The 72089-nt window shown below is 38.4% G+C and overlaps 2 protein-coding genes and 1 long non-coding RNA gene across 3 annotated transcripts in view; 1 reads left to right on the top strand and 2 right to left on the bottom strand.

The window, feature by feature from the left end:
• LOC117430742 (zinc finger protein ZIC 3-like) overlaps positions 1-3919 on the bottom strand; it is a 4177-nt gene extending 258 nt beyond the window's left edge. The window contains exons 1-3 of the mRNA XM_034051142.3: positions 2247-3919; positions 1236-1399; positions 1-648 (exon numbers count right to left, since the gene is read on the bottom strand). The exon at positions 1-648 is cut by the window's left edge and continues 258 nt beyond it. Coding sequence (XP_033907033.3) covers positions 466-648; positions 1236-1399; positions 2247-3234 — 1335 coding nt within the window. The 5' untranslated portion in view covers positions 3235-3919 and the 3' untranslated portion in view covers positions 1-465. The remainder of the gene's footprint in view (positions 649-1235; positions 1400-2246) is intronic.
• An 11154-nt stretch (positions 3920-15073) lies between these two features.
• LOC131701702 (zinc finger protein ZIC 4-like) lies at positions 15074-20723 on the top strand. The gene is made up of 2 exons (XM_059001250.1): positions 15074-16962; positions 19918-20723. The coding sequence occupies exons 1-2, from the start codon at positions 15918-15920 to the stop codon at positions 20529-20531; spliced, it is 1659 nt and encodes a 552-aa protein (XP_058857233.1). The 5' UTR covers positions 15074-15917; the 3' UTR covers positions 20532-20723.
• A 5563-nt stretch (positions 20724-26286) lies between these two features.
• On the bottom strand, positions 26287-61471 carry LOC117430743 (uncharacterized). The gene is made up of 3 exons (XR_009308960.1): positions 60935-61471; positions 30239-30336; positions 26287-28071 (listed from the first exon to the last, which is right to left on the bottom strand). It is a non-coding gene; the product is annotated as an uncharacterized LOC117430743 (long non-coding RNA).
• Between the last annotated feature and the right edge of the window lie 10618 nt (positions 61472-72089).

Genomic DNA, 72089 nt, shown 5'->3' with positions numbered 1-72089 from the left:
ATTCGACCCCATCCAACAAGGAATACATTCACGACTATATATTTATTTATTTATTATTTTTTGTTCAAGTTCAAGACAAAAAAAAAAGACTTTGGCACGTTTTGTTTTTTAAGACTGTGTGACGTTTTAACAAGAAGGCGGCTTGATAATCGCCCTCATTGAACATACCGTGAACGACTCATCCTTTTACAATTCCTTTTCGAACCAAAAAGAAATAAAAATGAAAAAAAAGATAAACTCTCAAACCTAAAAAGGAAACCCATCTTTACTCCGAATGAAAGTCGATTTCTAATCCTGAGAAATGTAAAAAGGCCTGTCCAGAGCTCCTGTCCTGCGCACCGAAACTCTATTTTCAGCTCCTGAAATCTGCGGCTCCTTTATCCATTCCCCTCTGTGCCCCATGGTGCGCGTGTGGTTTTGAGGTTCCTTCCTGCTGGTCCACATCAGAGTCCCGTGCGCTCTGTTTCAAACGTACCATTCATTAAAGTTGGGTGGAAGTCCGTCGTTGTGCGCGGTTGTGTTTTGTACTGCGGACGGTGGTGTTTTTGAGGGGTCTTCTGTGCTCGCAGACAGAAGAGCTGGAGGTGTAGACGACTCGTACCCCGAACTTGCCGCTGGAGACGATTCTGAGGCTTGAGACTCGTGAACCTAAAAGTGAATCATAAAAACAAACAAACAAACAAACAAAAGAAAAAAAAAGTTAAATTATCAGTAAATTCAGTAATAATACATATATTCGTAATTCGTGTGGTTAGACCAGCAACTCAGCCTGCATAGTCTGTTATATATATATATATATATATATATATATATATATATATATATATATATATATATACACACACACACATAATTAAAGCATATAGGGTGGTGAGATTAAGTGCATGGTTTATTGTTAAAGAAATGATTGTCTATTCTATGTGCTGAGCTTGCATGTTGGTTTTGCTTGGTGGGGGGACGACAAACTGATATGTTTAGTAAATTGTATAGAAAGTGCTTGATATATATGGAAGATGCTAGTAAGAAATGATCATACAAATAAATAAATACATATATTAATAATAATAATAATAATAATAATAATAACAATAATAATAATAATAATAATAAGGGGCCCACGATGTACTGTATTACAGTTCAATATCTGTGTATAATTGGCTGGCTTGCTCTGCTTTTCCTTGCCAGACACACCGGGAGTTGCTCTGTTTGCACGCAGTAAATAAATAGTTAATTACCTTCATGTGTTTCCTGAGCGAGCTTGGGTGTGTGTAAGACTTGTCGCACACTTTGCAGATGTAAGGTTTGTCCGAAGTGTGCACGTGCATGTGCTTCTTTCTGTCACTGCTGTTTGCGAAGCGTCTATCACAGCCTTCGAACTCGCATTTAAATGGTTTTTCACCTGCACGTGAGAGAAACAGAAATATACACAATTACAAGAACAAAACCAACACACCAAAACGGACTCCGAATCTGTCTGCATGCCTCGGCTATTTTGTTTTTAACAACGCGCATTATAGAATACGTATTAAATGTTTCAACAAATACAAAATAAAAGTGTTTTTTTCTCTTCATTCTTGTACATATTTGAATTTCAAAGCACCCACTAATAAGTTTTCTTTTGATTTTTTTTTTACCCTCTTTAATTGCTTGAGATTCTGTCGAATTTCTCTAAGATATATATAGGCCAATAATAGGAAGGGAAATGACCAATAAATACCAGCACAAGCTCCGAAAGGAAATTCATTCTCAAATAAAGAGAAAATACTTCAACAAAAAGTTTGACTGATTTAATTAGGAGGTGTGTCGATCAGCTTGAAAAAGGAACGGAAGTACGCGCGTTAGGTTTCATTAGCATTTATACTGTTTCCCTAGTGTGAGAAAAGAACCACATCTTGCAATTCACACGCACTGTCCAGAGCTCTTCTCAGCCCGTCTCACGCGCTTGTGCTAATACACAAATACACTTCGAGAAAGTGCGTTTACCGGTACCGGGCTTAAGAACACACAATGCCAAGACTACCATTCCAGTCCAGCGCAGAAACAGTTAGGCTATATTGCCAGAAATACAAAACATTTCTCCTTGCACTCTGTATAATTATACACATGATTTAGTTTCCGAGTTCACACAATATATCGTATGGTTCCTACTCCATTTTGGTAACTCAAATAATAGCTAAAACAAGGATTTTTTTTTAATTTTATATATATTTTTAATGCAAAATGAATCGTAAAACGTTTCTATTTACCTGTATGAGTTCTTTTGTGAATTTTCAGATTTTCGGACCTGGCAAATATTTTTCCACAGCCGGGGAAGGGACAGGGAAAGGGTTTCTCTCCCGTGTGGACTCTGACGTGATTCACCAGTTTGTACTTGGCTTTAAAAGACTTCCCTTCCCTCGGACAGTCCTCCCAGAAGCAGATGTGGTTACTTTGCTCGGGTCCGCCGACGTGCTCCATGGAGATGTGTGTCACCAGCTCGTGCATGCTGCTGAAAGTTCTGCCGCAGCTCTTTTTGGGTCGGTTCATCTGGGTCTCATCGATCCATTTGCAGGACATCTCTTGCTTAACAGGCGGCCTCATGTACCTAAAGAATGCCCCCGGTCCGTGGTGCGGCGGTACGTTCATCCCCATGTTCATATTAATCGGGTGGTTGTAGTTGTGTAACTGGGCAGTGCCATAGGGGTCTGTCCGTGGGCTCACAACGGGTCTGTAAGGGTCTGGTCTTCCAAATATGTCCCCGCGCAAACCCAGATGCATTTGGCTGTTCACTGCGTGTCCGTTCGGCGAAGTGTGGCTGGCGGGCTGGTCGTGAAGCCCTGGAAATAAAAGGTGGCCCGGGTTGTCGGCGATTCCAGGTCCGTGCAGACTCCCCGCTGAAGGGGCAAAGATCCCATGCTGGGCGCTAGTAGCTGCAGATTCCCCGATTCCAGCACCGCGGTTTCTAAACAAGAAGTCTCTGGAGTTGAACGCCCCGCCGCTGTACGAACCCATCTGCCCAGAGTGGTGGTGACCAAGGGCAGTCGCATACCCAGATGCCTGCGGGGTGAACGCAGAGTTCTGGCTGGAGGATATTTCGTGAGCCACGGGGCTGAGTTTGAAAGCCTGGGAAGAGTCTCCAAAGGGATTGAGTGCCAGACCAACATCCCTGCCGCCCATCTCATGATGCCGCGGTGTGCCAAACCCCCCAACTCCAAGCGCAGAGAACTGCGGACCGCTGTCAAGTAACATCGTCATCGGGAACTCGACGAGAAGAAACCAAAAAAAAAAAAAAAATCAAAAACCCGGATTGCGTTCTGCAAAAAGCACCCCGCGACTGTAACTCTCTTTTCGATTGTGATCGCAATAGGGTGAAAAAAAACCCAACAACTTGCAAATGCAAAAATCACCTTTTCAGAAACCGGAGGAGAAAAAATCTCCCGTAACGGTGATCCTTGAGAAAGAGGATCAAACTTTCCCCCCCTCTCCAAGTGAGTGATGTCCTTGTTCTGATAAAGTCAATCACTCACTCCTTCACATAAATGAACTCAGGAGGCAGCCCTACGATGACCAATAAGGAGCGCGCTGCCTCCGCGGCACGTGATCACAATTCCGGGCGCCAATTGGTTAGTCGTCTTTTGATTGGCACAATTTGGCATTGAAAATGGCAGTTTGGCTGGGTTCTTCAATCTGATTGGTCAATTCAAGCATTATTTGCAGGTAAGGGGCTACATACCATCTCGGTTGAATACTTAAACCTGGTTTATTTCCAGAGCTTTTAAACACAGCAGCTGTTCTGTAATTTCTCGTACTTTGTATTTTTTGGTATTTATTTTTTGCATACTTTATTAAACAAACCGTTGTACATTTGTCAATAAACCAACACCATGTTTACGCATGTAACGCATGCACCGCAGAGACGCGTTTGGAGAAGTAACATTTGTCTCTTTCCTGTTGAATTATTTTATGCTTATCTTTTCAAAGACAAATAACACAATTAATACTTTAATAAGACAAAGCTTTAATCTGTTATATGCCTACTTATGACTGTGATTGGATTATTATTATTATTATTATTATTATTATTATTATTATTATTATTATTATTATTATTATTATTATTATTATTGCTACTATTTATTTTTTTAATTAGCTTTGCCCATCTGTTTAGCTCAATTGTTCCCCTGGGTACGGGCCGTAAAACCTCCCAGTCCTTTGAAATAGTGGCACGTCGAGGATAATAAAATGTGAAACTTTCAAACCCTGAAAGGGTCAGTCGTCTTGTTTCAGCTTCTCTTTTTAACAGATCATCGCCTTCTTGTTCTGCTGATAACAATCCGTCTGCTGACGCGCAGATCCTCCCGTTTCATGTACACGATATAAACGGCGATTCAGATAGAAGCACCGATCTTACTGCAGATTTATTTGGAATGCAGTCTGTTCTGTTAAACAATTACGTCTAGTCTATTTTTATAAAGTATAATTTCATATAAAATATTATTTTATAAGAATATCGTAGATCCCCCTTAACGGGTATGTATTACGAGATTAGAATCGGTGTAACGATTAGAGTTGTTGGCAATAATATAAGACGTTATACTTTTTAAATTTTGTAGCCCAGTCGTTGAGATGGAACTACGTTTCTTTCGATTCATTTTCAGTGACCATTTGAACCTATCAGACTCCGAATCCTTGCTTTTGAGTGGGTTGGTAGGGGGTATTTTCGTCCAAAGAACTCTTCTGAGCAGCACGATCAAATAAAGGACAGAAAGAACGATGGCAGTAATATCCTGAGATTTTACCTACCCCACAAAAAGCCCCAGCCATTGAGACAGTTTCACAGGGCTGCCGCCGACTCGCTGCAGGAAACATAAAATCTGATCAAGTTCAGAGACGCGCTGGGAGAGTAACCTCAAGCGCCTCTTTATAACTGCACCGCTTTCACATCCATTTCCTCAGTCAGTCTCTGCAAACACTTCACATTCTTTATTTTAGAGTTTTAAAAAAAAAATCTTCAAATCCCAGTCCTCCGTTTTCACATTCACCTTCAATCTATACCGCTTTCATTCTCACATCACCGCATTCTCCAAGAATAGCGTAACAGTGAAGGTGAGTTTATCATTCTTGTTTTTCTGTTTTCTACTGCAATGGGTGGGGTTGGCAGGTTTGTATAATGTGGGCGATAAAATACTGCGTTTAAAATTTAGAGATGACTTCTTTACTGCCCCCCAATGCTCGCCCCCAAGGAAAGGAAATACTGGCCGCTTCCAGTAGTTTTTCTGATTTATTGGGCTGTGTGGCAGATAGTCGGGTATGGTAAATATGTTGATGGAACATGTCATCAACTTCTAAGCTGTTGGCCCAAAGCAAACACGGCTACACACACACACACACACACACACACACACACACACACACACACACACACAGAGAGAGAGCCGCGTTCTCATACACACTCAAAGCTCTAACAGTAAATATGCTGGTAAGTATTAAAACTAAGATTCATGGCGACCTCTGCGCACTTTCACAAGTGACAGGCAGTAAAGTCTGCTTAACTTTTCCTTTTCAATATTTTATTGGCTCGCTGAAGTGAAAGGACTCGACAGTAGAATTATTATAGATGGCCCCATATACACTGCCGGGGTGTTGCTGTAAGATAATTCACAACGAGAAGCTCGTGCACTGTTGTCTCTATAACAAAAACACATCATTCAATTAGCTCATCTACGGACTATTCCGCTGTATACGGTCTCTGAAGTTGCCGACATAGGGCAATGCAGGGCGAGTGACCTTTGGCTTGAAAAGGGCCTCATGTGTAGCTGTATGTTACTGTCTTTAAAAATAATCGAAAGCAACTGTTGACAGCGCAGCAGAGATCACGGCATATCATAAAACAGTCTGTGCTGCAAATGATCTTGAATTTCAGAAGAATACATTCATCCAGATGTCTAGAATGTTTAGGAATAGGTGGTTTTCTTTCACTCTCGTTTCACCCCCCCCCCCCCCTTTATTCAGGAGGGGTAAGTTGAATGCGTCCCTTTTTTTCAAACTCATGAACTTTCCGATAAACCTTTCAACAGGCTGTTTTTTTAATATGTGACATTTTGTTCCAACTGTGGATGTGCAGCACGTGGTGTCCCCCGGTGAAGGCAGAACCTTAATGAGGTGTGTTTTCCGGAGTGTGTGTGTGTGTGTGTGTGTGTGTGTGTGTGTGCGCGCAAAACAGTGTACATTTATGTGTGCATTATTTAAATAATTATATTCTTCCATGTCTACTTTTATCCTTGGAAGTGATGTGTGTGTGTATGTGTATATATATATATATATATATATATATATATATATATATATATATATATATATATGAACTATGAATCAGTAATAGTTACCTTTTATCACTTTGAAAGCATTTTCTTTAACTTTCAACTCTCTGGAAATATATTTCTTGAACTAAGAAAAGAAGCAAATCACATTTCTATGTACATCAACGCAAACAAAAAGACGAAAAAGAAAAAAAACGAATTAAAAATGTAACTACATGCAAAGTAGTTAATTTAAAAAATAAATAAATACAATTATAGTTTTAATTAAATACTCGTCTTATAATACTGTTGGTTTTATTTTTGTTAATTTTAGATAGAACAAATCGTCGAAAACGTGAATTATTAAGGTATACCGGGAGCCTGCATAACATTTTCACTTTCACGCAAACATGTCTCTCTGTGTGGACAGCGTCTTCGCAGTGGAGTTTGTCTGCGGAGTATGTGCTCTCCTTATCGTGTGTGTCATTTTGTGACTCATCTCAATGTTTATCTTAAGGTTCAGCGTTTTTTTTTAAATGCTTCTTGCACATTTATCTCCCTCCTGTTTATAGGTGTCGTTGTAATGAAAATAATAATAATAATAAATAAATATACGAAATGTCATCGTTGGCAGCTCTAGAATTGTGCTTTTTTACTTTATTTTTAAAACATAGCGGTAACTGTATGATTTTAATATGTTTTGCATAGTTTCATTTTGTTTGTGATTTTGTGATGTTTCTCCTATGAATTCTAACAATTGTTGCTTTTTCTAAACGTTACCTTATACATACCATAGCCTATATTTTGTGGGTAATTTAAAGTTTGTGTGTGTAAGAGAGTGTAGTTCACTGTAAGCACTGATAGCAGTATTGTTGTTCATTATTGCGCTATTGAAATGCGGAGTGTTGTAGACACACACACACACACACACACACACACACACACACACACACACACACACACACACACACACACACACAAGCACTTGTACAAATGCACAGAATCGGAATGGCGATTGTTTCTCTGTGTATCTCGAAACAAGCAGGTGGAGAGCAGCATGCCGGGTTCCTCTTGCAGCAGCCGAACCATTACGGGGCAGCAGAAACAGAGAGGGTCTTGTGCGTCCCTATTCTCACAAACAGTATGTGTGCAACACGTGTATCTGAAACTTCAAAGATTCGTTGTAAATGAGTGTTGGCTTAAACATGCATACACTGATCAATTGATTGAAGATTAATAACAAAATAATTGTACACACACACACACACACATACATAGATAGATAGATAGATAGATAGATAGATAGATAGATAGATAGATAGATAGATAGATAGATAGATAGATGGATGTAACACACACGCATACATACATACATTTTCGACAAGACTGTGTAAATGTGTATTTGTGGACACTGAAGGTCAGGTGCACTATGAAATGTCAAAAGCAGAGAAATTATCCCTCCATTTTTGCACAAAGCACTTTGCCCGCATGTTGGTTTATAAAATAAATGTCAAACAGCAGACCCGTTTAAAAACAGAGCTAGAAGTCAAACTCAAGAATAAGTGGTTTCGGCAGAATGATCCTGTTTCATTTCTGTTGATGTCTTTATACTTATTTTAACTCCACGGAAATAAAAAGTGAAATATCAAAAGTGTGATTGAAAATTGTCTTTCACAATATAGATAAGCCTACACCGTCTTCCCATTATGTTGAAACTGTTTTAAAATACAATAAAACAAACACTTAACATGCCGTTTTAATTGTGTTTACCGATTGCAATCAATCGCTTAGTAAGGTGTACACAACATTCTGCGGTCTTCTTTGTGCCCATGCCTGGCAAGCTGCATCGCTTTGTTTTTGGAGTGGAGGACAGCGCAGCGGTAGAATCATCAAGGGCGTCATCACAACGATCTACTGACGACAGCGAAAATAAAGCATGTCTGTGTTTAGTAATGACAGCTCATTTTATTGTGCATTTATTAACGTTATTAATGTCGCCTGTTAATGGCTACACAGCGAATATGCCATCATTGAACGCTCAGCGGCAGTTTCAGGAGTGTATTATTTCATACACGTGTATTTTATTAAGTCCCCCTCACCACGGGATCCCCATTTTTTAAAGAGGCAGACAGATATTTTCTGAAATTTGACTCCCAGGCCAACATTCTTCAAAAGACAACAATACCTGCAGGAAGGATAGTTTGGAAAACAGAACAGTTAGTGGAATAAGTGAAGAGAAATCCCCAGACTCCCCATCAGCATACAAAATAATATAATACAATTAAAGAAATATAAATCACTGTCCATTATCCGAGCAATGATTTAGGCTTTTAAAGTCTACAAGAATACACTGCATCGCACATTGCGTTAATTCCCTCTCCTGTTTTAAAAGCCCAGCTGATTTTCAGTGTTGCAGCATGAATTAACAGGATTCACTATCTGTCACATGGCTTATGTTTGTGTTTAAGGAATGCATTCTCCAAAGGGCTCGTTTGGATTTAGAGATACGAAATGCTATATTGAATAACAACTGTCTATATCTTGCTCTTTGTAATTGATCCAATGGGACTGTACCACGTTTTTTTTAAATAATAAAACAAGAGCCAGATTTTCAAAAATGAACTTTTTTTGGTCATTTTTAAAATCATGATTAATATATACATTTGAGTACATTTAAACTTGTATAGTAAAGAAGTGTTAAATCATGTGTCGATCAAGTTTCATAACTAGTGTGCCCCGACCGCTGAACAGTTGTTCATTATATAATAATTACATTTTAATATAATCCGTGCAGTTTAATGAACTATTGCTTCCTGTACCACCCCTCCCATCGCTGTGATAGGAGTAGTGTTTAGGGCTCTGCACTCTTGACCGGAAGGTCGTGGGTTCAATCCCAGGTGGGGGACACTGCTGCTGTACCCTTGAGCAAGGTACTTTACCTAGATTACTCCAGTAAAAACCCAACTGCATAAATGGGTAATTGTATGTAAAAATAATGTGTAAAAAATAATGTAATTGTATGTAAAAATAATGTGTAAAAAATAATGTAATTGTATGTAAAAATAATGCGATATCTTGTAACAACTGGATAAGGGGGTCTGCTAAGAAACAAATAATAATAATACTAATAATAATAATAATAATAATAATAATAATAATAATACTACTAATAATAATAATAATAATGACGGCGTTAGCATTCACTTTGGGACCGATTTGAAAATTCACAATGCAAAGTTCACACTTTAGTATTGTCCATTAATTTCACAGATTAAAAAAAAAAGTCTAGTTGCCACCCTAAGTGTTTTCAAAGTTATGTACCACACATATCAATGATCTCCAAACCTTTAATTCAATCCTTGTCAAAACAAGGCGCGTTGCTTTTTCACACTTCTGATTTGGTGTGCGCGTTCCCAAAGTGTTTGGTTGCTTTCTGCATTATCACAACTCCCGATTCATCCCATTCAGGGACTTTTATTTATTTGTGTTTCCTGTATAGTATCCAGGGATCAAAATGTGTCAGGGAAGCCCGTTTGATCACTGAAACGCAGGTTAACTCTTGAGACCGAAACCCCCAGAAAAAAGTTGCCTATATCTCAATCAGTGACTATGAGCTGTGACCTGTGGGCTGTTTCATTGTCTTTCCTCCTTTTGTCGGGGCACACATTTTATTGACCCATTCTGCATGACTGCGCCCAGAGTGGCAACCGAAGCCACAAACTACTGGCAGGCATCTTGCCTCAGTCTCCTGACTGTCTACCTCTGCAGCAAAGGAGCGAGCCGAAACACTGCAGACTGACGGGGTTAATTACTCTGCAGCACTCCGTCTTTCACTACTGATGGTCAGCTAAATCAATGAAACTGTGCCTGTGTCGGCGCTGTTGTTTTTAAAAGTGTAGCATATCATTATATTGGAATGTTTGGTGTTGGTGTTTCACCAAGTTAATGCCGTGATTTACACCCACCCGCCGAACTCCACACAGACAAACAAAACAATATAGCAAGTACATCAAAAATATACATACAACTATACCAAATTCATACAATATATATATATACAACTATACCAAGTACATCAAAAATATACATACAACTATACCAAGTACATCAAAAATATACATACAATTATACCAAATACATAATATATATATATATATATATATATATATATATATATATATATATATATATATATATATATATATATATATATATATATATATATATATATATATATATATATATATATATATATATATATAGGGCAGCAGTGTGGAGTAGTGGTTAGGGCTCTGGACTCTTGACCGGAGGGTTGTGGGTTCAGTCCCCGGTGAGGGACACTGCTGTTGTACCCTTGAGCAAGGTACTTTACCTAGATTGCTCCAGTAAAAACCCAACTGTTTAAATGGGTAATTGTATGTAAAAATAATATGATATCTGTATAATGTGATATCTTGTAACAATTGTAAGTCGCCCTGGATAAGGGCGTCTGCTAAGAAATAAATAATAATAATAATATATATATATATATATATATATATATATATATATATATATATATATATATATATATATATATATATATATATATATATTACATACTCGTGGCAATAGAGATTGTAACTAATCCCTGACTGCAGTCACTAATTAAACAGCCAGACAATATTGTTCAACATCAGCAGTTGTGGCTAAGTCTCAGTCGCCTGGACTGACCTGTGTTTGGTTGGCGGAACTGCCAAGTTTTGGAGGCCTATTACTAGTATTTTACAGCTAATTTCAATCTAAACAAATATCTAAAGAACCCGTTTATGTATATATTTATTTATTGATCTTAATTCTACAGGACGCCACCCATGGTAACTGCACAAGCAAAAACTCACAACATAACCTTATGGCGGTTTTCAAATTGTTAAAACCTGCAATGTTACTAAGGTGTAAGTTGTTATGCATGGCAAGTTCGCGTATATATTTTAGAATAGATTTACTGTCCTGTATAGTAAAATAGGCTATAGACAACAGCAGAGACAAAGCTTTGGTTATGTTGACACAGAGATAACCGTTAATACGATGCATTCATTTTATTAAAAAATAATATGCGAAAAAGGGAATCGATGGAATATGTATATATTTAGTTTCGCGTGTTTTCTAGTGCAGTGTGTTATTAAAAATACATAAACGCAGCCCCAAATTCTAGCTGCAACACAAAACAAAACATGTAATACATACACGCTTTTCGTTTGCTGTATTGTAGTATTTGCGAAATCGTATTGTCAGATGAAGAAGTAATGCTGGTGGATGACGATGAAGTTGTGTTGTTTGTGTCCGATTGTGTTGTTTGTGTCTGATTGCTTTACACAGGTTGGTATTCAATGGCAGTATCTGCACGCTTATTCTATTAGCCATACACACATGCAAGGACTATCTTCCAAAAAACACCTCTCTATATTCCTGTAGTGAACATTGGTAGACTCTTTAAAAATAACTTGCTTTTTATTCTTCCTTTTTCTAAATAAAGAATCTTATTTCATGAAGCGGATGATATATTTGGCTATACACTACGATGTTTATTTTGGAAACACTTGTTTTGTTTTGCTTCTAAAGTATAATTTAAAACATTTTGAAATGAACACTAAACCTTTTTATATAAAGTGCTCTATAAGGTTCATGTTTAATTCTTCAGCAGTGTTTCAAACGTGTATCTGGACGATATGTAGTTACCACTTCCGAGGCATCTGTCCTTCTGCTCAGCAAATGGAGTTGCTGGCCGGGATAGTGGACTACAGCCTCGCTATTGCGTTGTTAATAAAAAACAAGAATACATTCCAGACATGCCTTCCATTCTCCTGGTCAACTGAAGTGGACATACCTGGAGTGAAGCAGCCACACGGTGGGGCTGGATTCAATTATAGCAAATTACAAAACAAAACCGCAACTTTACTTTCAGCTTCGATAGTTACGATTATTTTTGTATCGGTTTGGGGTGTTTGGAATTGAATTGCTGTTAACAAGATGAAGATATTTAGGTTTTTGTGTAATATGTCATTACCGTCGTCTATTGTGTGTGTGTGTGTGTGTGTGTGTGTGTGTGTGTGTGTGTGTGTGTGTGCGCGAGTAAAGGTAGAAAGGGTGGTGATAATTGGGCAGAGCTTTATGAAGTTCTCGAACCCCATAGAGTTCCGAAAATGTTAATAATAAATGGTGACCGAAGGGATATGACACTTCACGTATATTTTCTCTTTTGGTGAAACAAATGCCACACTGAAGCGCACGCTTGAGTTCATAGGCACGGTGGTATTTGAATGAGGCAAGCGCAGGTTCGCAGATAAAAAACAAAACATAACATGCAGTGAATAACAATCTGCAGAACACACATTGGACGTGATGCAATTATTATTATTATTATTTATTTATTTCTTAGCAGACGCCCTTATCCAGGGCGACTTACAATTGTTACAAGATATCACTTTTTTTTTTTTTTTTTACAATTACCCATTTATACAGTTGGGTTTTTACTGGAGCAATCTAGATAAAGTACCTTGCTCAAGGGTACAGCAGCAGTGTCCCCACGGGGGATTGAACCCACGACCCTCCGGTCAAGAGTCCAGAGCCCTAACCACTACTCCACACTGCTGTTCACAAACAAATATGAGGTTTGTTTGTGAACGGCGCACAGGAAATGCCACTCGTCTCTTCTCAACGCGTATAGTTTTATAGTTCAGTAGTCTCGTTTATGTCATGATTGCTGTGGTGTTTAAAACAAGGCATTGGAAGGTTTTTTTATTTGTTCTCACTACACTGTGCCACTTCAGCATTTAATACAATTTAAAGACAACACATGGAAAATAACAAAGATGCATTTTGAATAGGCCGTGTTTACATTAGCATCAATGTGTCATACCTGGGTACAATCGGGTATTTTAGCAACATTTTAGAACATGTTATATCGTATATAGTTCTTCCACAAAGCTTAGCAGATACAAAACAATTAATGAAGCAAACTTCCCATATTAGCAAACAGCCAGGACACCTATTTCACCCGTGCAATTTTGTTTTTAAATATGTTGACTGTTTTTTTTTAAGAAAAAACAACAGTAACAAAACCCCCCAATAATAATCGAAATTAATTTCGTTTGTTTTTCTATATTAGTAATCTCTGATGCACTGGGATAGCAGGTACAGAGGCGGCACCAGCCTTGTAAAGCATCAGGGAGCACGATGTTTAATGTCATGTACACAGGAAATTCGTTTGTTCTTACTAGTCTCGATTTTTAGTAGCATTTTCTAACAGGATCTCACTTATAGCAAGGTTCAAGGGTTAAAAATGGATAGGGCCTATTATTCCCGACTTCCACACTGGAAAACCAAATCTTTGAAAATGAAACTTCAATCTTATAGAACAGATTATATATATATATATATATATATATATATATATATATATATATATATATATATATATATATATATATATATATATATATATATATATGTATATATATAATATATATATATATATATATATATATATATATATATATATATATAATGCATACAAGTTATGTTTATGATTTACTGTACATACAAATACAATGAATACTCTTTTAAAATAGCTGTTAATTGTGCATATAAGAACTATAGGCGCGTTTTAATTAGTAGTTGGTTTGCAATATATTTTTTAAAAAGGATTTAGTTCACGTTAAACATTAATTCCAAAAGGGGAACGTTTAAAAAAGGAGAAACAGTCGGCATCAGTATCTGACCATGTTGATTTCGTTATGTGGTCGCGAATAGTGTTTTTCATCATTTCAATCGTTTTGCACAATTTTCATTTATTGTTGAGAAACAAATCCAAGAAAAAAGGAACTAAGAAACAAGAAATACACTATTTGTTAATACTAAAAAGCACATGCACTTAATGTGTAACGTTATTTTTTTGTAGATTTAAAATTGCTCATGCACTTCAGAAAATTATCCAACAGATTATAAACAAATATTATTTTTTATTTATTTTTTTAAAGACGTACATAAACGAACCTCTGGGCTTTCTCCCTTGGTTCTGTAAATAACAATTCCTGTATGCTGACGCACAGAGGTTACAGCTAGAATAATTAGGGCTCAATAGGTGAATGCTCCGTGAGCATTTGGAACCCTTCAATATGGTTCCAATGGTTCGAGCGCTCACAGGAACTCTCTTTTTCTCAGGGTCTTTTTGAAGCCATACTGAAACGTCACTGACATCTGTCAGAGAGTAAAGCGGTGCCATTTTTTATATTTGTGTGCGTTGATTAACCACTATTGTTTGAACTGGAAATTCAATTGTAAAGAAAAGTTGGTTAATTTAACGAGCAGGAATGTATAAGCTCACTGTACAGAAGAAAATTTATTGCCCAATATAATTTAAAAGGAAACCCACAAAACACATAAAGATAATTTCTTGGCAGGAATATATCTTTGGTATATGTATATTTAAAGTGTGTATTAGTTATGCCAAGCCCTTGACTGACCGAGGTTTAAACGCAGGGTGGTTGACGCGCATTAGACAGCTCGGTTTAGTTTAGACTGCTGTTGTTTTAGCGGTATTCTCTGCTGTATTATTAAAGCACGGTCAATATACCCCAGCTGTCCTTGTCATACAAATATTAGGAAAACCAACAGGAGAAAAAATAAAATTAGAGTAGAGGCTCATTACATCAGCATAACGGAACAAAACAAAACCCTGTTGCACGGGTTTGATTTATTACTGCGCGTCACCTTTTGTACAGAAATGTGTGTGGGCGTGTTTAGTTTCTGGAACGGCGACGATTGGGTTAAATACTGTCCCGTTTGATCCTTGTGTGAACATGCTGTTTAAATCAAGCCATTTGCTACAACAGGAGAGAATTCCAGTATGAAAAAAAACAACAACGATGTGTTTTATACCTCTCGCAAGAAGCGAATGTATCACTGTGACATACCGTTTATCTTTACAATACATTATACGGTTATTTCGCCTTTTTGTCCAATTCACATCGCTGACCTTACACTGTGCCCTCTCAGAGGCTGGGTTAAATAGAGACAGAGACAGAGACAGATTGCTTTGAGTTATTGCACTCGTATTAAACACATAGACGCTTGAAAATTTGATTGAGCGGTGCAGACTTTTTCTTTTAAGCAAAGAAAGTTCGCTGTACGAATGTTAGCAACGAGTTTGCAGACTTTGAAAAGCAACTAAAGGTAACGTTTATAATGTTAGATTTACCAGTTTGCAAAGGATGCCAAGCCTAACAGCCAGAGAGTCGCCAATATTTAGCACTGCGCGGAGCATTTCAAAGCATTTTTGTGCAATATTTTATAAAGGAGTCATGCAGGGAACGCATGCGTGTCACTTTTAAAACAAACCAAGCTGCCGTCAATCATAGCAAATTCCAACCAATCCCAAAGCACTTTTTTTTTTTAAAAGCAGGTCTTCCTGCTGTGCTTTTATATTACACGGTGGCCGGTTTCGAGACATTTTACTACTATGACTATTGCTACAAATCAAGAGGGCAAAGTATGGGATTCACACCGACTCGAACTAACTCGAGCGCTGCATCTGCTGCCGTTGCTGCTCCACTCTGTGCTCGGAATTCTCCATGCATCTGATACACTGCCGGAATAATAATGGAAAACACGATTTATAGGCAGACCCCAAGTATAACATTGCTTGATTTTGCAGGTTCACAGCCACACTCCCAACAAAATATGACAAGCCTTTCCAGGTTTAGTGGCTGCCCTTTTTCTTACGTCTACCCTGGGGAGAGCAACACTGAACCCAGCGTGGTGCTGCCACCTTTGGCCGGGGAACACATGGGACACCCCACTGGCAGTTCCTTAAAACTCGGCCCCTCGCACAGTTTACGAGACTATCCCGAGGCGAGGTCCACTACTTATGTTGGTTACTCTGTCCCCCAAACTACAGATTTTGGATACACCAGCAGCCAACGCTTAGCACACCATAGCGCTAGGGATCTTACCAGTGGAGATCAGTTTGGATCAAACATGCCACCAGTTACTAATCAACTGTCGACCAGAGCTTCCCAACATGGTATTATGGGAAGGTACCGTGACCGTTCCACCTTTAGAGAAAGCAGAAACGCCGCTTTCTTCACCGCCTTCCACGAGCAGGCCCACAGCTCAGCTGGCGCTTCTCGGGACCTCAATGGCCAGGTGATGCTGGGTTTGCCAGGGGAGTTAATTCCCAGGTCCAACTCTTACAGCCAGTCAGTTGGCAGCCCCAGGGCCAGCAGGCAATTTGTCACTCAGTTTCTGAGCAGTTACAAACCGATGAACATGACTATACAGAGGGGAGCGGCCGCGGCGTTCTTCAGGTGCTCCGTGCAGGACATGAAACGGGAGCTGACCTGCAAGTGGACTGACAGCAAGGAGACGTCTGGTGGGAGGCGACCCTGCTCGAGGGCATTCGGTACCATGTACGAGCTGGTGACCCACGTCGCGATGGAACACGTCGGAGGACCTGAGCAGGCAGAGCACGTCTGCTACTGGGAGAGCTGTGCCAGGGAGAGGAAGCCCTTCAAAGCGAAATACAAACTGGTGAACCACGTCAGAGTACACACTGGGGAAAAGCCGTTCCCGTGTCCCTTTCACGGTTGTGAAAAAGTATTTGCCAGGTCAGAAAATCTCAAGATCCATAAGAGAACTCATACAGGTTAGTGACGTTTAGGATTGTTGCTAATGTATTATTATTATTATTATTATTATTATTATTATTATTATTATTATTATTATTATTATTATTATTATTATTATTATTAGTAGTAGTAGTAGTAGTAGTAGTAATGTTATTAGTATTATTTGTGTTGTTGTTGTTGTTGGTATAATTATTGTTATCATGATTATTGTTGTGGTTTTGTAATTATAATTTTGTTTTGTAAGGCTAGTGCACACCATTGAATGATTTATTAACAACAACAAATATGGCAATTCTATATGTTAAGTAGCTTGGCCTATTTAGTTAGTCAACTTGTCAGAACGCTAACAGAGATTAAAAAAAAATAAATGAACGAGACCTGCCACAGACAGCACTGAGAAAATATGTGGACGCTTTGCGCACATAAGGTGTTTAATTAAAACGTTATAGTACAAAGGCACCGTCACCAGACACATATGGTTCTACCATGCACTTCCACTAGACCACGTCTCATTTAAAATCCTGCCTGAGAATAACGAGCCCACGTTTCTGTTTTCAATAACCCAATGGAAGGAAACCGTAGCGCGAGTCCTATTTATTGCTGCTTTAATTAATTGACAAGTAATTGAATTAGGTTGCAGTCGGAGCTAATCAGTGTATATTAATGTACTTAATTTCATTATTGGCGTCTGATCCATGCGTTTAAATAAAGGCCAATGAATAAAGCAATATAAAATGAGATGAACTCGTTATATAAGTTCAATAATTACCATAAACACAGATGGCATAATAGAAAAGAAAGTAGCTGACAAACTGAATTTAAAATAAAATTTAAAAACGTGCCATAGGTTTCAATGAACTTGTGTTTGAACTTTTTAGTACAATACCCGCTTCGTCTTGTCAGAGCTCTCGATTTAAAGCGGCAGTGCCCCCTTTTCTTGCTGTGTCTAAACATTCGGATAAAGAGTACGCGCTTGCAATGATATATCATGTAAGGAATAACAGAAATCGATGCATTTCCTTAACGTATTATCTATGCAGTGTCATGTTTTGTTCTTGTTGGTTTTCGTATTTAAATTCAAATACTGCTAACCCTTTTGAATAGATTAATTACAAAGAAAGCACAGTCATTTACCCTGTCACGTTTTTAGGTTTAATTTGAACAAAAAGAAACGCGATTTTTTTTTTGTTTCTTCAATGACGTCTCATTGTTCATTCGATAAAACGGTATTTGTTTTATTACAACGTAGAATTACTGCCCATAATTAACATAATGTTTGAAAATCGACTAAAATATTGATGTAAAGTGCTTTAGTACATTTTTAATCAAAACGATCCGGTGCTTTTTTTTTTTTTAAAGAAGCGTATATTTTTGTTTTATATTTCAAAGATAAGGGGCGTGTTTATTGCTTTCTAAGAACTAGCACAAAAAATATAATACATAAAATAGGACACATGGGAGCAACTGACGTAGATCACACGTCTGACAGTTCTGTCGTTCTAGAACATCCACTGAGAATGCTTCAAGTGTGTTGCAGTACGTGCTCTGCACAATCCTACTTCGGTTATGGATGAAAAAGATGTATGTATATGCTGTTTGAAAATACTGTTAGGCGTTATCAAACCATTCCTTCTAAAGTCCTCTTTATAGGTATAGGCTGTAAAAAAAGAGTACGCGAACAGTCCCGAAATGTGAAATCATCTCTTTTTTTTTTGTATCATTCAAGATTTTTGTCAAAATCTCAGGAAGGAAGCAATATTTCAAAATGAACAATGCATTTGTATAAGTGCAGTCGCATTTATTGCAAATAATAATAGTCTGGAAATAGAGTGTGTTCTGCATAACTCGGCCAGTTCAAACCACCATAATTGTTTTTTTTTTGCGAGTTTTGTTACATTAGCAGCTTGCTTTTCGTTTGACTACAAATCATTTGTAATTATTTGTTTATTTTATTTTAATCTAACACTAAGTTTTTATTATTATTATTTTTTTAAATAACTATTACTAGGGTTCAATTTTAATTATGGCAATGCTGTCCTTAGCGGCTAAAAATGTAACAAATGATAAAAAATAAAAGTGATTAAAATATATTCATAGCTGCGGGCATTTTATAGAGTGTTCGCATTGCCCAATTGCAATTTACAATTTAATCATGTCTTGTTGTTTCGCACTAAGAAGCTGCTGTAAGGAGGGCCTATATCGGCAGAACCCTAACAATGTATTTATCGCGTTATCCACTTTATATTAAATGTGTAAATAAGGACAACGAATTCTCAGACAGAGACGGTGCACAAGATAACTATACGTGCTGTCTTCATTTATATAGATACAGAGAGTTAAAAAATGTACAGTGACTTTGAAGCACAGGTGGTGTAAATACGACCTCAATATTTAGTTTCCTGACACACACAGTTAGTAAAACCACAGCTGATCTTGGAAATGGTTTATATAGGGCGATATTATTGTCACAGAAATATGCGCAACCGCAACACTACACTTGTGTGTGTATTGTGGAGATATACAGTTTTCAAGATGCTGTAGGACATACAAAGTGCAAAAAATAATACAAATATAGCAGTGATTTGTATGATACTCAAGCAGGATTTGAATGGTTGTACAGGCATGCAATTACAGCGTATGTGTGTGTGTGTGTGTGTGTGTGTGTGTGTGTGTGTGTGTGTGTGTGTGTGTGTGTGTGTATTATACATTGATTTATATCATTTTTAAATTATAATATAATCCTTCTTTTTCACATGCCAGGTATACAAAAACTGTGTGCAAATATTGAAATGTAATAGTAGGCCTATGCATATATTTTCCTCCTGGGCCATTGAGACGGCTTGAAATTATGCAAGATAATTATGTATTTTGTCACTGCCAGACTTTAAATCATACACATGCTAAAAATGACTTTCCACCTAATGCAAATCCTGGAGGTAATTTTGGGTCATTTTTCCCCCCCGCCCTTTTAGGTGAAAAGCCTTTTAAATGTGAATTCGAGGGCTGCAATCGGAGGTTTGCTAACAGCAGTGACCGGAAGAAGCACTCTCACGTCCACTCCAGTGATAAACCCTATATGTGTAAGGTCAGGGGGTGTGAAAAGTGTTACACGCACCCCAGTTCTCTTCGCAAGCACGTGAAACTTCACTGCAAGGTTGACATGACTAAAACAAGCGGGGGAAAGGAGCGCGGTGAAGCGCGCAGATCCCCTTCATCTTTGGACCGAGAAAGCAGATCTTCCTCAAACGCGCAGCGTGCAACGGCCTGTCCCGCACCAACACGAGACTCTCCCTCCACACAAAGTCCAAGCGGTTCTTCTGTCGGGCCTCGTTTCCATTACGAGCTCGATAACGGTTTGGACTTTTCATCGACTTCGGACCCAGTGTTCTTACAAAGAGGACATTTTAGAACGGAGCCGTCATTGCCCACTGACACTTTGATCCAAACCCCACAGGATAAGAACTTCCAGTCTCAAGGCGCGTTATCTTTTGAGAAGAGTATAACCAATGGGTGGTATACCTGTCACAGTGCCGTCGAGACCTGTGCCTCGAAACATTTCAACAGCGACATCTCTTCAGCAGAATAAAACTGCGCAGAATACGAAACGCATTCAACTTAACAGTATTGGTAAATCTATTGTGTTTTGGTGTTTAAAACCCCCCAGCCCATTGTTTGTAACGTGTTATTAATCTGTTTTAAATTGAATATATAATGTATCGTAAATGAATTTGAATGTAAGAAAATGGGGATGTGGTATTTCTTAGTGCTCGTCGTCAACCCCCCCCCCCCCCCCCCCCCAAACCACCACCCTCAAAAAAAGAAAAGAAAAGAAACCTCTCGCATTTTGTATTATCTGACAGAGTTGATCTACATTTGGGATGACGTGTATATTCCTTTTCAAATGAAAAAGAAGATAACAAAGGCACGGTATGTCTTGTAATGTATGTTTGATGCATTGCGCGCGGGAACTTGACGTTTCAGATCTTGCAGTGAGGGATGCAGTACATGTTCACCATAAAACACATTTTATAAAACTGATTATCATTTGAAGAGGGAACTTGAGCTTCTTAAAAATGTATTATATTATAAACAATATCGTCTTCTCTCTAAAATGTATTATTGGTCAGATCTGAGATTATATATTTCAATTACTTACACATTATCTAATGTCTAAATATTCCTAAGTGCTCAACAATAAACCTATTTGTGAGAAATGTGTTTTGTGCTGTGTGTTTTGTGCTCCAAATCATGTGCAAAACACTCCAAATCCTTCTGGGGTCTCCGGTCTTTTTGTTTTCTAACATTGCTGTTTAGATAAAACTCCTAGTATTATTCAGCTTTGCTGGACTTCACAATTTCCTTTTTTTATTATTATTTTTTTTTTACTCCGCTTCATGGTTGTTTGAACTGGTTTTGTTTCATCTTTCGTGTTTACCAATAACAATTTGAATTCACAGAATAAAGAGTGCGGTAAAAATAACAACAATATGTGACAGATACACACAGCTATCCATTACATGACAGGGTGCACAAATGCAAACACGCTGAAAACGGCGTAGAATACCAGGAGAGTGCAGAATATACTGCAGGGGGAAGGGAGAGTGGATTCTATTTATTACCTGTGCCTCATTATGGGATTCTGTATGTGAGGACACAGATTTTAAAGTTATTTGAAGTCGACAGAGAATACAAGACCGTCTCTGATGAGCATTAAGACATTTAATTAACAATGCTATTGTATGTACAGTATAATTAATTATGCATACACTCGTTCATTAAAGTGTGTCTATTCCCTTTGATCAGCCGATATGTGCTAAAACGAAGCCCAATATATATTTGAAACACAGTATAGTTACAGCACCAGCAGTGTGTTTACTTCGGTTTTATTAGATTTTAGTGGATTAAACTCAGGATGCCTTGAATTACATTTGCGCGTTTAATCAAATTCAATGCACTAACTATAGGAAAAAGGTGTATTTGCAAATAGAACAAACTCAATCTAGTAATGCATGTGATTTCAGTCGTTTATTAGAACCCTGACGGAATATGATAACGATGCATTAATTCAGGGCAGGCCTGTATAGTTTGTGCTGTATCTTCCCGGTAATGGGTACTTTTCGGGGGTAACTTAAGATGGATACAATTATTTTCAATATGGCTGTTTTAATATTGGATTGTTCCTGTGGTTTGTATGGCTCGTGTAATGACTGTACACAAGACAATGAGACAATAGCGTGCGAGTCTTTTCAAATAATTGCAGCTCCACGTTATTGATTGTTCAGGAGCCGGGTTGTCCGGTATGGAGGTTCACTGAAAGGGAACGCCGTGTATAGGTTCCAAACCCACTAGACTACTTTCATCATGTTGGAAACGAGGCTATAGATCAAACTGAGACTGAGGCCCAGTACCTACAAGTCACCATTCCATTATAGCTGTATAACTGGGCTACGTCATTAAGGGGGATATATTTACCTGAATGCAGAATCAAACGACTGCCTGCCATACAACTGGTATTGATTAACACGCAGAATGCAACTTGAGGAGATTCTTCTTTTAGAATTTCAATAAAACACACACACACACACACACACACACACACACACACACACACACACACACACACACAGTAAATGTATATTCATGAAAGGATTTATATATCGATAGGAGTGTGTAGGGGAGACCGGGGACAGTTGTAACACCTTGAATTTCTCCAATCAGAAGCAAGCTAGAGTTCCATTACTCACTCCGCACATGCGCAGTTCAGGCCTGCCTGTGGAAGAGGAGCTATCTGTGCCAAAGCCCTGAGCTTTTATCTACAAAAATCAATTTTTGATATAGTTCAGTACGTTTTTTCCCCCAGTTTTCTTTTTGTGATATATACCTGTGTTACACAGTTTGGATCCAGGCTTCTCACATTCTCATCCCTGTTCTCTGTACTTATAATTGACACAATTGCTCTTAGTTTTGCTGTTTCTTGCTGGAGCATGAGGTTTAGTAATGGCTCCCTGGGTTGGGGCCAGTTGTAATGTTACAATTGACCCCATACACCATTAGCTGAACTATATTTGGGCACATGAATCTTGCACTGAAGGAAACAGAGTGTTCATATATCACAATTGTGAATAAGAGTGACATATTCTTGCTTGATAAGGCCCATAATTTTCGGGATGTTAAAAAGTTTTAGAAGTAGGACAACAAAAAAAATTGCCTTATGTGAATATTTTTATTTTTTCAATAAAGATATTCAGTTTTTGAGTTAAATAATTTATTTGCTTCATGTGAAAATTGATCTTATTCAATAAAACATTCAATTCTTGAAAGGTAAAAAATGTAACAACTGTCCCCTATCTCCTCTAGTATATAAATACTGCTTTGCAAATACTCAGATAACGCCTCCTCTGTTTATAACATTGACACGTTGAAGTAAATACTTAAAAATAAACAGACTTGTCCATTAAGTTAATGGGACTGACCTACATCAAAATCAATTGGTCTCAAAATGAGATAGGCGCTTGCCACAATAGGCGCTGACAAGTGATTATGCTAATAGCTATCTATTTAGAATGCTATTATTTTGGTAACTGTTGAATGTGACATGTCAGTAACATTTATAATAAAGCTATCTCGTTTTCTAGAGGATCTCTATACTGCATGGACAGTTGTGTGTATCAAACACGTACAGAGTAATACTCATCAGATAAAACTGAATTGAGGGCTGTCAGAAGTTTTACAAGAGCCATAAACGGGAACATTTTTTCTGAAGTTCCCTTTCAAAAGTATCTCGACAAATCAATAATATGGTCAATGGAGAGGTTACTGACCCCCCACCCCCGCACATTTTATCCTCCCGGCTCAACCATCCGTTGTGGGGGACAACAGTAAACCGACATCGAACATGTTTCAGTGGCAATCAAGTGCTTTGGCTAAATGGGTTATATAACAGTATTATATTATATCTAGGATATCTACTGTATGTTTAGGTTAACGACTTAAAAATATATATACCCTAACCCTAATATAACAAACCACACTTCAAAATATATCCCCGGTACATTGGAAGGAGTTTACGGTATGGGTTTTTAGACCCTATATATATAATAATGCATGCAATATTGTCTTGTGTGTTACGTCTTGAATATGTATATATATATAGATATAGATATATAGCATATATACAGCATATATATAATCGTAAGATATACAAATAACATTTATTAATGGATCATTTTAGATCATTTCTGTAAAGACATGAACGGTGTTTTTATTAAGGCACATTTTAAACACGGATTTTATCATACAATAATACAGTTTGATAAATGCCTGATATCCTATTACTGTACATTTGTATGGATTCCGAAGCTTACAGATTAGACCCTCTTGACACCAGTAAAGGATCGTTTCATTGCCAGATGTCCTTGCTATTACACCGTCGGATGATTTTCACGGCGTAACTCGTCCAAATTGATTTCACCGCCTGGTTTAAAGCCATGCCTACCTGAACCCGCAGTGCAGTTATAGCTCACATAATATTCTGCAAATGTAAAGAATTCCCGAATGCAATATCGTGTAAATCCTAAAGGCGCATGACGTGTCTTTTTTTTCTTTTAGCAACAGTGGTGGTTTCGTGTGCGTCTGAAGTATGTTTTCAAACATGACATTAAAATAACTCGTATGACCTCATGCAGCGCTTAGTAGTGTATCAATATACTATACTAAGGTCTACCAAGGTTATTTGCTGATACTGCATACACCCCTAAAATGTGTTTAAAATCGAATACGATTAACAAAGTATTCATTTTGTACATTTCCTGCATGCTAGTTTTGCCTATTCTCGCTATTGCAATAATAATAATAATAATAATAATAATAATAATAATAATAATAATAATAATAATAATAATAATACATTAGAAGCTACAAGGAAAGCTCGGTTACAGGCAGAATGGAGATTTTTGGTCTAGGTGAAAAATAAACAGTTACTCGTTTAAAACAATGGTCTGTGTTTTTCCTTCTGTTTATTGAGCGCATATGAATTATGCACATCAGTGCTGTCCTATTTAAATTACGTACCATCCCTTCTGTTGAGTCTGTTAAAATAATTAAAATACTTAACATTTTATAGTGTGGGCCTATTTTGGAAAAAAAGACCCTATAGCAACAAATAATCTACATCCATCAGTCCACGTTTAGAATTCAGACAAACATCAGCATCCTACTAAATGCACATTTGAACTCATTTTAAACTCATCTAAATAATGCGCATTCTGTACAGAATAATGTATTTTAAACATAAAGATGTCAATTGAATTTTTGTATTTCTATCCATAGGCTACCTTCCCTGGAAAACACAAACAGCGAAAGTCCTTGGTGAAATAATGACAATTGCACCTGTTTATATTGTGTAGTATACGACTGCAAGGACTGATTGATTTTACATGAATAAAAAATGAAGAAAAACCGTATAAAAGTGTACCACATTATTTGTTTTATGATAATTTTGCAATTCACCGTTGCTTTCCCCTTCGTTTCACTGCTCATTCCCCATGGTTTGCAATGTTATGTTTAAATATTCTTCATCATACCTCTCTGGGCTTTACAGCGTTTACCTCTGGTTTACCATGCTTTTCCTATTGTCTTTATTACACTTTGCTTTTATCAGGGCAGTGCTGTGGGTGCCCCACAGTCATGTTCAGTTTGACACTATAGAAGTCATCGTTTAGCCCTCTGAGCACTTCAGAGAGTCCAGTTTGTTCAATGGTGACATGTGGTTCTGTGTCTATGTATTATATATGAATGTCGTATGAAACGTTTGGTATTGCTGTTACTGTACGTGGTCAGGAGCGTCCCCTTAATGTCTGGAATATAAGCAGTGCTTTAAAACAGAGGCATCGGTGCTCAACTTTTTAAACTGCCACGGAGCCAAATAGGGTCCTGACACTACTTGCAGGCAAAGGAGGTTATACGTGACATTTTAAAGCTCTGTGAAAACTCAGGGAACAAAATATGTTTGAACATGGCTAACAACCTTTTCAAATGTAAAAAACATTGTTAAAAAACAGCTTTTACTGTAGCAGAACACCAAAAACATGCCAATAAAGCATGAGCCATATGTTAGACTTTCATATGATATTCAAACAGTTGTCCAGAGACCATAATGGATAACGTTGTTTAACATCTGTTAGAAAGCTTAATCCATAAATACTGGATATAATAATAATAATAATAATAATAATAATAATAATAATAATAATAATAATAATAATAATAATAATAATAATAATAATATTTATTTATTTATTTATTTATTTATTTATTTATTTATTTATTTTTATAGAGCGCCTTTCATAGTGGACCACCATCACAAAGTGCTTTACAGAGGTAGGCTGTAAACTGTGCATTATATGCAGAGTCACTTACAATAAGACATTGATTTAACATCTCATCCGCAGGATGGAGCACAAGGAGGTTAAGTGACTTGCTCAAGGTCACACAGTGTGTCAGTCAGTGGCAGACGAGGGATTTGAAGCGGCCACTTCTGATATGCAGGTTACAGATCTGTTTGTGCACTTGCAATCTATGTGACAGGGTTTGTCCTAAACATGTGATTTCTATTTAAACAAAGTTAAGGGATGCTGTTCCATGTGCTTTGTGGGCAATCAATCCTTGCTAAAAACAACCCCATTGCAATTGTGATAGCTTCTACAAGTTCAGAAAGTTAGTATAGGCTACCTGTTAAATAATGATTGGAAAAGCACTTATACTGTAATGGGATATTAAACAGGCAAACAGATCCTTATTAAGAAAACATAGCTGGTAGAAAGTCTCTGGGCAAACGTCTACAAAGTAAACTTGAAGCAAGTTGGTATTCTCTCTGAAGGTTGGAGAATCTTATTTGGTTAGAGGGGAGAAACACCCCATGGAGACCAAAGGAAGCTGTTGAGTCCCACAGCTGCCCTGCTGTCCAGGATCTGAGCATTGTCTGCAGCCTGAAACAACAGTGTGTTTTTTAAATATATATTTAAATTTAAAGAAATGGGCTTGTAACCAGGAAGTCCCCAGTTCAAATCCCACCTGCTAAATAAACAAATAATAATAATAATGTAATGCAGTAAGAGCCCAGCAGTGATACATAGGGGATGAGAAGGCGATAAGGTAAAGTGCTTCTCACTGTAGAAATCAAACAAGCTCGCTCCACCAGGTGTGTGGGCACTGATCTGCCAGGGTTTTGGGAGTGTCCAGTGGTAGGAAGGTCCTGGAATGAGGCTGTGTCTGTTCTGTCCACCCTTACAGGAGCAGCGGTGCCAGTGTCCCCTGGGGGAGCCTTCTGTTTCCTTCACACAGCTGCCTGTTTTCTTTAATGAAGCCGCTGCTGGCTGTCCTGACTGCTTCAGAGTACACAGTGTGCTCTACCTGGAATGTTTCTGACCCTCAGGGAGTCCTGCAGAGACATTGTCTTGCTAGAAACATCCACAGCATGGTGGACTAAGGGTCACTGTGGCTGCCTGTCCTGTTGCTTCTGTTAAGGTGGGAAGGCTTATTACTAATTAACTGGTTCGAGCCCTTACCTTTTAAATGTTTACCACAGTATTTTTGCACTTTGCCATGTTCTTTTAAATATACTTTACCAGACCTCTCTGTGCTTTACAATGCTTATGCTTTACCATTATTTCACTGTGCTTTTGTGACTATTTGGTTACAAAGAAACAAAATGAAGGCATTCAGGTTTCTTTGTGACTTTATGTGAAAGCTACAATTATTTTATAAAAGTATAACATAATTACAATATACAGCACCCAGGTGACGTCTTAATCACTGCGGAAAACAATACCAAATTAAAGGGAAATTGATTTTTACCACCACAGACTTTAAGACGGGCTATAGCCAAGGTTTTGAAATCTATTTTATTTCCTCTTATTTGCACTAGCAGGACTGTCACTGTTCCCCTTCTTTTTTTGTTGAATATCTTTTGGGTAGTTGCTTGTATTTTATACTTCAATTTGGAACGTACAGGTATTTCAAAGGCGACGCTGTGGATGAAAAGTTACTGCTGTTGATTTCTGGTACCTCATCACTTCTGGAGTTGTAGTTCAGACTCATTCCAATGCAATGCAATCAGTCCAGGTGACCTACATCAAAAGAACCTACATCAGTATATTTAGAAATATCTGCATATTCTTTCGAAGAACCAAAACTTTGTCAGCATAATAAAAGAGGAACCTGTAATAATGCTAAAAGGTAATAGGAGTTTTAAACACTGGTTATCACTCCCAACCTCCATGTAAAACGACCCTTGTGTAACAATAAATATGTGTTGACTGCATAGCCCATGAAGCTACTCCACTGCTCTCCAGGTTGTCTGGCTGGTCTTTGGTTCCTTGTCACCATGAGGCCACCCCCGGTCCCAGAATCAAACTGCGGCGGGACATGACAAGCCACCAAATAGCTTTGTGACCACATGCTGCCCGGCCGTCTGCACCACCGTACCCCTACTGCTTCAAATGAGCTGCTGCTGGAGGGAGAGGATTACAAACAGAGGGCCAGTGAAATTGGTTTCTTAGATTTCCATCTTCCACCGGTCAGACCAGTAGAGACATCACTCCAGGACTCCGTCCCATTTCATCCGATTCCTTTCACTCCCCCCAGCTCTTTCCCTCTATTAGTTCTCAATGTTCTCCCCTAATCCCTGTTCCAATTACTTCCTCCTACCTATTCTCTGCAGTCTGGTGCCAGTGTGGACTCGCGCCACATTCATCTACCAGGTCCAGCATGCAAGCCCCCTCTTCTCCTTCATTTGAATTTTACATCAAGGCTATTTTAATCACAGCTGACAAAGCATTTGCTGTCTCCCTCCAGCCTCTGTTATTGTGTTTATCGTTGCCAGATTTGTAACCCAGTGGTTTTATTTGATGGAGTGTCTTCCATCAGCACCCTTTATTTACATGTACCTCATATAGTGCCAGCAACATTCAATTCTGGCGCCAGTAGACATGTGACATTTTTATTGCTTAGCAACCATAGATGATGATAGTTTCTCATTGGGTTTGGACAACTCAGATGACCCACCCACACTCATCAATTTTCACACAGATATGCACCCTTGTTTCACTAATGGCTTAATAAAGTCTTGAGAGAAGATTCCATCTTCAAGATAACATTACAGATACATAAACAGATACACACCCAACACCCAAGTGGAAGGCATCCTTCAAACAGGTCCGGAATGTTTTTTCCACAGCAGCAATTCAAAGCAGCACATTACTGATAATAAGGGCTGCATGAGCCGGCACCTGTACTGTAACCACAGTGATCCATTACACTTTGATGCTCGCCTTGGAACCTCTCACTGGCTTTGTAACTATCCTGCATTCAGAGTATAATTTATGCAAAACCTCTTTGTGATGAAGAGTTCTTTTTTTATATACAGGAAATGACCTGACTACACAGAATATGATTTTTAACATTGTGATTTACTTTTTTTGTGTTTATTTATTTATTTATTTATTTATTTTAATATGCATGTGCATGTATTTTAACCCCTTTTTTCATCATGGTAATAGCAGCGGGCATTTTGCCTCGGTGTAGTTCAGACTACAAGTTTTATCAATGTGGAAAACTGCTACGCAATAGGAGTTTTATTTCCATCCATACGTATATGCTTAGTTTACTGCAGAAAACCACTGAACAAGCGGTACAGAACCAGTGCCTAGGACGTCTTTTCGCTGTGCTTCAGTGATTCTTCTTTTACTGGTTTAGCTGTCTCAGAAGCCAACGTCTTTGATCGGACTGAGCCACAAAGATGAAGACAGACAGCTTTGCCTTTAGTTTTTTGGGGGGGCTTCCAGATCTTTGCAGTCTATTACTTGTTACACATTTTGCTGTTATTGTTTCTGTGATATAACATCCTGCACGAGATCACTGGAAATAACTCATTTTTCCATGTCAAGAGTCCCGGCACAGAAGGGGGAATGATACATGCTTTTATATGGTCCAATTGAAGAACAATATGGTCCAAGTTTCTTAACAAGCGCAAACAGGACATTCTATAATGACAGAAGTCTTACAGCTAGAATTGCAGTAGCATTGGCGTGAATGTATCCATCTTCTCAAATCATTTTCCTCAGCTTTCACTTGTGCTTTCTTTTTATCGCTTTAGTTTTTAAATACAATAAAATAAACTCTGTTGGGACGGATGGATATTGATATTTTCCCAGATCTGTAGCACAGGCCAAGGTAGATGAATTGTCAGTGCTCTACCTGGATCAGTTATAAAAATGCCTCCTCGGCTGCAGTTACCTGGGTGCAGACTGCAGATGAGAGAGAATGGTAAGGGTTAGAAGATGTGTTCCAGGTTTCCTCTCAGCATCCCGAAGAAATTCTCAGCAAACCAGCTCCTGCTTAAGCAATTGCCAAAGAGCAGTAACAAATAGAAATATCCAGCAAACTTAGTTTTGTTTAAAAATGTAATTACAAAGATAAAACAGACAGCACATTTTAATAAAAATAGTGACGGTGATGGTAATTAAATACACAATGTTGTTTAACCTTTTAAATTAATAATGATGATCATGTATTAAATACATCTGACGGGTGAAGCTTTTTTATGTCTAGAGTTATTGTTGAAAACCCCAATAAGTATGAATTATGCAGCTGTTAACCTTGTTGCAGGCTCACAATACCGTGTCATGCCCAGGGGTGTTAGATGATGGATGTGGACTCTGCTGCCGGTGAATCCCCGTGGGAGTCCCCACTGGAGCTGAGGTTATGGTTATAACAAGCGTTCAGTTTAGAGTCAAGACAGTTATGAGGTTAGATTAGTGTAAGAGGACAGATCTGTCTTTGTTTGACCATGACCATGTTTGAAGCACACTCCAAATTAACTGAAGGGCAGATTCGTATCAGGATTAACACGGGTTCAGAAGCTTCCACAGAAGGCTGGGAGGGACGGCTAAGCTTTTTTGTTAACTGGGACACAGGAATCTGAAAGCATCCCTCCAACACTACAGGTCAAATGGGGCCGCAGTGCAAAGTGTTGCCCAATCTTGTAAAAAGAAAAACAAACTGGGTGTCACTCTAACTTTCTGAGTGCCTGCCGATCACATAAGTTTTCTGCTACTGCTATACATATTGATAAACCTTTGAACTTTATCTTGTCATGTTAAGCAAACCAAAATCTACTTGAATCTGTGTCTGGTTACTGAAATGAAAAAGAGACATTTTCAAAAGCATGTATTAAAAAAAATGATATCATATAACATTTATATCCTTCAAGGCAGATATGCACGCTGCTGGTGTTTTTTTGGTTTTGTGTATTTCCAGGAATGGATTCCCATTCCTAGTTTCAGTTAATGCATAGTCAATCCTGGATACTTCCGGAGCTCTTCTGTAGAATTCCTGTAGAACGGCGTCGTCAAAAGAGGACAGGATATTAGGAAGTGAGTTAGAAAGCACCACATCCAGAACCATGGGGAGGAACAAAATAACCTCTAGTTATCTCCTGTTTCTTAATGAGCATGCTTTCCAACTCTGAATACATTAGAAAGGATCAATCCTACAGTCACAATGGAGCTTATTCTCCTACTGCAGCTTTAGTGGATTTTCAGGGAGTTTTCACAGCTTATACAGCAGCTGAAAAGCCAGGTGGAAGTCATGCCTGTTGGCTTTGCTTGCATTGTGTTAGGTTTAGTACCTTGTCTTTTACTAGGTGTTGATTGTTCAGTGAAAACCGAGATGAATACATTCTGGGCTTAGTACAAAATCTCAGGGCTTTAGGTGTCATAAATCTCTATTAATGAGTTATGGAATCATTTTTCCATATGTACATGGTGTACATTGCCAGACAAGTTGCTGCTGTGGAATCGGTGTCCCGAGGTTAAGTACATATCCTCATGCTCAGCCTGTAGACAGGAGGAGCGCTTGTTCTATTGAGTGTTCTACTCGGTATACATGTTACCCCATAGTGTCCATCGTAATATTCCTTCGTGTGGCCATTTTAATATTACACCAGGAAGAGTCAATACACGATACACATTATTTTGCTTTTAGCAACAGATAGCTGACTCAAAGAAAGCTGCTCAGAAAATGAATGTATTTTTTTTTCTTTAAGAATGTGTGCTTTAAGTCACGATACAGATAATTCAGCCCGTTGATGGGTTTAACGATCTGATGCAGCTAAAGTTTCAAGTCTGATTTTCTGTAAGCTGCAAACTGTATATTTTGACATGGAGGACCATAACAAAATAATCGTTTTAACTACCCTGCTTTCAAGCAGTCTGTTATTATATACCGATACATTGTAACTCACTGACATTTTGAAACAAGTAGCCTATTGTCAAAACAAAGGCATGGATTTGAAATAATTGCATTGCACGAATAGTTTCCTATCTGCAAAACTGGCCATGTTAATTGGTCCGTTTTTTCAGATAATTTTGCTAATAACAGCTGTTTCCTGAGATCTGTTCTCAGTTATGCGTTTGCATTGCTTTATTGTTTTAGTATTTCTTGTCGACCCATATATTGTATCATATATTTGATGTACTTATATAAGATCTCTCCCGCATAAGCACTTGGATGGATCAAGGGTGACATGACAGAAACCATTCTTCTGTCAGTTTGCTTGATTTTCTGTTTCTTTTATCCATTTAAAAATGACGAGTAGATTATATATATATATATATATATATATATATATATATATATATATATATATATATATATATATATATATATATATATATATATATATATATATAAATCATTTGATGGTCCAGGTTACTTTGTGATGGCATTAAATGTAATCCTCGAATAAACATTTACTGAAACTGAGCTAACAGTAAAAGGACTGAATGGCTGTGCTTTGACACATAATGAGTAGCTATCCTCAGGTGGTTGGAAATACGTTTTCTTTGCTTAGAAGTCAGTTCATTGGGCTAAGTGTTTTTCTCTCCAGTACTGTGCAGTGACATTACAGGTTGAACATGTAAAATGAATTAATTAGGTGTGCTTTAAATATTTTTTTTCCTCCGAAAAGAGAAGTTGGAGCCTTTATACAAAACAAATTCATACTAATCTCTGTTTAGCTTGATTAGTAAGCTACTACTGTCAACAAATCTAAATTAAGGAAGCAATAAAAATCTACAGTAAGGCTTTCTTCTTATTTAAAATTTGCATGGAGATTTGAGAACATCCTCATGCAGATTATCTTTTAATTCGATTTTAACCACAAGCACCTATCTGGCTAAATGGAGCTTGATATTACTTGATTTAAGGTCTCCGTGAAGAGTTCCGAAAAAAAATCTAGCGTTCCACGTTCCAAGGTGTTGCTACAACTGTTTAAACGACGTACCTGTCTCTTCTCTTTTCATTGTTAACATCCGGACAACTTTTATACTTAGAACTTTAAAGTTTTAGTACAACCTTTAACAAATCGAATTGACCATTCTAATACATGTTGTACCCGTATGATTCTAGATTCTGCCAAGGCAAATAACTAGTCCTGGAGAGGGCATGTGCACGGACGCTTTATTGGTTTGGTAGTTGTTTAATTTAGCGGTTTCTTTGAACGTATTGTCCGTTTACCTAGAGTCCTAGACTTTTGAGGAGTAAATCCAGCACGGCATTTTCTGTTACAATGTATCATTCTTATTACCTAACCTCTTGACATGTTTATAATCTACAGCCCCCGTCTATTTATTTAATACAATTGTACCCTGAATGGAGAAAAAATAAACAGACGGACTAAACATAGGCTCCGATTCTTCTTTTTCTGCAGTGAAAACCCCAACGGGACACAAAGAGGCTGGGTTTTTCGCCGCTGAAAATAAATTATTTTGAAGTGGAACCAATCATCTGAGGGATACTTCTCGTTGTCCTAACAACGCAGCTGAATCGAGAAGAGACTCCCTTTTTGTTGAAGATATGTTTTCATTCTTTCATTCAAACTGATGATGATGCTACTTTCACGCCCTGTCCTCCCCTATTGTAAAGCGAAACTTTTTTTTTGTGTGTGTTGTCTAAAAGTCCTTACTTTAGAGACGCCGAACACACGGCGGGTGACTCCTGCGCCATGACTTCAGCAGTCTGCCTTCTGTACAAGCAAGAGCTTTTAAATGGCTTTTCACTCCCGTTAGCTCTGAAGGGAGAAGAATCCTAAAATTTAAAATCCTGTCTTGAAATCAATAGGACAGAGCAGTTCGAATACCAGTCCTAACGTCATCTGTGTAGGCTACAAAAAAACCTTTAACTTGTACCATATCTAAAAGAAAAAACGGAAACATATCTATCATTCTCCATTATCAGATATGCCAAAGAAAGTATACTGTGAGTGTGTAGTGTGTTTTTCATTCACTGGACCCGCTATTCTGCGACCCCAGTGTTAGCAATGTGAACCTCGCATATGTGTACCGACAGTTAATCCATCAAAGCCCGTATTTTTATTCACAACAGCAATGTTGAAAACAGCTGATTCATCGGCCAGTACAGTTCAGTTTCTGTTGAGTATAAAACCAGTCCTATAGTATATTTTCATTCTTGGAAAGTCCCTGTCTAGCGTTCTAGTTTTTTTTTAGTAAACCAGAAATTTACTAGCAGACAATATGCTATGGGTGAAGTTTAATAGATGTTTATGAATGCGGTTCTAATGCTTTCTCTATCGTTTAGATTCTAGAACAGTTCTACATACAGGTCCATAAACAACCAACGTGTTCCCAACAGAACCTTCAGGCCAAGGTCAGGATTCTAAAGGGCGTGTCATTCCTACTTTGCCTATCCATATGAATTACCTTTCATTATAGGTTTTATCATATATATATATATATATATATATATATATATATATATATATATATATATATATATATATATATATATAGCTTAGGAGCATGCAACACAGCACACAGTGATGAAACAGTACTATAAACGACGTCTTTACATGTCTGCTACAATTACTGCTTCCCAGTAACATCTGTTCTTTTCATACATACATGCCAGCCAGCCTCCACGGTTGAAGCCGCTTGTTCCACAATGGGAACCATATATGTAGCCTCTCGGGGGGGTGGGGGGGGGGGCTGCTTTATACTTGACCAATTTTAGGAGTTAGGTATAAAATCCATTAAACCAATTACTTGGCGAGCACATTACAATTTATTTGCAATTAGTATAGAATGCTTCACTTTCGCTAATAAAGAACGGCAGATGCTACCACAGAAGGAGACCAGGTTTTTCGTGTAATGTGCCTCTTCTGTCATATTAAATATCTGTCTGGAAATTGCGGAAAAGCGATCCCGTTGACCACGTATATATTTTTTTTGTAAAGTCTTAGGCAAAATATGCAGGTGTTAAAGCAGATTGCATTTTAATGAGCTGTTAAGGAAACGGTTCTCTGTGAAGCACCTGCTAAAACAAACTGTAACATGCGTCGTGCTAAACAAATTCAAAACAGCTGTGTTAAATACTCCTGTCGATCAGCTACACATGCTGTCTTATCATTGTACCGCGAAGTACATTGTTATCAGCACAACGCCATACCTGCCATGTGCAAGGAAAGGAAGGCTGTTCCTCCATCAACATGCAGATAGATTTAGAAGCACATATTGAAATGCAAAGCGGTCGTGTAAGTACAGTGCTTTACAAAAGCGTTGATGATATGTAGCCACAGTGGCAGTTGTGTGACACTATATATTTCCGTTATCCCTTCACAGGACGAAGGGAGAGGAGCCCGTAGATTGCTGAAGCTAAAAACAACAAGGTTCAGGTAACGCATCGGCTGTGGAGACGGGGCTCCTGCGAGACCCGTGTGAACAGCAGAGTGGCGCAGGTTTGAGTCTGACTTCCGGGTGATGTCAGGGGGTGGGTCCCACGAGGGCCCATATGAAAAGAAAATTATTTTATTCAATTGAGAAACAGCCGGTAAGAGCGAAATAATGCTTTTTATTTGTTATTGTAGACCGTTTATTTTAGTAGTGCCAGCCCATACAATCATACCACAGACTGAAATTGAACAACATCGACTAAAATAATACTTTCCTCTAAAAACGAAAGAACAGATTATTATTATTATTATTATTATTATTATTATTATTATTATTATTATTATTATTATTATTATTATACAAACTACACAGGTAAAGTGTAAAACCTATAAGCCCAGTCTCTGTTGTCATTTTATGACATGCTTTATTATAATTTCTGCCGGTACTGTGCTTGAAGGAGCAGGCTTGGTTTAATCAGAACAGTGCAGTGCTTTGGCCGGCAGTCCTGTTCACAACATGCGGTAGCTGGTCGACACAACGCCAGAAGGAGGACTGAGATTCCGAACTTCAGCGCTGCCAATTGGCTTGAGATTTTGAAAACACGGGGCAGATGCTACATGATTGTAATCTTAATCGCCCCAGACGTGAAGGTCATTCTGCGTGGTGATAGAGGTTTTACTTCTTACATTCGGATACTTAATATAGCACTGAGCTAATTTCAGAAACAAGACCAGACAAGGTATATTAAACCGTTTACTTCACGTGTACAATAAATGACTCGGAGAAAAATGTACCTGGGAAACTATAGGACAAAAAAAGTTGTGCTTTTATTTTAAAAAAAAGTCCGAGATGGGGAGGATGATATTGACCTTGATGAGCAAAAATACAGATTAATACTCCAAATCAAGTTATTATTAAATAAGCAGTTTACCAAAACATATCGAATGTCTTATTGTCCTACAATTCAATATTTCTGTTACGATTACAAAAAAACCCCACATTTTAGTGATTTTACGCAAGCCGTTGAGGTTCTAAGGTGCAATGTGAATGTCCCTTTGATGTCTCTATCTAACGAGCACAACCCATTTCCTTTGATTCGTTTCATTTATTTTTTCTTCTTCTTCGGGATCAAATTGTTGAAAGTATTTCCAGGGCATGCTTCTGTTTTACTTATTAAAATAACTAAACTTAGGGGCTTACATGGCAAGCCGACCTTTTTGATGTGTTTAAGATGTAAGCAGCAGTAGGCCTCGCTGTTGTTTGAAAGAAGTCCGAATTATGAATTTGAATATAAATTATGAATTTGAATATCAATTATGAATCTGAATATACATATTTGCACGTAGTCTGTTTCCCTTCTTGGACGCAGCAGTCAGACACACCCCTGTAGTGTTTTGCAGATAAACAGCCGCCTCTAGATATCGAGTACCATTCAAGGAGCTGGAATAAAGCGGCGTGCTGTTAGAACATTTGAACAGGCTACGTGATGACGCACATGTATGTAGGAAACGTGTCTGTGGAAAAGTACACATAACGGGACTGCTTTTTTCAGCCGTGTTCCGGGTTACGAATCTGTGAAACGCTGTAATTTATTATCCAAACCTTTTCAGTTAACCTTATATTTCATTGGTTTTGGCTACTTGTGGGACCTTTTGCTCGTGCTGTTGGATGGGTTTGGAAAAAACTAACAAAAAAATAATCAAAATCCACAAAAACTTTTAATTTTCAGAAAAACTCAAAGTATGCTAGCCGACGTATAGGTAGGGAGCTATCTAAATTAATGCTTAACTAGAAGCTCCTTATTTTAACTTGTTTTAGGCAATAACAAAAAAAACTAGGAACTCAGAAAAAAAATATCGAAATGTTTTTGATGAGGAATAGCAAGCACTTTTCCTGCTGTTTGCAGGTCTCCTAGCGACCGCAAACAAAGGCAGGACAGATTTGGAGTTTCCCGCGGAGCGGCGGCCATGGCGGCGCTTTGATCTATAATGGGAAATAGCTGAGCGGGCACTATTGCCATTTATTCTTTATTTTATCTGAGGTTGTTTTATTTTATTTTTTTTCGAAACAGCCAAATCGTCATCTTTTTTGTGGAATCGGTCTTCACAAATCAGCCATGGCGACGCGGTTTATTGAAATCGTTACAGTTTTGATTTACATTCCACATGGTTTATTTGGTACAGGAGATTGGAACAAAACGTCATGAATCAATGATCTGTGCCCTCTGTGTTTTTAGTATCGTAAAGATGAATTACTTTCAGGAGATGGCTTGACAGTCGCCTGAATCTACCCAGGGGAGCGCGGGCGCGCGCACAATGAGCCTTGCATTTTCGCTTTGTATCTACTACCTCTGGAGAAGTTGCGAGAAAAAAGAAATTGCATGCATAATAGACAGTTTGCAGTGTGTTCTTTTTTCTTTCTTTCTTTTTTGACAAACTCTGCTTTTTTTGTGGCTTTTGGTAGAACTGAAGAATATTCGCTCCCATGCAGTTTTTGAAACAGATCTAGTGCAGTGCATATAATGTGACCATTCAGCATCTGTTATGGTTTGCAAAATAGAACGGCATTATTATTATTATTATTATTATTATTATTATTATTATTATTATTATTATTATTATTATTCCGAAGAGCAGAAACCCTGACATGGTCTATACGAGGCTTCTATTTCTGTTTTGTATGAAGAGGTTGATCGGATCATTTATTCCGCGCCAGCATACATTCACAGCGCCGGGGAACTCATCTTTTAGGGGTAACCATGATGAGGTGTTTGATGCAATTTTGCAGGACCCCTAAGTATTAGTAATAAGAATAAGAAGAAGGGGAAGGAGTATGTAACACAGCGTTGCATCAAAGCAAACTGTTAATGTATGTTTTATATAAGCTAAGTTATTTATTTGATTTGTTTGTTTTAGTCCACTAGGAATGCTGGGAAGTGCTTTGTGAATATGGCCCAAGGTCTATGATGTCTTTAGGAACAATCAGATCAGATCATTCCCTAAGCTGTGGCAGATCTATATAACGTTGTCCTGTTTAGATCATTAACATCGACAGACCCATATAGTTTAAGAGTGAATACATTGCAAGTTTGATGTGTTTATGTTTCCCTTACCTGTTATGAAATTGGCGATCATTCTGAGTGGTTCGGAGTTCTTTGGGAGTTACTGGCAATGAAACCCTCGGTTAAAATGTACGTTGAAGATTTTTTTCCCTTAAAGGAGTCAGAACCAAACCCGCTCTTTATGTCACAGTATGCCCACAAGCCTGTTATTGCTCTCCATTGACACTGAAACAGTTTTTTTCAACCCACCACTCTAGTTTCAGAGTGCAGTCATCACAAATCCTTAAGGGGGCGCACTTCTGGGTAATTTCCGCATTAATAACTGACGCGTACTATGTTGTGTCATTGACGTACTTACAGTGGCTACAGAAAAAGAAAACGAGACATCATGGGTCAAAGGTGGCTGAATAAGTTTTTCATCTGAATGATAATATAACATGGAACATCAAAGCGACCAAGGCTAAAGATCACTGTCTTTATTATTTCCCTTTGCATCGCATGTGATTGAAACGATGCATGTGCATAATATCTATAATGAGCTGTGAAATTATTTTATGGTTATGGATTTTCTTTTTTTTTTTCAGTGTTGGGACAGCAGTGTACCTTGACTAACTGGATGTGGGTTTATGCCTATACTGTAGCTCCCCTGTTTGATCATGTAACTCCCATCAATAAACATCAACAGATCTCTTCTCATAAGGCTTTGAAGAACTCTCGAGGTCAGTTTTTAAAATCTGGTCTGCCGCAATGATATAGGCTTTTCGGTCTATACTCTTCCACAAATGCATTCTCCACACACTGTCTTTAAAACCGGAAAGTGTCCCTTGAACATGTCTATGACGCTGTTAGGAGTTTATGGCCCTCTGTTTTCTCCATACAGTATAAGCTGGACTGCTGGTAATATACAGCATTCCAATTCCATTCCAATTGGTCAGGAAGTGCATGTGACTAACATCACTGTCTCAATAGGTTAAAACATGATTCAGTATCTGAGAATTAGAACAGTACAGCATCTTCATGCTTGGGGGCTCGTTTTCAATGAGTCTATTGGAAAAGCGGTTCTGTATAGGCTTAAAAGCCCCCTTGTGTGGTCCGATTCCTTGGTCTTCATTGAGAATTCCTGCAGTGCTGGCCAAGTTCATCCGGGAAGAATGTCTCACAACATGAATGTTTATCTGTCAATACTGCAGCAAACAATACCTGGAGCTATAGCTGGCATCTAGAGTTTTACAAATGTTTTATCTGAAATAAAATCAATGCTTTATCGCCGGTCTATCTTTCAGTTTGTGGTTGCAGCTCAAGCTCCGCAGGCCTCCAGCTCTTTGCAGAGTCGTCGCTTTCTCTCTCGTTCAGACACGAAGTAGAAACCTGTTAACCCCTTGAGTTCTAGCTGTTCATTTTGACTGATTGAATCAGATGCTGACGTGGGGCGTGTTAGTCCAGAAGTCTGGTTTCATTTCTCTAACTAAGGCAGAGATCTGTCTCTTGCTCAGATTAGTGTTTGGAATAGACAATACAAATATACAATCTCACCTGGATTCTTTTTTATTGTTGACCATTTGACATGACTCTTAGAAAGACAAAGAAAGATAGCTACTGTACATGACAAGGGTCTATCTCAGCTCACCCCATCTTCAAACAGATCCAGTCTTCAATGTGTTGTTTAGCATGACGAGATGTGAGAAGTATTAAAACATGATATTGTTTAAAGATCACGCCTACATTATAAAATGGAAGCAATGTGGGGACGATTACAATACCAATATATCTTGATTGTCAGTCACTTGTTGCACATTCCTTGTCCTTTTGCAGATGTAAGTATGTGTTGAGGTGCATGCACTGAGCGTCCTGTGTGGAATCTTCCTGTTCAGAGGTGATGGAGGCACTGGAGTGTCTCTAGGGTAACTGCACTCAGTGATGCAGACTCTTTCTGCTATTCGCTGGTTCACCCAATCAACTACTAATTAGATATTAGGTGAGTGTTTAATTTTTTATTGATTCTGTTTTTGCAACCCAGATTTCTTAAAAAAAATCTTTGCAAAGGACAAACTGGAAAAATAAAGTAAGCAAAACTGATGGTTTGGTGTCTGCAGCTTTTGGATTGTTCACTTGATATAAAAAAAACATTCTTGCTTGCACTCTAACAAAAATAAAGATTAAGCTGTCGAGTGCAGACAGTTCATTTTCAATGGGAATCTAATGAGTTTCATGTCTCAGAGCAAATAGCTTGACTGTTGCAGATTGAGCTAATTTCTTGACCAATTTAATGGTTATCCTTTGGATGGATAAGAGGCTCAGGGGTATACCACTCACTATTTGAGGAATGAGCTTTGCTTTGATTACTGTAGTCAAACTGAAAAAAGGAACATGTTTTTCTTAAGTGTAAAATCACTTTGCATAAACACTGGGCAAAAAGGCATATAGCCCAACAGAATTATTTTACATCTGAACCAGAAAACATGAGTAGATTTTTGTACCTGTTTGATACCCCAAATCCAGTCTTCATCCTTTAGAAAAATAACGGTACACTCTCCATACAAAGCTGATCCACCAGATTCCTGTAGGGCTGCAGCCACATTTCTTGGCACATAATCAATAAGTTTGCAATTGACCTCCTCGTGGTGTTTTTGACCAGCCATCCATTAAAGGTGATGATTACTTTTCGAGAAACCATCTATCCAAATGAGGCGGCCGAGGTTTAATCAGGTTAAGGTCAGGAGAGGCCAATGAGAAAGGCGTCCCCTGTTGGTTTCAGGCTCATCGAACCACTCTATCATCTTAGAACTGATCACACGCCATCAACGCCATACACCATCTGCAGTTGATCTGTAGTATGTGCAGTACTTTGTTTTCAGGTAAAATCAAGGACAACGAATCATTGTGCATCCAATACAAAGCAGCCCAGATCTAGTTTGTTATCCCTGGTTCAGTCTGGAAACTCCATAGATTATTAAAGCTTAGACGAGGCAACACTACTACATAATACATGTATTACTCCACATGATTTGGCGTTTGGCCTCGCCTTTCGAGGTACCCCTGCCATAAATTAGCTTGCATATAAATGGGCAGGCTGACCATAGGGAAGCCATGAGCAGCAGGGCAGCATAGAAGAAGCAAAAAAGCAGTTGGAGGTTGAGGAGGAGGAGGCCAACTCTGGCACATAGCAAGGGTATCATGGACTGAGGTAAGATATATTTTAATATTCACATTTATATAGCACCTTACATCATATGGACCCCAAGGTACTTTACACAAAGTTAAAAAACTTAAATACAAGATTTGGTAACAGAAAGACGGACCTTTTTTGCCAGACATTGGACCAATTGTTTATCGAAGGACAAATAAGATACTAGCTGTACGACTGGTCATTTGTTCTGGTATTGGAAGCACCTAAAATATGTTTAATGTTGATGTGGTTTGATCTAAGGTTAAAAGTGAGTTCCCTGCCTGAACCGCCACTTAGCTTAATTTCTCTACCACTGACGAGTTGTGAAAACACAAACCTCTATTAAAATAAGTGATCCAAGTCACTGCCATGGGGGGACGGACATTGTCTAAACTAATACCCTGCTATCAGCACCTTGGACAGCTAGCAGGACAGACTCTAGGTGCAGTGCTTTCTAGATTGGGCTCCAATAATTCCATGCATTTGACAGTGTTGGGCTAGAGGGAATTGACCTAGGAAGTTCGAGGTCAACAGAACTACCCGAAAGTAAACAAAGAGCTTTGGTAACCCAGAAAGGTACCAGATCATTAAAAATGAAAATGCAGGTTTGTTATTTTATATATAAGGAAGAAGAAATATGTGTGTGTGTGTGTGTGTTTATACGGTACACCTTACTTCGCTATAAACCCTTTAAACAACAGGAGGCTGATGTCACATCCTTTTCAAGTCTTTGATGATCTTTGTGCCGTTGGAGTGGAGCTTTTCTGTTTCGATGTATAGAAAGGAGACTGGAACAATAGCTCATGGAAATTCATTAACAGCTGCAATCAGTGCCTGGGTTATTGTGCATATTGATTAATGCCTTTCAGACGCAGACCTCTGCAGCCCTTGTCTTCCAGAAAGGTACTTCAACCTGTACACAGACCGATCCGTAATTGTTCTCTGAGAACCTTAAGGGTCATGACTCAGTAGTCCTTGACACCCCTGATGAACTACAGATACTGGGACGAGTCAGGCACCATATGTATATATGCTATATTACACAAACATATGTACGCGTTAGTGGCTTTCTGAATGGGAAAACAAGCCTATGTACAGCACTGTTTTATAGATGTTCCACTGCAACAGCGCAGACAAAACGAGAACATTGTCTGCATGGATATTCGAGTGTGATCGTTGCCTTCTGCTTGAGTCAGGTTGTTTTTCAGCCACAGGGGTCTCACCCCTGGAAATCAGGCGCTCTCTGATTGAAAACAGCGCCTGTAATTAGACAGTGCACTATTTGTAACCCACTTGGCTTACATTAGTATGCAAAGCTGCTAGTCAGCTAATCTCGGCAAACCGTTTGTTTCTTTAATTGCCCTCTTAGGACAAAAGTGAAGGGGGAAAGAAAGAATAAAGTAAGACACTAGGTGATCGGGGAGGAAGGGGCTGCTCACATGAAGGGGACCCTTTTCCCTTTTAGCAGAGAGGTTAACTAATAGCTCTAAATAAAAACAACAAATAGATAGTTCATTCATAGAAGTGCTGTCATCGATTAATAAGGAACTACAAGTACATCTATGAGAACTGAAATGACTTTAGTACACATTATTCAGTACAGACATAGACAGGAACCTCAAACCACAGCGCAAATAGACCTTCCCATTTCTAAAGCCTGCATTGCTCATATAGACGAACTGAGGCAATTACAATCAAAGTGTTTTCTATACGGTATAGTCATAAATAAGATATGATAAAACACGTAAGCATACTAGAATTCATATTTTTCTGATTGTGAAAAAATGGACAATGAAAACGTGTTGCTATTTTCTCCTGCCTCCCTACCTGTTTTAGATCTTGTCTCAGTGATCAAACCTCCTGTTTCATGCATTCAAAGTCCAGACTTGACTGAAGCGTAAAGCAGGCGAGGACTAAATCCCCAAAGGATATATATATTTCTAGTCTTAGAGGTATGATCGATTATCTTTAATTTCCAAAAGAATATGCCATCATTTATTCGTGTTATTTTAATTATGTATAATCAAACACAGCTACTTCCTGAGATAATAATCCAATGATAATTGTCTTTTTATAACACACGCGTTATATCACGTGTTTTTTGTTGCTGGCAGGGGGCTGCATTTAATTACGAGTCCTAATGATGTTCAGACTAATAAAGCCGTTATATTACATGCGCCCTAAATGATTTAATCACGACCACAATCAATAGTAGAGCTACTGTGTTTGTTATCACTGTAAAGCGCAATTCCTTAATTATCGTTTGTTTTTTGTACTAAAGCCAATTACACGATTCGTTCAATACATGCTATTTTGTTTGTAACATTACAGAGTATTTGAATGGATGTGCCGATTGTGTTCTTGGGCGTTCCAGAACCTACTTGCAAGGCTTCTGTTCAGTAACCTTTGGGATTTCTGTATGGACTCTTGCGTTATATAAAGAACTATTATTATAAGAGAGTTCTGCATACTAGATTAACAGTAGAAACGTTCTGTTTTAATAATTACGTGCGTCATTGCAGGAACCCGGGTCGAATATTGTTCAACAGTTCTATATAGAACGCCACTCCAACACTCATATGCGCCCTGGAATAAAAGGATACGAGCATAACATTTGGAAGCCCTGATAATGATGACATGTGAGATCAAATCGTTCTGTTTCGAACCATTTCAAAAGAACGCCGGTTGCTCAGTATAATGGTTCTAGAACCTGCGCTCACAAGGGTTCCATGCAGAGAAAGCATTTGGTTGAAGGAAATGGGAATCGTAGGTTCTTGTGAATTAAAGATAAGATATTGCTTTTCCATAATGGTCAGATGTGCCCCTTTCCATAACCGAGAAGGGATAACAGGGACAGTGTTAATGCCAGCAGACAGACAGACAGACAGACAGAGGACCGCCACTTATATAAGTCCGGTGAAGTACATAGGAAGACCCATAGGTTTGTGAGAATGTGCGCGAAGACCCCAGGTCCGACTCCTAACCTTCATTTGAAATGGATTGCCAGTGAAGTGGTGTAATCCCATCAAGTCGAGCGCTTTGAGTAAGGGCGAAGGCTTCTGCGTATTCTTTATACGTGAATTCATATTTCCTACTGCTTAATGTGGGGTTTGCAATACCGATATACGACATGTAGCAATGCGATGACAAATACAACGGCTACTCTAAAGCTGAATAGCTGTTCATCGTTTTAAGTCGTTGACAGCCTTTTGAGGCTTGCAAGAATTTACTAACAGGTAAGAGATCTGTCCTGTATTGCGCGGTACTTTTACGGTTCAAACACTTTTAAATGGTCCTGCTTGATGTTTAAAGGGAATCGTGTTTTTTTTAAGAATAAGGTAAGCAAGCTGTTCTCTTCAGAAGTACCGTTTCTCCGGTAACTCTGTTATATATGAAACGTAATGAATTCATCTATCGGGCGAGGCTTGTCATGTCAAAGCTGACTGCGTGTGCCATCGTTTTAAATACCTGTCAGGCACTAGCACACCTGTTTGAACATTCAAGCTCCGCAGCAATCGAAAGCGGTGTGCTTGTATTACATTTAAATAAATTACAGGTACCCGCAAAACCATACACAAAATATAAAGAACTGCGCTAGTTGTTCATTTAATTGTGTTAGATTTTACATTCTGTCACGAAACTGTGCACTAAAAACACACATTTCTGGTAATGCGTTTCAGAACTGTGTTTATAACGCGTTCTCGTTTGGCCACAGGTCAGGAAGCCTGTATTGAAATCAATATACACACCGTTTTGAATTTTAACAAGCGCGGTCTCTTTGGGAGGAAACAGTTACGTTTCTGTTCGAATGGCGTACATTCGAAAACACAAGTCATTTGTTTTGCGAAACTTTAGTTTTGTTTTTACTTAAATGATTCGTTTATGACCAATCAAACCCAGAATTATCATCATCATAATTACTTAGTGGTGATGGTCGTAATCGTAATAGTATTAGTCTATTTAAAACTGTTCATTTGACTCCGGTTTGTTACACTATAAATGAAAATAACAACATTCCAATGAATCTAGAACGTGTAGGAATACGTGTGTGTGCGTGTCTGCGTGTGCGAGTGCGTGTGCGTGTGCGTGTATGTGAATTCAGCAAATCGTGTTAAATGTAACAAGGCAATGACTGGAAGTTGTCATTAAAATAAATTAATAACTTTCTAATGATTAACAACTTCATTTTTTGGGGAGAGGGCAGGGGCGATATAGACATTTAAAATGGGCGGATATGCACAATGTGACTGTGGCTATTCAGCACGTTCAGTCTCTTATATGATGCCTTTAAACTATGAGCCTTATACCTAACATTTCGATATGATTAGATATGAATTAGATCTGAATCGGCGCACTTTAATGACAATCAAATGACCTTTCTGAATAACAGAAAGCTGAAAGCCCTAGTGTTGAATAATTTAACATCATCTTACGCAGCAGATTTGAAACACGTTTGGCTATTTTGTTTAAATGGTTTGAGAATAGAGGGGCATACAAATCTAAATGAAGATTAGATTATAGCGTGTACGAATACTAATGTATGTTTAAAAACTGTTGCACACGATTTATGTAATGTGATAAACATTTTATATTACAATTAATCAAAATCCTTAATCCATAATAAAAAAAATCTTTAACTTTGTAATAACGAAATTAAATTCTCTACACTTCAGAGGGTACATTATTATTATTATTATTATTATTATTATTATTATTATTATTATTATTATGTTGTTGATGTTGTTATACCTAAACTTACTAATAAGAAATATGCATTTAGACAAACGTTTTGACGAGAAATCTTGGACCCAATTTGTAGTTTTAGAAGAAATAAAATGAGATAATGTAGAATACAGACGAATAAAGGAAAATAAATGGATAAATAGACGATTAATCAATACCACGATGCCTGAATTAACTATGTAGTAAATGACATCACATCTATCTATCTATCTGTCGATAATAGTTTTGCATCATATAATTTTTAGGATTGAGATAATAAAAAAAATAAAAAAAAATAAGAAAAACATAATTTAGATTTTTCATTTAACATCATGTAATCAAAGAGACTACAAAATGATATTGCAAAAGTCTACCGGAAGCCATAATAGTAGTATTTCATGTTCGATTTTGAAATGTCACATGTTTAAAGCGTCCGTTTTTCGTTAATGGATCACTACAAAGCGGTATGTAATTCAATATGTTAATGTAACATTATTCAGCAGGTCTCATTCGACTGTATAAGCAGAATTAGTTCATTTTATATATAGGGTGATGCAAAACTTTTGTCCATAGCTGTATATCTATCTATATAGAAAAGGGTTGGCTACTGATTAATTTAATTTCCAAGATTACAAGGCTTAAACAGCCATTTGAAAACAACATTTAAACAACATTGTGTGTACACCGAGTCTCCAGTGTCCTAGTGACAAAAGGAACCTAATCCCAGTGATTTATACAATGCTTATGACCGTGTTTACACGGACTTGTATAAAGAGCGCACGTCTACGTTCCAAGCGATGTCCACGCTGGACCGGAACCTCGTTCTACCCGCAAAAAAGCCATTTCAGAACATTTAGAAGAAATATGAAACTATCCGGTTCACACTTTAAAAACGTGGATCATTTTCCAAAATAGAAATTGATATGTTTAAAAACAAATCATATTTAGTCAGTTAATTAGTTCGTTTTATCTTATAATCAATTGGCTTATTTGATTGATCGATATGCGCTGTGTGTGTGTGTGTGTGTGTGTGTGTGTGTGTGTGTGTGTTATATATATATATATATATATATATATATATATATATATATATATATATATATATATATATATATAACATACACACACATGTAGATGTAGGCATATACATGCTGAAGAAAGGATGCATTGATGGTTATAAATATGTATTTTATGATTTTTCGACAACACAGATAAGAGATATTGTTTGCAATAATCAGCTCTGAGGTGCATATTCATTAAACACAGGAATTATTAAAACATAATTAGATGTAATTAAATTTTATTAAATGTGTAGCGCCATGCTAATTGCGCTATTAGGCAGTCATTTCTGTTTGTTTTGTGTTTTGGATACATCATATACTCCGAAAGACAGAGAGATCATGAACATTGAAATGTGTTGAAATGTTTCAGAAGATTTGTGTTGAAACATTTGGTTGACAGCGTGCAGGGAAACATGGAAATACCGACCCTAGGAGTTATATAAATGCTGGGTTACATTTGATGTGTTTGGGTCGCTTTCATTTGAAATCGTTGTTACATGTTAAAGCAGCATATGTTTTAATACGTTGCAACAAATATAAATAGAATATATATATATATTATTAATTATAAACGGTATTTTTTCATAGGAGTGCAGAAAATGATTTTTTAAAATATAATTCTTCTGTCAAAGCAGTAACCTATAATATTCCAAGTCGTTAAATTAAATTAATCAGTATACCAACTTATCTTCATATTTATGATTACTTATAATTATTTTCAATGATGTCTTTCATAATGCAATAGGGTTCCTTTCTCATAGCCATAGATTAAGTGCGGTTTATTTATGTCAGTCATTTAAACAGCGAGCTGTATATTAATCAAGATTAGACTACAATCCACGAATGGAAATGTATGTAGACTAATTAATAGCAATTTCCTACCCTAATTTAGCCATGAAATGACTAATATGGGAGAATAATTTCGACCAATGCTGGGACGCGTTGGCTGGACACTGAAGATTCGATTCTACTCGTTCTGCGTGAGTTTTACCAAATGTTCCTTTAAATCAAACATCTTTTTTTCAAAGGAATCGAGAGACATTCTAAACTTTTACCACCGTGCTAAGTTTGCAGCAGTGCTATTGTAAAATTAAAAACAAACCGCCAGAGATCAAACAATCACGGTCCATAGGAATTCGTTTTTAAAAAAAAGTTATGCTTTTAACATCAATCTTTTGTTTTCTCTAAAGAAAAAATAAACGGATGTTAATTTAGCACCGAGGTAAACAGTTGCATATGGCCGAAGTGCTCAACTCCTTGCTTTTCGTTTGCTCAGACAGTAGCGACTCTCTCCGACACAAGCAGCGTTCTTTCTAATCCGAGCTAATTCATTCTGAAGCTGTTTCTCTGACCTTTCCTGACCCTCATTTGGGACCAGTTAAGGACAGAGCTCTGTTACCGAGCCCCGCGCTGTCTCGTTCAAAGTACGCCGATTCAACAGGTCTTCCACTCGCGCTGTCTGGTCAGTAGTTTTCAGGGAAATCAGACAACTAAAACGCTCTCTTCTTCGAAGCAGGAACCCGTTGTGCTTTGTGAGCACAAGAGTGTCAATCGAGTACTTCCAAAGCCTGAGCTCTCTGTTGGCTTTATGTATGACGTCCATACTTGTTTCTTAACAATAAGTTAAAGAGAAACACTCTCTCACACAAATCACAGGTCTCCGCAGTAAAACATAATACCATTTAATAAAAATCCCTCTGAGCTGCACTTTCTCTGGGGGTGATTAGTCTACCAAGGAGTTTGTTTATTAAAATACTAAAGAGAATTTCGTTTCTAATCTTTCAGAACCCACACCCAAAACGCCGAACAATTATATAAATATATACAAAATTTCGGAATCTCATGTTACCAACTGAATTTATCTTCAGAAGGCATACATTTGTGTCATACTACAACTGCTATTACTACTAATGCTACTATTAGCCTGCTAATAATTTAAAGAGGTGAATTGTTTTATTAGATAGATAGATATTAACATGCTATTACAAAGCTTCAAATATGTTAATTTATTTTTGGTGTCAGTTTATCTATAAGCATAACACTTTAAACTTTGGACAACACATGAATGAAAAAAAAAATGTTAACACAGCTGCACAGGGCAGCGTTTAATGACTTGATCAGATAACTTTCCTTCTCTTTTTTTCTAATTTTCTCTTACATTTCAAAGCCTTTTTGCTTTAATTAAAACTATTTAGTGGCAGCTCTTCAAACACAATACAACTTGGCTTTAAGGTTTGTTTTATTTGAAATGAATATTGTATTTTTTTCCTCTCAAGAATATGCGGTTGGTATCCTGTATCGCATTTGAAATCTCCTCTGTTCACTTTGTATCTGTTCAGGAATAGCTCGTCTCTCCAGCCACTGTTGAGATGTGGCAGTGTGAGGATTGCATTCAAAGTTGGGGAGATCATCTATAATTCAATGCCATGTTTACAAGCCATTTGTAAACTCAGTTGACCAGCAGGTGTGGTACAGGTCTACCTGACCCAGTTTATTTGTAACCCTGTGAATCACTGCAAGTAAGTTGCATCGAATTGCTTTTTTATTTTATACATTAAAAAGTTGCTGCCCTGACTTGCATTTCGAGTTACCTATCCAATAAGATGTGTGTATCCCAATCTCAATAAAATAACATACAATAAATATAGTAAAGTTCAGGAGTGACGAGTGATTGGAACATTCCCAATGATAATGATCTGATGAAAGGAGCAGGGATCTCAATAAACTTGTCATTCAGTCTTACATGGTTCAATCATATCGGAGGGATTTTACATAACTATGAGCCCATGTTCTAATCCTCAAAGGGATCTTGGTGGTACTTGGCTTTGCACTGTAGTCATTGAAGGTCACAACCCTGCAGGAAATATGGGCTGCCATGGCAACACAGAAATAGCTTCTAAAGGCTTAGCATAATTCCTCTCTAATAGAAAAATAACAGCAGCAAATCTTGTCCTTAGTGAACTGGCTCATTTGATGGAGCCAGACTCCCACCTGTGATCCACCAGAAGTAACCTATCTGCAAAGACCATTACTATCCAAACAATTGCAAAAAAAAGACTTTGAACACTATAATTACCGCCAAAGCTTGGCAAACGTTTTGAGAGTTGATTTTTTGTTCTACCTGTCTCTGAAGATATGCACGTGCGCCTTGGTACGATGGTGGATTTAAACTAGACCTTGTCTATATGGGAATGAAACACAGCTGTAACTTAAAGCTGTCTTCTCACCTTGCTCCAAGAGGCAAACACACAGTCAGCAGAACGGAGGTCTGTCTCAGAAAACACACACACTTTATGAAGTGTCTCTAATTACTGGGCATTGCTGAAGTTAGTGTAAATACAGGTGTACTTACACATAGTCACAATGTTATTATGCGTAGTTACAAAGCACTTCATGTGTACATCTTTTTTGCATGACATAACCTCAACCCTAACCCTTTTCTGATACAATTGTGTACTTACATATATCCTGCAAAAAATATTTACACATAAGTACATTGTAACTATGCACACTAACATTGTAATTGTGTGTAAGTACACATGTATTTACTAAGTAACTACTATGTAAATACACAGTAATTAGAGACACTTAATGCAAAGTGTTACCCACCATGGAAAATTGCTTTCAACATTTTTATGGAAATAATTTAGCATTAGATACCTGCATCGCACCTCAAAGATCAACATCACCCAAGCATTTGAAGGTCAATAGTTATGAAACCTCGGAGAGCAAAAACTTTGATTTGGTATCGGCGGTACTGCAGATTATCTCCAGTTTTTCACACGCAGAACTAAAACAATGACTAAATAAATAAATAAATGAATAATGATGAGCGAGGGAAACAGCAACGTTTTCCTCCTGGCATCTTTTGTTTTGTTTTTGTTCTCAATTCCCATCTGTACTTAGTACAACCTTGGGTGGATTTCATCAGAAAAATCCTTATTTCCCTCTTCTGTAGAGACTTTCAATCACAGATTCTAGAGGGCCAGCGCATATCCGGATTCAATGAAGGGCTGACAGAGTGTTAACACAAACGTTTCACATGTGTGCTAATTCAGGCCGTTGCTCTGGGGCTTTGATTGAATGGAGCTACAGAACCAGTAAACAAGACAGTGAGTCTGTTTGTTTTAGCATTTCTTCTAAAACATACAATTAGACGGCTGCGGCTGTAATGCGTAGTATGCAGCGTCAGAAAACGCATTTTAATTGGACGTTGCGGAATTAGCTAAATAAAAGGGTACGCTAATAAAAGGGAGGTTATGACATAGTCCAGCACCTTGAATGCTTGCGATACAGGCCTTGGCATGTTTGATGGAGAACAAAGGTATCTTGTGTTCGTTATGCACAGACACCTGGGGTATGGGTGGTAAAAGAGTATACCTTGGAAGATGAGTTTTGACTCTAGCTGGACTCTGGTTTAAAAGGTTAAACACCCAGCTGGTGCTGACATTGGCATTTGGTTTCAGAGAAGGGTCTGGTCCATCTTCTGACCAGCAGTCCCCATAGCCCTTCAGATAATATTTGCTCTTGCCAGCCTCCAAGGTTGGGGTGAGGAGGTTCCTTGTTGTTCTGGACACTGTGGATCCTTCCCCCCCATGCCAGCTGGCTTCTAGCCCACACCAGGTTCTGTAGATGATTCTTCAGGGAAAATTGGATATTGCTTCATTTCTTTGAAGTAAGATTACATTCTGAGTATTAGTTTTGTAACAATAACCTTGCGGTAAACACATTTTTTTTTGTTCTCCTACAAACAAAACAAATCTGGGAACGGTATACTTTTGTGGTCTGCAATTCCCTTTCTGGAGAGGAGGGTAATAATATTGACGGTGACAATGATGGCATTCTGTATTTTAACTGTCTGTCTGTCTGTCTGTCTGTCTGTCTGTCTGTCTGTCTGTCTGTCAGCTCGTTGTATGGCTGTGACCAGCCTGTTGTAGTTTCTTATCCCGATGTCCGTGTCACATGAGCCTCACGCATTTTTTCTGCCAGTAATTCCATTCTGGAAACCATTGTTATTGAGCCAGCAGGTGGGTCAATCAAACCGGATTACACAACCACATGGGAACAATATCCAGGTAAGAATGGATGGGAGTTACATTCTATATATAGAGTGGTGATTTTACAGAGTCAGGGTAATTCTGTAACACATTTATTTTTTATTACTAAAGGCCTCAGTTGGATAAAAATGGTACAATAAATCCAAGGTAGTACTTTACCCACTGTTCTTACGTTTTGAGTTTTAGGTTGTGATTGCTGATGTGAAAATCTACATAAGCACCCATGAAATGACATATACTACCTTTTAAACAGGTAGGAAAATGAATGATCATGTCCAATCACAGACAGGTCAATTATATAATGAAGTACTTCAGGGTCTGGATGAAGGTTTAATTGTTTAAATTAAACAATTTAGAACAGGGGTGGAGGAAAGGCCAGCAGTGGAAGGTCCAGCTTTGGAAACCCCTGTTTTAATGTCTTTAATACACAGTTACTGTAACTCATAAATAGTGGAACTACTAAAAGAAACTTATTTCTCAATGTCTTCGGTCACAGTGTACCCCAGATATAAAAATTCCAACTTCACATCCACACTCGTGAGTTTTATCTCATAAAACACCACATACTGCGGCAGTGGGATCAAGAGAAAAACAAGCATTCAATTAAAATACAGAGCTAGCTTGAAAACTCAACACCAGCACAATGGCAGCTTTACCGGGTTAAGCAAAGTCTGTATTAAAGCATACGGGGCCTGCAGAAGGCCAGCTGGAGAATTACAAAGCCCTTCACATCCATTTACTCCAGTAATAAGCAGGCAGCTAAGTACAGTGGAGGACCCTCTTATTACACATACATCTGTGACTGGCCAATTTGCTTTGTAACTCGCAGTTCCATGGTGCATTACCGGCAGCCAACACAGCCCTGGGAGTCACCTGCAAGAAATTAAGAGGTAGCGGGGTGTGAGGGGTCTGCAGATCAGGAAATGCTGTCGCCTGGACTTAATTAAGCACAGTAACCAAAGCTTGCTTTACTGAACATCAAACACTTCACAACATCCAAGTCTCTTGTGCTGGAGTAGCTTCTTATGGGCTGTTGAGACCTTTAAGACAGGGAGCAAACAGGGCCTAGGCGTTCAAACATGACCCCTGTGTCACGGCAAGACCTTGGGGGGGGGGGGGGGGGGGGGGGGGGACGGGACGGGACTAGAGGACAGCGGAATTAACCCCTTGTTGGGTTATCTACACGGCTTCAATTGAACATGTCAGCCCTCCTCTGTACCTGCTGTAGGATAATATTAAGTCGGTAAAGAAAGTTTGACCATACCAAGCTGTGAGTTCCCATTCTTCTTGCCTGCGCTTGACTATGCGTCAGCTAGACTTAACATCGCCTCCCTATGCACTTCATTATTATGGTATGCCACTGTAGCCTTTTATGAGGGAAAGCTCACTGTTAGGGTGACTAAGTGCGTGTTTTTGGGTACAGGGACTAACCTGCGGAAGTCCTGTACATGTAAGCATATGGTTGTGCTTATGCATATCACAGAGAGGTGTTAAACAGTTATTAGCCAAACAGAAATATTTCCGCTACTTTACAAAAGGCAACATTGCCAATGGGCCCCCCTGTTATCAGTTGTAAGTTAACGCTCGTACTATTTTCTATGATTAATGATGGAGGTGCTTTTGAAAGTAGCAGTAAATAGACAGCCACTGTCTGCCTGTGCCACCCTGTGGATGTGGAGCGTCTCCTGGGCAGCAGGGAAGAGAGGGCACTGGGATTCGTAATAAGAAACAGAGTAAGGAAAACAAAATGTTAAAAGGGTGGAAAAAAAGCTACATGGTACCTTTTGATGATGTCTGCTGAAAAGATGTAAGGGAGAACGGCTTGCACAGATGAAAGTGAATAGGGGTGCTTAATGCATTTAAAAGTAACTTACACCATCTTCAAGAGAAGTTCTAATTCACTGAGGGCTGGGAAAGTATGACTGTTTGGACTTGATGGTGGTCTTACCAATAATAAGCATAATAATAATATGGACAAAAAATAAAGGGGCATTTGTTAATTCCCTTTCATTTGTTCTTTGTTGTACCCTGTCCTTAGAGTGTTAAGTGAGGGCAATTAGAACAGAACAGTGCTGGAGGAATAGCATCTAATCGTCAATAGCTGGATCGATATATAGATAGATAGATAGACAAATACTAAATAAACAAATTATTATTAATTTCTTATCCTTTATCCAGGGCGACTTACAATTGTTACAAGATATCACATTATTTTTACATACAATTACATAATTTTTTACACATTATTTTTACATACAATTACCCATTTATATAGTTGGGTTTTTACTGGAGCAATCTAGGTAAAGTACCTTGCTCAAGGGTACAGCAGCAGTGTCCCCCACCTGGGATTGAACCCACAACCCTCCGGTCAAGAGTCCAGAGCTCTAACCACTACTCCACACTGCTGCCACAAATCTGCATGGAAGATTGCAATGGATACACCCCCATCCACAACTATAAAGCAGAATAGTGCTGAATTCAGAAATACTTTAGGAAACTTAAAACATTCAATGACAAACGTTTTGACTTGGAAGCCTTTTTTCTTTTCTTTTTTTTTTTTTTACTGTTTTTACCGGTTATCATTTAATTTATTACGTTTCTATTAATACTTCTAAAATGAATACAGTGCATCCGGTCATGAATTAGAAAAAGTCAATATGATTTTGAAATGATGAAGCACAGCTCAGAAGAGCCTGGTCTTCTGTCTGTGTGAATGCAGAGAATTTGGAGCTTGAAACTCTACAGCAACTTGTAAAGGTGGCTAGTCTGCACAGCACCATTACTGTTCCAGGCACTCTTCCACTTTTATTTGTTATATAAAAGAAAATATTCCTGTTGAGAAGCAGGTCACAAAAGTGTTGAGCAAAATATGTTTCTGCTGTGGAACTGTCATTAAAGTAAGATTATTCCTGCACCGTTTCAAAGGCTGTGGGCTCAAATGATTCGAGAAGTCATTTCTCTTCACAGGTTTTTATAAAAATGAAAAAAAAATGTTGCAGCACACAAACACTGGAGCAAGTAAATTACACTGCAAAATAATGGCAACAATTACCGGGAATGACCTTCATGACTGGACAATATTGACAAGTAATTGCACATGTATTATATTTTTTTCATTAACCCTAGCTGTAACATAATTATTATTAATAGTTATTACTGTGTAAAATGAATTGGCTCATGAATTACTCTGTTGTTACAAAGTGTGGCAATTATTCTGGTACCACTAAAACAAATGAATAAATAATATAATATAATATAATATAATATAATATAATATAATATAATATAATATAATATAATAGCACAGCTTAAAGCCTAAACCATTATTAACCGTGCTTTAAGTGTTTCAGCAAAAGAGGGTGGAAAATGGCAGCTGCACACCCTGCGTGATCATATTTCAAACCCCTTCACTTCAGAAATGCAGCTTTTACAAGGGGTCGCCTTTTTTAAATTTCTGTTGGAATAGTTAGTAAGCCTTATACTGACCTAAGCAGAAACAACAATACAGAACGACATAGTTAGCAGCATACCATCTCAGCCATAGGACCAAGAACCAAGCCCAGGTCATGCAATTAAACCACTGCAGCCTTTCTACTCACTGTGGTATCCTCCATTATGTATCTGACTAAGCACTGTGTTATCACAAGCACCAGCCTATATATCCCTTTGACATCAGTACTGTCTCGTGGAAGTACTGCAAAGTAAAGACAGGCAGAAACCAGACAAAACTTACCCTGCATGCTGCTTATTATTATTATTATTATTATTATTATTATTATTATTATTATTATTATTATTATTATTATTAACAATAATAATAATAATAATAATAATAATAATAATAATAATAATATTTGTAAAAATGGAAACAACACATAAAAACAGTAGAAAAGTTTATCAGTAGAAGAGTTAGCAAATATAATGTGTATGACACGGCATACAAGCATACAAAACATCAGTTATTTTCTTAAGAAAATATCTAAAATAAAAAAAAACAAACTCCCTATAGCTTAGGATTACACAACATAGTAATAATAATGATAACAAGAATCAACTTAGAACAATTTAAAAGCTCCTTCAAGTGTGTAGAGATAAAAAAACACATTTTATGAAACAGATTCTAAAAACATTATAGTATTTATAGGCACAGTCATTTTTGGTATGTCTGCAGTTAATTTGTACAGCACAAATATATATTTATGTAAGTTTAAAATAGTATGAGAAAAGAGCAGCTTGTTGTGCTAAAGCAGTAATCTACTCTTCACACTATTAATCAAACATTACTCAAAAGTAACAATACACGGTTGTGTGTGTATGTGTGTGTGTTTCAGCACTGAAACACAAAATTATCGAGCAGATACGGGTACTAATTATTAAAAAGCAAATGGAAAACAAATATATAAAAAGCCAACCCTTTCATTTTGTTTTTGTCCATTTCTCATTCCTCAGCTTCTGCAGGTTTTTGATATTCTTGTTGTTTGTTTTTGTGTGGAACTTTAAGCAGGACTTCAAAAGAGAGGAGCTTCATTAGAGCGATTACACTTGAAAGCTAATTGTCACCAGACACTTCTTCAAGGATCTCAATCTGCATGAATGTATAAACTAATAATGTAGAATGTGTTACAAACAAGGATTCTGTATTATCAAGATTTTTCCCCCCTTTAGATTTTTTTTATTTTTTTTAATGTGGGCCAACATTTTGTGTTTAATTATTTTTTGTACTGTCTGAAAAGTGGACTGACTGTTTCGCTCTGCTATTGCCCCAAAGCACCGTTCTGGAGCGCTGATGCACTGAGGCATAGAGACCCTCTCAAATCAAATAACAGCACAGATGGGATTCACAGTGTGTGGTGCACCTCCATCACGATAAAATGCAACAAACTGCACCTGAAAGTGCAAAGTGAAAATATCTGCTCTCCAGTGTTTTGTCACTGCTTATCAGATAAACGCTGGGTTTTATTTTATTTCTGTTTGTAAACTCATTTGTATAATAATATTAGTTTAATATATGAACAAAATAGAACTGTTGACACACATGCTAAATCTTTTGGACAACTTAAATAAATATTTTATTACTAAAAAATAAAAAATTTAAAAATTTAAAAAAACACGGGCAACGTACTGTAACAGTGCTTAGGAATATATATTTTATTTCCATCACGCTGCTTAAATTTGAATAGCTTTCCATCTAAAAAAATACTTTATCTCCTGAACCTGTAACTACCCCACCCATCCCTTCAGCAGCATGAAAAGTAAACTTGAGTCGATAAGATGTGTCGAGTTACGAGCTGCACCTTGGCCTACACTGTTCAAAATATAAAAGTGTATTTCATGTTTTCAGTATCTAGTTTTTTTGTTTGTATCAATATTTGTATTATTATTTTGTAACTAGTTTGTGAAAAAAGCTTGCAAAAAGGGGTATTAACAGACCATGATTTCCAGTCATCAATATTTACAAGAGTTAAACAAATCTAGTAAATATCAGAATTATAGTGAAGCCCTTAATAAGAGCCACCTGAACCACCAGCCACCTGCTTTTGCCAACCAGTAAACCCATATATTATATTATATATGTCCACACACATGAATGAAAGAGGCATATCCATTAATCAGTTGCAAATATCACAGCCTCTTTGATGATCACTACATTCAGGTTTTTACAGACAGAAAAACACAGACAGACATCCAAACAGCTACACTTATTTCCCAAAGTTGACAGCGGCAGTAAGTGTAGTATTAAAAAAATAATAATAATAAGACAATAATTCATCCCTATTCTCACAAGAACACACCCAACAAACGCACGCAATTCAAAGAGACTCATATTAAACTGCCATATTTTACAAAAAATAAAAAACAGAAGTCCATTCTGAAAGGGTTTGAAAATGCCTGATCTCTTTGGGAGGGAAGTAGTTACATTCTCAGTTTACTGGCTTTCAGTCTTTTAGCTGACTTTGATCTGGTATACTAACAGGCATTTTGAATGCCTGCGTTCAGTCCGACATTTTGTGCAATTAAAGTGATCCTTAAAAAGAAATGGAAATGTTTATGATTCCTCCAAGGCTTTCCGTGGATATCTTTCATTTAATGAGATCTCTGAATATAAGACACAATGCAATAACCGAAGCAGTACAGCATACTCAGTTTATGAATTGTGAGGCATTGATCCTCTGCGTGTACAAATGCTTTGGGAGCTCGAGAGTAAGGATTTAGAAATACTGTTCTTACATCTAAGCACAAGGGATCCAAAAGATCAGCACATGTTATTAGTGAGAAGTACAGTATGTGTGAACCTTACCCTTGAAGGTAAAGACATGGAGCTGTTTTTTTTCCCTAGGTTCAATGTAATGGGCATCAAGTCCAATAGGTTTTCATGGTATATTTCTGGAAGAGCACCCCATTGTTTAAGCCTTATTCAAAAGGTGCAATGCTCCAAAATCTGAAGTTACATGCTTCGTGTTAGAAAGCTGTTCAAGTCCCATAGATTTTTTTTGTCTTTTAACTTCATTTTTGAAAGCATTATCTTTTAAGTGTTAAGTGTTTTTGTAATATTTCATAATGTTATCTTCTCTTACCAGGACCCCCTTGTAAATTAGATGTATATCTCAGGGTTTCTATCCTGGTTAAATGAATACATCTGAAATGTGATATTTTTAAATAAGATATTTCTGGATCTAAATTAGTACAGTAAATAAAAAAAAAACAGGTATTGTAAAAACAATAGTATTTCTGTTCTTGAGTGTGTGATGAGCTTTACAGCATATCGTTCTGCTTCTAGTGGTTTCCAAATATGGAGAGAAACCACTGCTATTTGCTAGAAAGATTCTTCTGTTTCTTTTTGTGAAAGTTACGCACTACAGTCTGTGGTATGTTTGCCCCCCATGTGCTTGCATACAGGAAGCTGCATTTGTTTACAAGAAGAAGCTAGATCACAGCTTTACCAGTGACACAACCGCCTGAGTCAGAAAATGCTTATTTTACAAAAACACGCAGCGTTTAAAAAACCTCTTTTCAAAAACAACTGCGCTCTCCCTGCTATTTGTGTTTATTTTATTTTATTAATTTTTTAAAGCAAGACTCAACATTAGCAAAGCTGTTAGTTTCCAGTGAGGTCTTGTCATACGAAATGTTCATTACAAATACTGTAATAATCTCACTGAAATCTGTGCAAAATGTCATTATTAATGAAATGATGATTGTGTGCTTTTGCATTGCACTGATGACATGTTCATTTTGATACCTGTACATCATCAGCCCTGTCTGTTTACTAAAACCTTGCTTTACTATAGACGCAGGAAGCAGAGGAATGGATGAACGCTTAGAGGATGTATTGTTAAGGATGAAATATTCCTCTGTAATCGGCAGTTTGTGATTAATCTTTTATATGAGGTTGGCCTCATTTCTAGCAGTGCTTCTTTGTATATACAGCCCATTGAATGTCAATAGCTCTTCAAAGGATGGGATGATATTGGCATTGCATACGTGCACACGAAACAGATACCTACTGCCGCAGGTTATGTAAAATAAGCCCCCACTTGTTTCACATTCATTTTATTTTGGGCATGTTTTTCAAATTGCTCTCTGGTAAATTGCAATGCTAATACTGACAAACAACTACAGTATGCAAAGGCAACTAAAAAAAAAAGTTATAGTTATTTATAAAGACCTTAGAAGACACACATAGGCAAGCATTGTCCTATTTTTTGAATGAAGAAAAATCCATATTAATGTAACTGAGAAACATACAACTGCTTTAGCATTGGATTATATGACAGTTGCTTGGCTAGCGTGGAAACATCAGCAAGTTTTATAGGGTTTTTTTTACCATTAAAATAAATAGGAATTAATTAGACTGGAGGGAATGCTTTGAAAACAATATATCCCATTGTGTTCATTCTTCTAATTATTATTATGTGCTCGTTATTAGCCATGGATTTGCTTCCCTAAAATAATGGGAAGCTTTGCATCAAACTTGGACTTTGCTTTGTTTTAGGTTAACAGTGTTATAATTGGTATAAGCCCCCATTTGTCTGTACTAGATCAGTAGCATTAGCTGATCGATGGAGAATCTGCGCAGCCCAGCCATTCTGTTCTACTCTACTGCAGACCCACATTGGGACCCAGCGGTGGTGACAGAGTCTGACAGACTATAAAGGCCACATAGATTATTACTCACCTTGCCTAGTCCGCAGCGTGGCTCTGTTCTCTTTGCGCTTGTCACTGGTGTTGTTGTTTTCGTCAAACCCAGACTGTGCCAAGAGAAAATGGCTGGCTGAGTGGGGACGGTGGTGGCAGGCTGGCACGCTAGAGTACAGCACAGGACCTGGCTGGTGCATCTCAAAGGAGAAACCCAGCTACTGCTGCTGCTGCTGCTGCTGCTGTGGTAGCCAAACTCAACATTCCTGCTCAAATCCTGCAGACTTTATGTACGAAGTGGACTTCTGTTGTAAATCTTAATACTCCTGGTCTTTCTGAGACATTATACCATATGGGAGTGGCAGGATTTGTTCATTTTCAGGGTAGGATTAGGAATCTGGGCATAAAATAACCCTCTTCTTTATTAACAGAGAGAGAGGGCCATTTTCATTGCAGGGTTTTTTTTTCTGAAAGCTGGTCGTGTTACCAGTCGCTTTTTAAAATCTGTTCTGCTTGTATGTCCACTAATTACCTTTTTTTTAATAACACGCACTGCATTTGGAGAGGAAAGGGGACAGATAATAGAATGGAAACTCAATCCACTGTTACAAAGCGCCAGTCTTTTTACACCTTTAACAGAGAGAGCCGATTGCCCCCTTCTGGCTCAACCTACCAGCTCATGGCTGCATTTAAATACGCCCGCACTCCAGGACTTTCGAAACTCCATTTCTAAAGGACATGTGCAATTCAGTCCAGGGGCCCCTGTTTTGAAGCAGGTGCAAAAGCAAAAGCAAAGGCAAAAACGAAATCTCTGAGAGGACAATTTGAATGGGATGAAACCAGCAAGAAGCCTCTTCAGTTGCAGGAAGGAGCAGTTCATTTATTGCCCTGCTAGTTGTGTTTTGCTGGTTTTGTACGATCTCATTCACAACATGCCTATGTAAAGTATGGCCCCCTACATCTTAAAGCATATCTGTTGGCCTCTTGGCTTGCTATGTACAGTACCCCCTTGGGATGCCCTTGTATCAAAAGCACATGCATAGTGCACTGTTATTATGGTTAATATTATTATGCTACTGCCGCCTGGGAGAGTTGCCAATTGCCTCCACAACTTGGGAGTACAGTCTATTAGTTCTAGTGCCATAGGCGGTGTAGGAAAGCTGGTTAATGTTATCCTTTGGCGACCTCTCGACCTCCCTCTATCCTATAAAAAACGAAAGGTTAACAGTCATCCGAGTACTATTATTGGGCTGTTACACGCTTTACCCAAACAAGTTGCTGGAGAAACACACTCTGTCACGTGTTAGGAGCAGTTGAGTTGCAAAATAAACAATTAAATAAACTTATTAAAAAAAAGAAAAGGATTGCTTTTTTGATCTTGATGTGTGTTGTCTTCCTTAAGCAAATGCAGGCCATTGTAGCCTCAGAAACATACAGACCGGCTACTTTAAAGGAGACAAAACTGTCAGAAGTGGTACTTTTCAGGAGGTAAGAACCGAGTCAGCCACAGTGTGCCCCCAGCTCAGAGCTGTTAATTATGCCAGGGGAACGCGATTACCCCCTCGATCAGCCGCGCTCTGAGAGGACAGGCTCAGGCTCAGCAGGGAGGGTGAGTCTTGCCATCTGAGCGACCAATCAAGTGTGAAGTGCAGCGCAGTCCCGAGACCGAGTTCAGTGGGAAAAGCTTGGCTGTTGGTTCAGAGCGCTGCAACTTTCACAGATTAGTTGAGCCGCTATTCTGCAGGCTGAAAGGGGAACACAGCACGAAGGCAGCTTCAATGCACACAATAACTCTCAACAGCTGGGAGGGAGGCCAGAGCCTTCTCGCTGTCACCATGGCAACAGCATAGCTCACATTTTAGGCAAAATTAAGATACACTGGCTGGTATTTGGTTCTTTATTTTCCCACCTTTAATGTGCCAGTGGTTAATAGCTGTTTTATTGTATTTTTTTAAACAGAATGTCCACTGGGGATCGGTTCTTTGCTTGATTCATTCTCTTGTTTAAACACTGGTCCTTTTCCAAATACCAAACTGGAAAAAAATAAACCAATGAATAAATAAATAAATAAGCTTTTTTGTTTGTTTGTTTGATTAGTTTAAACTCTACAAACCTACCAATAAGACTCGTCAGCCATATCGAAACGTCAAGCCAACAGACATCTGTGAAATGATTTGGTTCAGCATTTTCTGTTCACCACACATTGCCTGGAGTCAGACGTGAAGCGCCAGACAAATATCATCCCACCGTTCTAATAAAAATAAAGATTTAAAAAATGCAGTTTGACTGCAATCCCGCTTTTTAGGAGTGAAGTTTGTTTTTTATAATTGATCATTTGCTTTTTATCATTTGAAAATGATAAATTCTCAGCTGTAGATCTGCAGATTCCCTTTAGGAAGAGCCCCTGGAGTCGCGTGGCCCGCTACAGCACATTGTTATATGAATATGAATGTTAATCCAGTGTTAGAAACCCACATTTTGTGTATTTTTGTATCCCTGAAAGTAACTGATTTTGATAAATCCAAAATCAAACCTAATTTGTATTAGTAAAGAATGGGTAGGAAGTGCAGATTGGATTCAGGTATAGCATGATCAACATCTAGACCTCCAACCGCTTGACTCCAATAGAGACCATATATTTGAGTTTAACTGTCTGTGTCTGTGTATTTGTGTGTGTATGTATGATTCTTTTGTCAGCAGAGTTTTTCTGAGGATTCACAAGAAAAGCTACCCTTCATTTGGTTGCTGTTTAGTTCTTACATTTTCATTGATTACACTTTTCAGTTTCCTTTTTAAATCCTCGGCAAGTCTTAGCTACCTTTCTAAAACATAATAAAAGCTATTTTTTATTTCAATTTCCCTTTAAAACTACTTCTCTAATACCTGCCAACTGTTGTTCCGTGTCCAATGATTAGCCACTGGTTTCATTACACAGTTAAATTATGTTTAATTATGACAGTGTGCAGCAGTGTACAACCATGACAGGATCTTTTCTGCAAATTCACAGAAAAGCAATTCACCTGCTGTACGTTTAGTGATGGTTTTTGTATAAAATAAAATAAATATTTCAAAAAGCCTCAATGCTGTGAACAATAGTGGGCACTCCTTTCATCACAGTTCCAGTGGAGTAGGCCTTCGTTTTATTGTCTTTCTGCCAGACCATTTCAGCTACCTCTTTCTTTGTGTTTGTGCTTGGCAATATTGCTGATAGGGTAGTAGAGAGCAATTTGCACCCACTGAAAACTTTGAAGTCATAATAAGTTGTAACGTTTTCCTACTGCTTTGAAGCGTTTACATTCTAGGGATAGCAGCTTCAATGCTTTGTACCTTGCGTTATATATATATATATATATATATATATATATATATATATATATATATATATATATATATATATATATATTCAACAGGATTGCGTATTGAAAAATCTTCACAGGGTAAAAGTGTGCTTTTGAAGTTCGCTTCCAAAAATTACAAGTTGTGAAGTGTCATTTCGCTTGTTTACAACCTTTTCGTGTTCTTTTTTCCCCTCGTGTTTCTGTGTGTTTCAGATTAGCAGTAATAACACTGCCCGAGCACATTAACTGCACACATGCGGCTTAATGCTGGAATGTGTGTACGGAAACTATTAAAATATTTTCCAGCCTTCCAAATTTTTATGTGCTTAATTTGTGTGGATGTCTCCTACTGAGCAGCCACCGACTAAGGGCACAGAACAGGATCCTGCAATTACCCGTGCCCCGACACGGCTGACAAGCAACGAGCGAGCTGGGGAAAATGCCAGAAAGAGAAACTGCGCTCCAGAAAGACAACCGCCTCATCTCAGTTAAGGAATAATGCACTTGTATCTCTCACACGGGGTCAAATACACCCATCTTTTATGCAAGCATGAAGTTAGCACGACTTTCATCCTGATACAAAGCATAACAAACAAACAAACAACAATGCACATGCTTGAGAACAGATAAACAGCCAGAACAACGAAGCACTTCGAATCCTGGACGAAACGTTTTGTTCTGGATAATGCTGACCCCTGTGGGTGGGAGGAGGTAATGCTGTTTAATCGTACGACCCGTAGAAATGGATCTGACACATGCTTTCAGAGTTGACATGGGTGTCATGACTCGGATGCGCATTGACTGGGGTCTATGCCTTGTTTTGTTTTTTTTGTTTTTGTTTTTTTTTTTTTTTTTTTTTTAAGACCCCAATAATTATTTACAAGTGATACTCGTGTTGTGCTGTGCATTCAAGCCCATAGGTGAAGTCTTGCAACCATCACCAAAAGGCAAGCTGGGGTGCAAATCGTTTTGAAAATTGGCCAGCTGGTGCTAAATGATCAAACCCCACCCTAATCAAGCAACCACATGTCACAAACCTTCTCTCCTGTGTATGTGTATGAGTGTGGGTGGGTCAGGGTGAGTATTACAGACCCACTGATAAACCATCATCATCTATGGTTGCTAAGGAATAAAAATGAAAAGTGAACAATTAAGCATGTCTACTGGCTCCAGAATTCAATGTTGCTGGCGCTATACGAGGTACCCTGGTGCTAGAATCTAGCGCCATAGCGCCAAACTTGCACCACTGACACGATGGAGGGCAGACCCCCTTCATCTTCTTCCTCCTCCTCCCTCTGCAGGACAAGTCTTCTCCATCTGTGGAAACACAACCAACATCAATACTTACCTCACAAACTCATCTCCAGGAACTGGATTTGAATCGCCGTCTTCAGGGAAGAGAAGGCCATGGGATTAGCCCACTGCACCACCAGCTCCCACTAGCAAATTAGCCCACTGTGCCATCTCAATTCCATGGAAGAGTTGCTTTTTCATTGTCTATATCAGAATAAACCAAATATCTGAAAATAAAAGACGAGTTGGATTTGAACCCAGTCCTCCAAGAAGAACAGCATAGTATACTAGTCCACTGTGCCATCTCACTTTCATGGAAGGGTATGCTTTTCATTGACTATAAGGTAAATGAAACACGGACGCACACCAACGCCGCGCAAGTCAAAATGCTGGGATACGTGCTTATATTAACTGTTTTAAATCTTTGATACAAACATTGACTGTATCCCACAGAACGCTCACAATGGGGGTGAGATACATCGAGATGATATAAAGTGTACCTTTAGGATGTAGTAATATTGGTGGCACTTCAGTTTTTACTGAAAATAGATCAAAGGTGTTGCAGCAAGCAGTTTTGAAAGACCACATCTACTTAGTACAAAAAGTATGATTACAAGCAACTCATCAGCATTTCAAACATGCTGGTGTGCTGCTTGACATTTCTGCTGCTTTGTACCACTTCAAACATGCTTGTTCATAATCCTCAGAATGAGGCATTAGTAAAGCTGTGCCACAGTCTGTTACAACAATGCCAGGGGCAAATTCTCTGGGAGTTACACTTTAATGAATCAGAAGGCAGAACTGCAGTAAAATGTGTTCCCCCCCCCATAAAACATGGATACCAAAGGGAGTATCTCTGAAACGCTTAAGATCATTCATTGAAACTAACCGTGCAACTTAAAAGCATGCATAAGAAAGTAATGTTTTTGATTTCCTTACATTTCCTTAGCTTTAGACTCAAATTCACATACCTCCTCATGTATTTTATAAGATTCTTCCCTGTTATTTTATCTCGGATTTACCTGCATTTAGAATGTCTAACTGCTGTATAACCCTATGCATTACTGTATGTAATTGTGGAGTCCTGCTTCTTTCACCCAGCAGATGTATGACAAAAAGGTCATGTGACCTGTCCTTGCAGAGCAGTCGCACCAGGATTTCCAGCTCCTGGTCTGAAGCTCTGTGACTACACGCTCCCCAGCTGTGTTTCTGCAGCCCTGCACTGCCCTGCTCTCTCCTGTTCAGATGCATGCTGTGTTGAGCACCATTCTAGTTGAGCCAGCAATTAAAAAGTAATAATGTCCATCTCCAAAGTAGTACATACTGTAAGTGCTTGAGTTGCAAACTCCATCACGACAAAGGGAAATTACACAAGGTGCTGTATAGGTGACGCCCTGCTCTAAAGAGCCATGTGCAGCCAGTCTGCTTCAAGAACGCTCTACAGACCTGCACCTGAGCACAGCACAGCGCTCCTTCAAATAGATTCCCTTCCATAACTTGAAAACGCACCATCACTAGACTTGAAGAAGACACTAGCGCAAACATTTGTGTACTTGACTGCATGTCTTTTTCTACCTTTTAAACAGACTTCTTGAATGGGATTTTTGAGCAGAGGTGTAGCAGGTTATTTTATTTTAATGTATTTATTTAGGGATTGATTGATTTGCAACTCGAACATAATTACCAGTGTTTTGTTCTCCCACGAGAGACGGCAAGTGACTAGGGGTGCTGGTTCAGGAAGGGGGTTAGGGTAAGGCAACGCTGAACTACATGTGCTGGATCGACTCCACGTGTGGATTACACTGCAGAAACCCTGTAAGGATACCAGCACTACAAATGACTGGCGGCTTAATGTCTGGAAGAGCAAGCAAATTACATTTCTAAACATTCCAGGAGTCCAAATAATAACCTCCTTCACCTCCCGGCTATTTACAATCTTTGTATTGCTAAAACTAAACGCTTGGTGGTTTGGCTAATTAATGGCTCTAAAAAAAGCTACCTCAAAGAGAATTATACACTTCAAATTCTGTGGAAGCTCGTGTGTTCAGGGGTTATTTCATTCAGCACAAAGATACAGGGCCTTCAATGCTGTTGGGACATCCCAAATTTAGACCTTAGGTTTCAACCCTTAACCCTTTTTTAAACAACAAGAAAGCCTAAAAAAAATATACTGTATATATATATATATATATTTAAAATCAGTAAGACATGCGTTTCAGAATTAACTGAGAGATGGGGAGAGTTTATACTGCTCCAGTAGGAAATTCACTTTATACCCAGCTTTCTGGTTTTTATTTTGGTTTTTGTTGGGATAAATATCATTTATCTTTCCAAGTTGTCATGTGTCTAAAGACCTCCTGCTGTGCAGCTGCCTCCCCCTGGCACTCGAAGAGAATTATGTGATTAAACAGAGACCTGAAAAGTTTTCAACGAGCCCGGGAGAAGAAAAGGTTCTCCCCTTAATGAAGTGCCATCATTCCTCCTCCAACATCAGCCAGGCCTTGTGTAGTTTGTTTAGCGTCTGGTTATTCACTGACCGAGGCTGCCGAACGGACCAGCAGTTCCCAATAAACTATAAAAGGCAGATCAGAAGCCATTGTTCTCTTGTGTGGGGCTTAGCAGACAACAGCTGAATAAACCTGTTGGGAGTCAGAGCAGTCAGAAGCACAGGCGATGTGCTGCTGCCATGACCAGCAACACCAGCAGCCCTCCAAGACCCAAACCTATTATGACATCATTATACGTGACGTATGTATTAAACAGGAGCTAGCATCTCCAGGAACTGTGCATACAGTGCATTATCAAACACTCCTTCTGAGGTATAGGGCAGAGCTAGCGGTCATAATGTGTGAAGGGAGGTTTCTGTTAATACACAGTGTCATTGTGCTGGTGTTTATGTGTATGAATCTACTGATTTATATTGATGCATAACAACTGTTTCACTTGATACAAACTGGTATTAAGCTTACAACTAGTGCCAACTCTAGAACAACGACACAAAAACATCTGTGAAAAGTGATATAAGTTCTATGGTATTATTACTTAGAATCAGTACCATTTCATAGTCCAGATAGAGGGTATGAGTTTAGGTCATTCTTGTTTTATACACTTCTGTTGTTTCCAGATCTAGAGATCAGCTGTGTATGTATCTTGCACATACACGTCAATGCATTCTCATTTTTTTAAACTAAACAGCATGGGCAGAGATGCCAAGGTCAGAACATCCGAGCAAATTCAATTTGTGAATACTCCATTGAAATGCACTGCCATTCCCTTTGTTTTAAGAGTGAGCGTATTGCAGGTTTCCTGGCAAGCGGTAAAACTCTCACCTGCACATTTCCCCTATGTGAAAATAAAGAATCTGATTGCTTTAATCCTAATGTTTGCAGTGGGAGCCATTCACGAAACTTTCTGGCTGTGTGATTCAAGCCCCGGCCTGGCTCTTTCCTCGTTTTGTTCTCACAAGAAAATCAATTCGCTTGAAGAGCCTCTTAATCCCATCTTTGCAATCAACAATTGCCACTTGTGTAGCGCTCCAATAGATTAAGAAGCAGGATGATGCGCCTGTCTGGTCTAATTCACTGCTATTCAGGTAACTGCAACTAGAGGCACTTTGTAGAGCCAAGTGCAAAACTCTACAGGAAGACATTTGCTATCATCATTTCCTGTGGAGCAGTGCGCTGCCCCCACAGAGCCCCCTGAATTACTTTTAATTAGGCCCGACAACCACAGAGAGCAGAAATACAGGCAGCAACAATAACCAGCCCTTTGAACAGGCCATGCACAGGACATTTTTTCCTCTTTTTGCATTCGAAAGACAGAGAGAGAGAGGGGAGGAGATTATTATTATTATTATTATTATTATTATTATTATTATTATTATTATTAATAGTGGGGTTATTATTGTTGGTTTTATTAGTAGTAATAATTTACCAGTACGTAGTATTCATACAAAAAAAAAGTGTGTGTGTGTGGGGGGGGGGGGGGGGGGGGAGAGGGGGGGGGGGACTTCAAAGGGAAGACATTCAAAACATGTCAGCCATATATAATTTCCATGGCAACAAAGATCAGGCAAATGTTAAAGGAGAGCCTCACATCAATGATCTGATGAACTGAGAAAGAAAGAATATAAAAAACACTACATGCTTCCCACTACATGTGCTCTGCCACAGCTGGGCTATTGATAGCTCCTAATGTCCATCTAAAATCTCTCAGTTCCAGGACCTTCTGCTGCACTCTGCGGTCTGCATTGAGAACACAGAGTCCATTTAATGTTTCGACATGTCACAGCTGAAAAGCCACCTGTTTCAGGAAGGCTTTTCCCAGTAGCATCTATTGAAATTTCACCTGGTCTGCCAAGTGCTCTGGGGTTGTACAGTGGCTCACTGAGGACAGGACAACACAAATAAAAATAATAATAATAATTAATGAAAACGTGAGATCACCTTATGATTAGAGTCCCCACAGGATGCTAATGCCTGGCTATAAAGGGCTGCTCTGGAATAGCAAATCCCTTGATTGATTGATTGATTGATTGATTTGAATGCGGCGTTCATGTTATTGTAAACTGTGAATCATGGCATTACTGTCACACTCTCATCATAACATCTAGGACACAGAGCACAGAAAACAAAACAACAATAAACAAACAAAACAATTTAAACAATGTTTGTTTTTTAGCCCTGTGTTATATATTCATGATGTTTCTAATCCTGCTGAAGGGTTACTGGTATCGCTTGTTTTTCTTTTGCTCATTTGAACTGGCTGCCTTGTTGAGTCACTCTCTGCCTCCATCTGTTTCCGTGCGGTACCATGAAGCAAGAGCAGTCAACAGAGTTGAAAGGTCACAATGTCACTTGATGGCTCTCTACTAGGAACAAGGCATGGAAGAGTTGCTACAACTGAACATGCACGCCAGAGACTTTAATTCGATATTGTTGTACTGCCTTCAATTGTTGTTTTTCCTCTTTAAGGCTTCCCAGATCATTATGCAACCTCTGATAATACAGCATTGAACTGTTCATTGGCTGTTTCATTATGTTTGATTTAATCCAGACAAGGTTAAAAATAAAAATCAATGTCAGATAAGAAAGGAGAAGACACACATTATATATATATATATATAATTTCATGCTCAGGCTTCGCACTGTCCACATGTTCCGTGCCTGCTAACCCAAAATGTGCTTTGATGCAATATTCCTACAGCTTTCCTGTCCAAACCGAGGCACAGAAACATCACAGCCGCAATCCTCTTTAATTACAGTCACTGGTATCACAAAAAAAAAAAAAGATCAATAATACAAAAGGCCCCGTCTCCAGATGAGTTTCCATCAGCATTGCCTCTCCTTACCTTTCTGTGTTTGGCTAAGAACAGGAACAAAGGGGGAACCCTACTGATTGAAAACCACCACAACAGAGACACACCAGGGCACAACTGTTCTCTCATGCATGGCTGGGATTAGGATAAAAGTATAAAGACCTCGGAGAAGAAAGAACACAACAAAAGAAACAGGGTACTGACAAACTTTTTTTTCTTTCTTTTGAGGTGAAAGGAATAAAAAAGGGTCCGGTCATAAGAAAAGATAGATAAAGAGAGATTAACAAACAGAAGCAACGCTTTCTACCTTCTGTACCGCTTCTGTCGGCTATTTTATCAACCAAGGGCACAAAAACATAAAGACTAGACTCCTCTGAAGCCAAGGCTCACTCAAACCTAGTTCCTAAAAACTATTTTATTTTTTTTAGGAACAATATTAGTTTGAAGTTACTCAGCCGGGTAGGAATTAGCAATGGCGGAAGAAAGGAACATTGTAATTCCAGCCAGTAACTGCTTCGAAAGTCATGAATAACACAGACTTGCTAACAGGACCCTAGCCTTTTCACATCCAGCCAGTGCACATTGGGCATCATCCAAATCTGTGCACTCACAGCCTGATGCTTTTAAAAGGGGGGGGGGGGAATAAGAAGGTGCATTTAAAGCCCCTTTAAAGCACGCACATGGGGAGGTCACTTTAGCAGTCTTGGAAGGAAATGTAGTCTATTGATGAGCGCCGAGCACCAGGAGAGAGGAGATCTCAGACTGAACCCTCCCATGGCATTAAGGTCGCCTCTCTGCTTTCGCACAGCTGTGTTTTGAGATGTATGTTTTGACCTGTTCACAGATAGACACATTGAGAAGTATCTGCAGCAGCACAGGTATCAATAGGAAACCATGGGGATGTTGGGAGGACTGCTGACCTGCCTCATCGACAGCACAGGTGCACATGACAGCACTGTTTCAGAATTAGAAAATAACAACGCAGGTGTGTGTAGGGGCACATGACTTAACACTGAGAGATGTGGAGGTCTAGTTTTCCAACACTGTGTCCTGTGTGTTGGGAAGCTCTGGACCAGAGCAGTTTCATTAACAACCAACTGTATCTAAATAAACAAAATAATAAACGACTCATGATGAGTTTAAGCTCTATGTTTCTCTGAATATGGTTGCCATGGTTGCAGCCAGGATCACTATTATCTCCAGGCTGCACAGCTGGATGCCCAAGTTTTAAATGGTTGAAACCGATT

This window comes from Acipenser ruthenus, chromosome 26 (genome assembly GCF_902713425.1).
Source record: "Acipenser ruthenus chromosome 26, fAciRut3.2 maternal haplotype, whole genome shotgun sequence".
NCBI classification, from domain to species: Eukaryota; Metazoa; Chordata; class Actinopteri; order Acipenseriformes; family Acipenseridae; genus Acipenser; species Acipenser ruthenus.
The sequence above is the reverse complement of the archived record's forward strand: the minus strand, read 5'-3'. Positions and strand labels throughout refer to the sequence as shown.

Bases quoted from the DNA above. Each gene is read 5' to 3' on its own strand.
- LOC131701702 (XM_059001250.1), top strand. From the start codon at position 15,918: ATGGAAAACACGATTTATAGGCAGACCCCAAGTATAACATTGCTTGAT. The intron at 16,963-19,917 runs GTTAGTGACGTT...CCGCCCTTTTAG, and splicing joins CCATAAGAGAACTCATACAG to GTGAAAAGCCTTTTAAATGT.